The 72089-nt window shown below is 38.3% G+C and overlaps 1 protein-coding gene, 1 non-coding gene and 1 pseudogene across 4 annotated transcripts; 2 read left to right on the plus strand and 1 right to left on the minus strand.

Moving 5' to 3' along the window:
• Window positions 1-15488: 15488 nt before the first annotated feature.
• LOC141589515 (small nucleolar RNA R71) lies at window positions 15489-15595 on the minus strand. The gene has a single exon (XR_012520450.1). It is a non-coding gene; the product is annotated as a small nucleolar RNA R71 (small nucleolar RNA).
• A 739-nt stretch (window positions 15596-16334) lies between these two features.
• LOC141588470 (uncharacterized) lies at window positions 16335-19286 on the plus strand (annotated as a pseudogene).
• Window positions 19287-39128: 19842 nt separating this feature from the next.
• LOC141587093 (urea-proton symporter DUR3) lies at window positions 39129-47329 on the plus strand. 3 transcript variants are annotated; one of them, XM_074408515.1, is made up of 12 exons: window positions 39129-39293; window positions 39967-40058; window positions 41277-41445; window positions 42826-43096; window positions 43444-43551; window positions 43662-43757; window positions 44119-44201; window positions 44387-44607; window positions 45028-45290; window positions 45382-45620; window positions 46016-46665; window positions 46756-47329. In XM_074408515.1, exons 4-12 carry the CDS (start codon window positions 42923-42925, stop codon window positions 47085-47087), a joined length of 2166 nt encoding a protein of 721 aa, XP_074264616.1. In that variant the 5' UTR covers window positions 39129-39293; window positions 39967-40058; window positions 41277-41445; window positions 42826-42922; the 3' UTR covers window positions 47088-47329. The 3 variants fall into 3 exon arrangements, with proteins under 3 accessions (XP_074264616.1, XP_074264615.1, XP_074264617.1); XM_074408514.1 differs by lacking the exon at window positions 39967-40058; XM_074408516.1 differs by lacking the exon at window positions 39967-40058 and having other exon boundaries at window positions 42834-43096.
• Window positions 47330-72089: the final 24760 nt, after the last annotated feature.

Here is a 72089-nt window from a genome sequence, read left to right on the forward strand (position 1 = left end):
GCTCGAATTCAAATTTTGACCCTATTTTTAGTCCCTTAAATTGACTGATTTCACCATGAAGTGACGTTTTCTTTCCTTTTATTTTTCCAATTTGATTTTGTTAAATCTATGCTAATCCCTTTAAATTTTGTCATTTAATGACATGTTTTGTTTGATTCAAGATATTAATTACCTTTTTACATCATTTATGATGTCAAATATGAAATTTTCATGTTGAATTTTGCCCTTTTTTTATGAACTCGAAAATATATGTTCTTGAGTCGATAATTTGATTTTTGTATTTGTCGCTTGGTTAATTGTTTAATAAGAGGACCAAAATTTGGTTGTTATTGCTAACTTTTGTCGTACATTGAAAACTTGCCATGAAAACCTTAATGTTCATTCTTAAAATTTGATTTTTCGTGTTTGAAACATAGTTTAACTCACTAATGAAGCTACTATCCTTGTTAGCAACGACATGTATCATCTCGAATCAAAATTTCATTTTTAAATGTTGCCTAAAATCTTTTGAAATTTCATCTCAAAATGAATCACTTTGGTTTGACACTCAAACCTGATCCAATTGTTTCTTAGTACTTAGTCCTTGTTGATGTAGTATCTTGTTGATTCAAATGTTGTTTAATGATGTTAGGCATGGTCTAAAAATGTGAAAATCTTGTCTTAGAACTTTTCTTGATTTAATTGAGTAATAAGACTTAAATTTTGTTAATAATGCTACAAATTGTTTCAAGTCGAGAATCTCACCTTAAAATTTTTCCCAAATTTTTTTTTTATACCATAGCTTATATGATTGAATTTCAAATGTTGTAATTGAGACATAGTTTCATTGTCCATAGTGTTGAAATCTTTGTTAAGTGATGTATTATTTTGCTTATATATGTGTCTTAATGCTTGATTATCATATGAGTTGTATAGTTTTGATGAGTAAAGACGTGTAGACACACGTGTTTATGATTGAGAGGATGTGAAACAAAAGTGAGTCGGCGAGCTTGTGAGGATAAATGGGCAAGTGCTAATAATGCATTATGAGTAGTGATGTTGTACTTGAGAGTTATGGATGTGAAACATGTGTTTATTGAGGTTAATGTAAGTTGTCTGTTTGATGTGGATTTGAACTGTGTAAGTAGGTCGGTGTGTGATTCATGTTTGGAAATTAGGAATAAGAGAAAGTGACTCTAGCTTGCGTAAGGTGTCTTCAGTTGAGAAAGATGATTATATGAAGTAATTGTGGATAATGAGTGATGTGTAATCTAAGTTGAATATTTGTTGAGTATTTGAACTTATGGATAGTGAATGTGATTTGGGTTGCATATTAAGGAATATTATTGTTGAACATGACTTGCAAATTTTGGTGGAACAACGAGAAAGTAATTAAGATACCTAAGAGTGAAGTAAGATGACAACTTGGGTTGTTCAGTGTAAATTGAATTCAAAGATTGATGAGAATTAAAAGATGGCAATAAGAATTTAGAAAATGAGAATATAAGAGAGTACTAGATGGAACTTGAGGTGATCAATGAGATTGGACGGTGAGAGATGTCTAGTAAAAGTCGTAGTAAGAAGTGAATGGTGAAACTATTAGAAAGTTATTGTACACGTGTGATATGGTAATCGATAGTTATATTATATTATACCGACATCGGTTTTTCGGGGAGTATTATTCTACGAAATAAAAGACTAGATTGTCCATTGAGAGTCGGTTTTTCGGGGATGTTATTTTGCAAGATAGAGTTGTAAATGTAGCACTACCAAATTGGTCTCCATGGTTATGAGTTTTAGAGTGTGATATGTGATGCATGGGGGCCAATTGTGTGGTTAGGGTATTTGGATTACTTGTGTTATATCGTATGATCGTTTGATTTAAATAGGTGTGTATAAGTGTGAAAATAGTTATGTGAGACTTTGACCCTATGAGTGGTGGTTTAGATGTTGTTTATAAAATTGCCTCCCAATCGTCAAGTAAAGCGTCCATGGTATACACCGTGATCTTGTTGTAATGTCCATTTGAGAGGTGACATTGTTATTGTTCCTTGAGGATAATGAGTGGTAAGGTCGTTTCCATAAAATAGTATGTTGTGTCGGTAGTATGTGATACGTGCCTCTTATATAGTCTTTTTAAGCCTTTTATTCACGTATTTCTATGCGATTCTCGTAGTTTTATATTGCGAAATGCCCCGAATAGTCTACTTTGGTTTGTTTTGTCTTATAGGCAGAAACGGACCCGAAAGTAGCGAAATCATGCCTTTTACTGTCCCTTAGCTCGCATTTACGAAGATGGAAGAATTTGAGCAAGATTACCTTTGCCTCGGGAAGCCTGAAGATGTTTTTGTGCTAAATCTACGTTTCAGATGCTCATTTCAGTGGTGCTAACTCGATCGAAGGCTTTTGATAGCCAATATGTTCGATCGAGTAAATATGGGTGAAGAGAAGACCTCGATCGAGACCCTGTTGTTCTCGATCGAGAGGTGGTATTTTTATGGTTCTTGATCGAGTATGTTAGTTGCTTGATCGAGAGGTTTAGCTGAGGTTTTGTTCGATCGAGGAGAATAAAGTTGCTCGATCGAGAGGATTTCCATCAGTACGCGAGATTTTATTTCGCGTGAACTTATTTATTTCATTAAGTACGTGTTTAATAAATATCTTTCCTATATAAAGGAAAGACTCATTAGGTTTAGGTTATCATTCATTAATCTTTTAATCCCTTAATCTCAGAATTACTCTTAAGCTTTCAGTTAGCAGACACTTTTCATCCCTTGTTCGGCGTTGCTTTGTTCATTATTTTCGGATCTCACTTTTGTAATCTTTCTTACTCTCTTCATTTAATTCAATTCTCCCTTTGCATATTTAATTTCTTGTTCTTAATTTCAGTTTTAATTGGTATTGTTATTAGTTTATGCAATTTCTCCCTTTTAATCTCTATATTATGTCTTCTATCATTTTATCAATTATTGTTAATTTCATTATGAACATGCATAGCTAATTCTTCTATTGCTAGGATTAGGGGAGCCATGGTAGTAAGACAATGATGTTGTAATTAGATTAGACGGTCTTGATCGTGAGAATTGATTCATAGCAATTTAATTGTAATCGTTTAGTTGAGTGCACACTTATAAACTAGTTAATCCGGTTAAATTCAGACCTAGATCGAAAGATTGGAATGAATATACCTGTTATGGAAAATAGACTACACTAATGAGGGTGAAAGCTAAGTTAGTAGTATTTTAGGGGGGATTGCGGACCGGAAGGACCTTTCCTTTACCCTTCTCACATTAGACCGACTGATCTCATTATGATCGAATTGCCTAATTATCGTGGTGAAGCGACATCCTAGCATTCTTCTCTCTATTTGATTACACCTTTATTTCATTTTACTACTTTTATCGTTCTCTCTCTTTGCTTTACATTTCATTCAGTAGTTTATTTAAAATAATTTAAACACCCCCAACATGTTACCCTGACAGACTAGAATAGCAAGTAGATATAATAGCCTCCTTGTGGAGTACGATACCCGACTTACCTCTACTATATTAGTTAGAGTCGGTTGGTTTATTTTTGATAGGTTGCGACAGCCGTGACAGTATGTGTCAGATGTTTTATCTTAATTGTGTAATGATGATTGATGCGTGTCCTTTATATGATGTTTTACATCCTATTTTCCACGCATTTCAGAGCTCATTCATGTAGTTTATGCTACATTTCTCCCTATTTCTGTCTACTTCCGTGTTTTGTACATTATCGCAGAAATGTGAGGAATCCAGCGGAAATCGAGCTAAATCCGTCCCCGAGTATCCCGCATTGCATTTGGCGTGAAGTATTCGCTTAAGGAACGAGCTTGGTGCGCATTTCGAGGCCCAAAAGACAAATCTACGAGATTATAAAAGGTAAGTAGCGGCTCATCCAGTCGATCGACCACTACCTTCAGTCGATCGACCAACCATCGGGTTCCAGAAGCTATTGTACACTGCTAAGCAGTCGATCGACCCCTCACTTCAGTCGATCGACCAATCTGCTATTCCAGACGAGAATTAAAAGACCAAGGAAGCATAAGCCCATTAAGTTTTAGGTTTTGATAATAATTGTTACGTATGTTTGCTATATAACGTAACATAAACATTCAGTTTGAGGCATCTCGATTTAGACTCAAGTTTTCATACAATAATATTTAGTTTTGGAATTAGGGTTTGGATTATTGTTAAGCATTGGATCTTTGGTTCTTATTCCTAATCTTTCCTCTGCAAATTCGGTATTCATCTATCCTAATTTCAGTTTATTGTTTTATTTCATCATTAGTATAGAATTGCTAGCTAGATTCCCGCAACCAAATCATTGTTTATGTTAATTGTTTACTTTATCGTTTCAAGCATGAATTCAGTAGTTAGTTTTATCATCGTTATTATTGTTTTTACCCTCAGCATGAGTAGCTAGATTATTTGTGCTAGGATGTAGGCGAATTATAGCATAGGCGGCAATAGATTGAACACGGCCTGATTCGCGTGTCAGTCGATCGACTGCCATACTTGGTCGATCGACTGACCTCGTGAGGTTACCTTCGTTTTAATTGATTTTAATGATGTATTTAACGAATCGAATGCATGCGACCAGTTAGATGCTTAATTTATGACTGACCCATTAGATCGAGAGATAGGAAAAGTTGTTTGATCACCAATTAAGATGACTAAACTATGCTGAGATCGAAAGATAGGTATAGTTTAGACTGTTAGTCACTTTTCAGGACGAGAGTCAGTATTAGTGATATTAGGGACCTATAGCGAGATCGAAAGATGCTATTTGTTAAGAGTGGACCGAGAGGACCTCTTGTTTCCCGCCTCACTTGTGTTCGATTTGGACCTGTTTAGTATGCTGCCGCCGAAGCTGTAATGAACCGACCATCCTAGTACCCCTTCTTTATCTGTTTAATCCGTCTTTTTAGTTTATTGTTTTTATTTACTCTTAATCATAGACCAAATCAATCCAACCCCCACAATTGTTACCCTAGACTTTTATTAGACAGCTAGAAATTACGTCTGCCTCCTTGTGGTTCGACCCTGTTACCACTAGCCTAGGTTAGTTTTAATAGGAAAATATAAATCTTATTTTTGGTACTCACAACGACGGGTATCAAATTTTGGCCCCGTTGCCAGGGAGGCAATAGTTCTAATTTTTAGTTGTTTTAATTCTAGTCTTTCTTAGTTTAAGGGACTTCTGTTCCTTAAACTTTTCTTATATTCTTTCTGTAGTTTCTTCTTATGCGCAGGTCACAGGGTGGTGAACTAGTACCATTCAATCCTGAGATAGAGAAATCTTTGCGCGAGTTGAGACGATCACAAAGGGTATTACCGACAGAGGAAGAGCTGAGTACTTTGTCGAGCTATTACGAGAACGAGCTGTTCGAGGAAGACCCACATTCTTCACCCGTTTCCACCTCTTCAGCCGAGACAGTCACTTCTCCAGAAATTCCAGTCATGGCTGAGGAAGCGAGTATAGCTAGTCATTCTGAGCCGACAGCTGCAAATTTATATAAGGGGTTCGAATTACCAGGAGATGCCAGGAAGTTCGAACCAAAGCCTTCATACATTAATATGGTTGAGAGAAACCAGTTCGGGGGAGCTGCAAATGAAGATGCAGCTAAGCACATGGAAACATTTATTGACTACTGCTGTTCCATACCCCCACCAGCCGGCGTAACTCAAGACCAGATCAAGGAGACCATGTTTATCTTCTCTCTTCATGATGCTGCAAGGGAGTGGTATAGAGATCTGGACCGAGCCGCTCATGGGATCACCGACTGGAACTCCTTAGCATTGGCATTCTACAAGAAGTACTTTTCTGCTTCAAAGACGATTGCTATTAGAGCCCAAATCACGAGTTTCAAACAAGGGCCAGATGAGAACTTCCACGAGGCATGGGTCCGATTTAAGAAGCTGGTGCGAACCATACCGCACCATGGTTTCGAAAAATGGAGCATGTGCAATCATTTCTATAATGGGCTGTATGACGATCAGAGGGCCATTTTGGATGCTGCAGCCAATGGCCGATTTGCTGAGAACTTGGGAGAGACCAAGGGGTGGAAGATCATTGACGACATAGCCACCCACAAGGCTGAGTATAGGAATTCCAGAGGGAACCAGAGGAGAGCCGCTGAATCTTCCTCTGTTGCTGCACTTGAAGCTCTCACTGCGAGATTTGACAAATATGAATTAGGAGGAGCTTCAAAGGGGGGTATTTACCAAGTAAATGCTGTGTCAGACGGTCCTTTCGTCTGTGAAAGGTGCGGAGCTGAGGGACACGTTTCGAAGAATTGTCCTAGTCCCTTTGAGTCTTGTGCTGCCTTTCAACACTATAGGCAGACAAACACGTACTATGAACCGAATGTCCACCCCAACTTGAGATGGAGTAGCCAGAATGTCTTGAATCCGACTCAACCTCCACCACAGCAGCAACCCTATGTGCCCCCTCATCAAAAGCAACAACAATATCAAAAACCTCCTTATATGCCGCAGCAGCAACAACAACCCCATGGTTCTGATTTTGCTGAGTTCAAGAGCTTGTTGTTAAAGGAGTCCCAAGCAAGAGAGGTCGGGATGAAGCTACTAGAGAGCCAAATTGCTCAATTGGCTAGTAAGAGTACCACTCGAGCTCCCGGACACTTACCGACTCAAACTGACCAAAAGGTGACCCTAAACGCCATCACTTTGAGGAGTGGGTCCACCCTTGAGGGTCCTGCCATGGTCGAGGACGCTGTTGAAAAAGATGAGCCGGAAACAAGTCAAAAGAAAGCTTCAACGAATAAATCAAAGAAACAGGCGTCTACCAGGTATATCAGTCGATCGACTGATATACCCGGTCGATCGACTGATATGCGGGTTACAGCAGCTTCTGGAACTGTGCACCTTGGTCGATCGACTGAGGATAGTGGTCGATCGACCAATATCACTGCTGATAACGAGATTTTTCGTCCTTCAATGCCCGACAATTTGAGAGACCATTTGTTCCGGGGTTCGACAGTCCCGAAGACATTGGGACAAGACCCGAGTGCTGATGGGGCAGTCCCGGCTCCGAAGTTCGATCTGATGACGGTCAATGGCTCACATTTGCGACGGTCTAAAGAGGGGTCAAGCTTCAACAAGGATAAGGTGATGGACTTTCAGCCTAAGTCCACGGATGCCGGCATGCGCAACTTAGAGGAGAGGGCTAAGGTACTTCTTACAGCCCCGTATCCGGAGAGACTAGTACCAACAAAGGAACAGGTATCTTTCAGTAAATTTGAAAAAGTTATTCGTAGCTTGAATGTGCAAGTACCCTTCCTTGAGTTGGTCAACCAAGTGCCTGCATACACTAAATTCATGAAACAACTCCTGTCTAAGAAAAAGTCGCTTGAACATGTTCATAATGTCGCATTAACCAAAGAGTCATGCTCTTACTTGTCTCACACTGCACCCCATAAGCTAGAGGACCCGGGTAGCTTTTCTGTTCCTTGCAATATAGGTACCTTCTCTATTGAGAAGGCATTATGTGACTTAGGAGCTAGTATAAGCGTCATGCCTTTGAGTCCAGCTAGAAAGCTTAAGTTGACCAGGTTTGCTATTATCGATATGACAGTACAGATGGCTGACCGATCTGCGGTCCAGCCAATAGGGGTCTTAGAGGACATTCCAGTCCAAATAGGGAAGTTTTTCTTTCCCATTGACTTCGTTGTACTTGACATGCCTGAGGATGCCCATATACCTATCATTCTGGGTAGGCCATTCCTGCACACTGCTGGTGCAGTCATAGATGTCGGTCTAGGAACCTTGATTTTCAAAGTGGGAAAGCATTCTATTGTCTTTGCCTAGCCGGCTAAGAAAAAGGACCCTATGTGGCCTGTCACCTGTAACACGGTTTCTGAAAAGAAATCGTACTTTGTGCTTCCTGATTTACCTATCTCTATCACTACTCATGTGTTAACACCTCCGCCCCAGACTGGGAGCAAAAAGGAGGAAGACTCTGTTGTTTCAAACATTGCAGGAGCTGGTTTGGGGAAGGAAGAGCTGCAGAATGCTCCAGCTGTAGCAGAGCAGATTGTTTCAAGAGGCGGTCTTGGGTGTCTAAGCTATGGGACTGACGAGGAAGTTGAAGATGAGCCGGCCAAAGTGAGATGGTCTGATTTGGACTTGGATGAGCCGACAGAGGTCATTGATTGGGGGAGATGATGAGATTATTGATCCGTTGAGCCATACGGACATGGAAGCTAAGAAGGGTGCAGCTGATAAGATAAGCACCGTTGAGGCTACCTCTAGTAGCCAGAAGCCGACGAAGTGGGCCATACCGTGGCCATTCTTGATCAACTATTAGTTGATCGAGCTCTTTATAAACTTCATTTTATTTGCTTTTGTTAGACAATTTTTATTGCTTTCGTGTGCGCGAAACTTCACATTTTATTTAGCTTGCTTAGGATTTTTAAGTACTTTAGACTTTATTTTGGGTTTTGCGCAATTTTGGGCGCGTATTACTGTGCATTTGCAGGTTTTTAGAGCTCATTAGCTCAAATTATTGAGCAAATACGAAGAAATAAGGAATACAGCAGTATTTTTAGTCGATCGACTGGCCACATTGGTCGATCGACTGAGTTGCACTTTCCAGGAGTTACTGTTCCTGACACATTGGTCGATCGACTGCCATCCTTAGTCGATCGACTAAGGACGCTGCTGTACCTATTCACGACCTCTCCTCTGCTGTGTTTGGTCGGTTTGCGGACTTAAGGGAGTTTTCTACTCCACTTTATCTTCCGTCAAATTTATATACTTCTTATGTTCTCTCATTTATGCACAACTTTACCGCTTCAAAATTGTTTTTCTCAGTCTTATGCGTGGTATTTTCTGTTTTTCAGGTACCTACTAGTAGCACTGCTGCTGAAACCTCCTAGCTCACGCTGGTTTGGGGAGGTTTCCTTTGCTGCGCTTACAGTCTTGTGAGTTCCCAAATCTTTACTTCATGTCTTATTTATTTAATTTTCTCGCACTTCCCGTTTTCCATTTTTCTTCATTACATGATTTTGCACAATGGGGACATTGTGCGATTTGGTTTGGGGAAGGGTTTTGCGTCGCATATCATTTGCTTGCATTCACGTTTACATTTTGTTTTGCATTGTTTATTTCTTTATATATTTACAAAAATACCAAAAAAAATTGAAAAATTTCAAAAATTTCCATAAAATGCACGTTTATTTTAGCATATAGGTTGAGTCGGAACGGTAGTATTTCAATGATGACATTGCATCTGCATCTGTTTATGCCTAAGCCTTGCTTGATTAACATGTTATTAGTAGAATCGTATAAGTGCATATCTACGAGTTTTCGTTACATTTCTTGCTGAACTTGAGACTTGACTTTGAAAATTGGCAAACTACTTATATTTTCTGAGGTTTAGAGCCTATAACTGGTGACATCTATGACCGGTTTATTTAGGAATGTGAGTAGTACTCCTTATGAGGCATGTTTCATAAATGTGCATAAATATGAACTTAATCTGCTTAATACCTGTATGCATTCGGTCTATGGTTTGTTGACACATGTGGTAGAGGTTTCCTTTTCCTTATTATGCCCATAAACTCCACACTGCCAAAAATATCCTTTTTGTCCTATTTACTACATCCTACACATAGCCTGCCTTTGTCAAGCTAGTAGTCTAGTTTTTGAGATTGTTACTCGTTTTTGGTAGCCATTGCTCTTTTGAGATGGAAGTTGGGAAAATGAAAAAGGAAGAAAAAGTTGGAAGGAAATGAAAGAAAACAGTAAGAAAGAAAGAAAAAATAATTCAGAAAAAGAAAAGAAGAAAAAAAAAAAGAGTTCTGCACTGTTTGATGCAGTCGATCGACTGCCACCATTGGTCGATCGACTGGGGTTCCGAGAAGAAGAGAAAGAATCAATTCGCATAATTCAAATCCTTTATCTTATGGCGATTTTTGCTCCCATGTTGCATTTATATTTTATGGGGAGTGTATTGATTTGTTAGTTTGGAGATTTGTGAGTTTTGTGCTTGCTATAGCACCGTTTCTGTTGATTATGAGCAAGAAGTTGGATGTTGCCATATGGTTCCGTTTTGGTACTAGCTTGATCACCTGTACCTCCACTTTTCCATAAATGTTTTGCCTCTTCTTACCCATACCTCACATATCCCATATATACCTCGGCATGTGTCATGGTCATATGTTGGTTGGAATGCATATGTACGGTCATAGAGATCATTTTCATATTTTATTGTTGGCATGTCTTCATAGGTCGCAGTTAGGTGAGAGTCTTTACAAAATGAATTCTTTCTATCCTCTTATATATTCACCTGTGCTTATTTGAGTGATTGAGCGACCCGCGAGAGTCCGATTTGACAAGTCTCTACAGTTGACGGTTCAGCAGTTCTTAACGACTTTATAACTCGTTTGCATGATTCATTTGCTAATTGATTGTTGGTTGTGCATTAAATTGGTTTAGGCTTTACACATTGCAATTCGCTCTGAGTTTGAACTCGTTCCATTTAGATCGAGTCTAGTTCTTGCTTGGGGACAAGCAAGGGTTTGGTTTGGGGAAGTTTGATGCGTGTCCTTTATATGATGTTTTACATCCTATTTTCCATGCATTTCAGAGCTCATTCATGTAGTTTATGCTACATTTCTCCCTATTTCCGTCTACTTCCGTGTTTTGTACATTATCGCAGAAATGTGAGGAATCCAGCGGAAATCGAGCTAAATCCGTCCCCGAGTATCCCGCATTGCATTTGGCGTGAAGTATTCGCTTAAGGAACGAGCTTGGTGCGCATTTCGAGGCCCAAAAGACAAATCTACGAGATTATAAAAGGCAAGTAGCGGCTCATCCAGTCGATCGACCACTACCTTCAGTCAATCGACCAACCATCGGGTTCCAGAAGCTACTGTACACTGCTAAGCAGTCGATCGACCCCTCACTTCAGTCGATCGACCAATCTGCTATTCCAGACGAGAATTAAAAGACCAAGGAAGCATAAGCCCATTAAGTTTTAGGTTTTGATAATAATTGTTACGTATGTTTGCTATATAACGTAACATAAACATTCAGTTTGAGGCATCTCGATTTAGACTCAAGTTTTCATACAATAATATTTAGTTTTGGAATTAGGGTTTGGATTATTGTTAAGCATTGGATCTTTGGTTCTTATTCCTAATCTTTCCTTTGCAAATTCGGTATTCATCTATCCTAATTTCAGTTTATTGTTTTATTTCATCATTAGTATAGAATTGCTAGCTAGATTCCCGCAACCAAATCATTGTTTATGATAATTTTTACTTTATCGTTTCAAGCATGAATTCAGTAGTTAGTTTTATCATCGTTATTATTGTTTTTACCCTCAGCATGAGTAGCTAGATTATTTGTGCTAGGATGTAGGCGAATTATAGCATAGGCGGCAATAGATTGAACACGGCCTGATTCGCGTGTCAGTCGATCGACTGCCATACTTGGTCGATCGACTGACCTCGTGAGGTTACCTTCGTTTTAATTGATTTTAATGATGTATTTAACTAATCGAATGCATGCGACCAGTTAGATGCTTAATTTATGACTGACCCATTAGATCGAGAGATAGGGAAAGTTGTTTGATCACCAATTAAGATGACTAAACTGTGCTGAGATCGAAAGATAGGTATAGTTTAGACTGTTAGTCACTTTTCAGAACGAGAGTCAGTATTAGTGATATTAGGGACCTATAGCGAGATCGAAAGATGCTATTTGTTAAGAGTGGACCGAGAGGACCTCTTGTTTCCCGCCTCACTTGTGTTCGATTTGGACCTGTTTAGTATGCTGCCGCCGAAGCTGTAATGAACCGACCATCCTAGTACCCCTTCGTTATCTGTTTAATCCGTCTTTTTAGTTTATTGTTTTTATTTACTCTTAGTCATAGACCAAATCAATCCAACCCCCACAATTGTTACCCTAGACTTTTATTAGACAGCTAGAAATTACGTCTGCCTCCTTGTGGTTCGACCCTGTTACCACTAGCCTAGGTTAGTTTTAATAGGAAAATATAAATCTTATTTTTGGTACTCACAACGACGGGTATCAATGATGGCCATAGGGCCAAGAGTTATTCTTAAATTCGGCTATTTAATCGTATGTTAGTCATCATCGGAGTCTATTAGCATTTATGTGAGGAAATAGGAAGTTTGGAACCGAGTTGAGAATGTAAACATTCTGCCCCAGGTGACACTCGACCGAGTGCACCATGCACTCGACTGAGTGGTCGCCTACTCGGCCGAGTGGCGTCCTACACTCGACCAAGTGGACTGCTTTGACCCTTGTTTTGTTGATATTTGACCAAATATTGAGCATGTACCCTTATTTTACGGTTTATATTAGTTGACTTGTGTTGGATGACCATGATTGACCTTACATGTGTGATATGTGTGAATTGTCTACGTTTAACCATATGGTATAGAATTTTGCAAGTAATGAAATCGTTGATTCGATACGAGTGGATTGATGATAGAAATTATATGATAACCTTGTTTGATGTATGTTAATCGACATGATTTTATTTGGTTGTGTAAACGTACGAGGAAATATGCAAATTACGTGTTGCATAGTGATCATTTGCATGATTGTGATTGTGGTCTTCCATTGGAGCGGAAGTCTTGATGATATATGGGAACGAATCTAAAAACACATGTGTGATCATGTGGTGGATTTTACACGGTATGTGCGTGGCATGATGTCCGGAAATGGGAATGTTGAATATGGTTGAGTCACATAACGAGTAATTTTTGCATTAATTGACTGTTTCCTAGACTACGCATATTCGTGATTGATTTGCATACATGTGCATGTATGAGATTAGACGTGATATATATGTATGTAGTAATAATCGAGTTATACACCGAAATTGATGCGTAGACCTAGAACCAATTGGGTTGGAAGTCGCTACGGGATTAGGGTTTCGAACCGTGGGCTGGACCTTATACCTTGACGTTTGGGAGGCTCGTAGAGTAAGGTTATATCAATGGCATTAGGACCATATCTGATTTATTTATGGATTTGCAATAGGAAAGAAAGAGTTGGTCATTTGTGGAATTTAGTAAGGATCGTGTGAGAGCACACCGTGAGGCTTGATAATTGAACTTCGGGACGAAGTTCTATTTTAGGGGGAGTAAATGTAACAATTCATAAATTAAGGAAAGAGAAAGTATGGAATGTGAAGAAGTAATGAGAGTTGAGAAAAGCACTTTGGGATGAGTGTGGTATTTATAAAGATTGGTTTATAGACATGTGAGGCGAGAGAGAGTGAATGGGAATCGGTGATGAGACTTGAGGAATAATTGGGAAAAGAGAGAGTGATGCGAACTTCAGGGACAAAGTTCATTTTAGGGAGGGAGGGAGATTGTAATACCCCGTATTTTATAATTATATAAATAATATTATGTTGTATTTATACGAGTGATTAGTCTAGTTTAGTATGGGTCAATAAAAGTTATTTTGATGGTTAATTGATAGGTTGAGAAGCATTTTAGTGGATTTTATTGTATATGTCTCTTATGTTGGGTTGGTAATGGACTTGTGTGTTTTTATGGGATAATTGGATTGATTTTATTGTTATGTATGGAAAGGACTTCTTTAGAGGTTGGTATTGGGCTAAAGATGTCATGTGAGTGTGGATTTTAAAGCAAGTCAAGGCCCAAGGACAAAAGTCAAAGCATGGAAGCAAATGAAGAAGAGGAAGCGTCATAATAGAAAGCCGCTAGGGGCGGCAAAATGCCGCTAGTCGCGTCACATCTCTTCTAGCCGCTAGTGGCGGGAAAAAGCCGCTAGTGGCGGGAAAAAGCCGCTAGTGGCGGCTCAGCATTGGATTCCGCATTGGATTCTACAACTCTCTTAATTCTCCTTTATTTTGGGATTTATGCTCATTCTTTATGACACTTTATGGAGATGCTCTTTTGAAGACTATATAAAGAGATGTTGTTGATCAAATTGGGAGACTCATACATACTTTACATACTTTCTCTTCCTCTTTAATCATTAGAATACATAAACAATTTTCAATTTCAAGTTTGTTTTTATTATTTGTATGGAGGGCTAAGTTCTACATCTTGGAACAAGTTCTTGAAGCCAATTTAGTTATTGAATTGTAAGACTCTTATTCTATTTCTATTTTATTGTTTGAATATCAAGTTTAATTTGGATTATTGTTGGTTTGTTACTTATACATCTAGAATGATCAACTAGTTGTTATTATTTAATTAACCATTGCTAGATTAGGTCAATGAATCTTTTGTTTGTTTACCTATTCCGTTGTAGCAATTATAATTCATCAAGTAGTATGCTAATTCATCATTGTTGAGTTATAAATGATTAAACTTGTATGAATCAAAGTGGAGCATCGCTTGTATTCTTCATTCATTCATCTTTGCTAAATTCCATCGCTATATTCTACAATTTTGATACGATTAAGCGCTTGACTAAATTGACAACATTGTAAGGGTTATTTGTTTACGCTTGTAGCTAATAACTAAAATTATGTGGAATTAGTAGTCGACAACTTCATAGCAAAGTATTTAATAATGAAATAGATTAAAAGAGTCAATTATCAATTCATAACTAGTTGGTGGAAATTACTTAGTCCAAGAATTTTTCTCATCATTTGTTTACATTTTCAGTTACTTATATTGTTTTTTTTTTTATATTTTCATTGCCTTAGATTATTACTTTAGTAGACTTGAATCAATCAACATTCAAAACCCCCCATTTGGTTACTTAACCTTGCACACATTTAATCAACATAAACACCTTCCTCGTGGGATCGACCCCTACTTACACTTGCTACTAGTTTGAGTTTGTAGTGGATAAAAATACTAATTTGGAGACTCACGACAAGTCGAGCCAAATTTTGGCGCCGTTGCCGGAGAAAGGCTATTGTTTGTTTATTTTGTGCAATTTTTTTATTTATTTCTCAATTTTATTTTAAGTGTTTGGTTTATGCCAAACACCCGTTCTACTAACAAGAAATTGTTGGATTTTGATCCAGAATTGGAGAGAACTCTTTTTCGTGTTAGAAGAGAGATAAGGCGAAAACTTCAATTCAACAATCAAGACAAAAAGGAGGAGAAAGAAAACATCAAAATTGCAAGAGAAACTCGAACCTTGAGGGAGCTCACCGCTCCCGATCTCACTCAACAACCTTTATGCATCACTTTTCCGGCCTTGGCGGAAGGCACCACATTTGAATTGAAGTCGGGTTTGATCCACTTACTACCCGCATTCCATGGGTTAAGTGGTGAGGATCCAAATAAGCATTTGTCGGAATTTTATGTGGTATGCACCAGCATGAAACCAAATGGCGTCACCGAAGAGCAAATCAAGTTGAGAGCATTCCCGTTCTCACTCAAAGACACCGCTCATGATTGGTTGTACTACCTTCCACCGGGTAGTATCACCACTTGGGCTCTAATGAAGAAGGCGTTCCTTGAAAAGTATTTCCCCGCCTCCAAATCTTCCCATCTTAAGAAGGAGATATCAAATGTGGAGCAAAAGGATGATGAAACACTCTATGACTATTGGGAGTGTTTCAAGAAGTTATGTGCAAGTTGCCCATACCATGGGTATAGTGACCAAGATCTCATCCTCTATTTTGTTGGAGGACTATCACCGGAAGATGCACGTATCGTACATGGTGCTAGTGGTGGAGGCATCATCAACAAAAATCCGGATGAAGCTAATGAATTGTTGAGTGAGTTTGCCAAAAGCACACGCCAATTTAGTGTGAGATCCAAAACAAGAAGGGTGAGCATGGCTAGTTCTAATCCTTCCTTGGAAAGCAAGGTTGAAGATTTAACTTCCTTATTGAGGGAGATGATCATGGGGAACAAGCGACAAGTGCACGCTTGTGGTATTTGTTCATCTAATGGGCATGTCACCGATCAATGCCCACAAATGCAAGAGGAGACCGAGGAGCTGAATGCCGCGGGTGCTTTTGGTCAACCCCAAAAGAGGTTTGAACTTTACTATAATCCTATGAGAAGAGACCATCCCGGTTTCCAATATGGGAATCCACAAGGCGGCTTGCAACCGCCAAGCCAACAAAATCAAGGCTCGTCATTTGGTCAACAAGGTCCATCTCAAAATTTTGGACAACAATTTGGTCAATCTAAACCAAGGTTCATTCCAAGACCACAAGGTTCAAATTCATTCTCTTCTCAAGGTCAAACTTCCACTCCATCCATGTCTACGGAGGACATAATTCGAGCTCTTACTTCTAATGTGGCTACTATGCAAGCTAATTAAGTGCAATTTCAACAAGAGACAAAGGCTAGCATTCAAAACTTGAAAAATCAATTTGGGCAAATGTCTAGTGCTCTTGGGAGATTTGAAGCTAGGGATTCCGGAAAATTACCTTCCCAAACCATTCCTAATCCCAAGCCTAATGCAAGTGCCATGACTTTGAGGAGTGGGAAGGAGTTGCAAGGGTCAAAAGCCAAGATTAGTGAGATCATTGAGCAAGAAGAGGAGGAGTTGGTCATTGAGCCTAATATCGCCCCACCATTGGTTAAAAAGGAGGAAGTAACACCGGTTGTCACACCTACTTATGTGGATGATCCACCATTTCCCGAGGCTCTGAAGAGGAAAAGCCGCCCTACACAAGACAAAGATGTCTATGAGACCTTTCGCAAATGTGAGGTAAACATCCCTTTATTAGACTTATTGAAAAGTGTGCCTAGGTATGCTAAGTTTCTTAAAGAGTTGTTTACCATTAAAAGGAATCAAAAATTGAAGGGTGTCCAAAAAGTTAAAGTTAATGAACATGTGTCGGCGTTGTTTCAACATAAGCTACCACCTAAGTGTAGTGATCCGGATATGTTTACCGTACCTTGCACCTTAGGAGACACCACTATTCCCAATGCTATGCTTGACTTAGGTGCTTCAATTAATGTACTCCCTTATTCCTTGTACAAGTCTTTGAAATTGGGACCATTGGTTAAAATGGGGGTGGTAATTCAATTGGCCGGCCGTTCAAATTCTTATCCTAGGGGGGTGGTTGAGGATGTACTTGTGATGGTGGATAAATTAATATTTCCCGCTGATTTTTATGTACTTGAAATGGAACATGATTCACAAGCGGCTCCTATACTTTTAGGTAGGCCATTTTTTAGAACCGCAAGTACTAAAATTGATGTGTCTAATGGTTCTCTCACTATGGAGGCCGATGGTCAAGTGACTAAGTTTAATATCTATGATTCCATGAAGTATCCTCGTGATGACCATTCTTGTTTCATGATTGATGTTTTGGAGCCTTTAGTGCAGGATGTGTTCAATGTAGATGGAGGAGATGAATTGCTTGTAGCTATTGATAATAGTTTATCTTGTGATAATTTGGATTTCTCTCTATCTAATAATTTGAAGGAAGTTGTGGCTTTCTTAGCCAAGATTGAAACTTATCCCATTATACCTTCATTTTCTAAACCACTAAAACTAACGTTGCCTCGTGAGAAATTGTTACCTTCAGTTTTGCAGGCACCCGTGGTAGAGTTGAAACCATTACCCGACCATTTGAAATATGTTTTTCTAGGTGATGGAGAAACTTTACCGGTAATCATTTCTAGCAAGATCACCAAGGAGCAAGAGGTAAAATTGGTGGAGGTTCTTAAAGAGAATAAGCTTGCAATTGGGTGGACTATTGCCGACATTAAGGGTATTAGTCCAACCACTTGTATGCATCACATATTCTTGGAAGAAGATGCCAAGCCGGTGAGACAACCACAAAGGAGATTGAACCCACCTATGATGGAGGTGGTGAAGAAAGAGATTCTTAAGATTTTGCAAGTGGGTATGATCTACCCAATATCCGATAGTAAGTGGGTTAGCCCCACACAAGTGGTGCCTAAGAAAAGTGGAGTGACGGTTGTAGAAAATCAACATGGAGAGTTGGTTCCAACCCGAGTGCAAAATGGGTGGCGTGTTTGTATTGACTACCGTAGACTCAATGCGGTGACAAGGAAGGATCACTTTCCCCTACCTTTCATTGATCAAATGCTTGAGAGGCTTGCCGGTAAGCCTTATTATTGCTTTTTAGATGGTTATTCGGGTTATTTTCAAATTGCTATTGCGCCCGAGGATCAAGAAAAGACCACATTTACTTGCCCATTTGGCACCTTTGCGTATCGACGGATGCCATTTGGGTTATGTAATGCTCCCGCAACTTTTCAAAGATGCATGGTTAGTATATTTTCTGAATATGTTGAAAATTTCATTGAAGTTTTCATGGATGATTTTACCGTGCATGGTGATTCATTTGATAGTTGTTTGGCCCATTTATCTCTTGTGCTTAAGAGATGCATTGACACTAACCTTGTCTTAAATTCTGAAAAATGCCATTTTATGGTGGAGCAAGGTATTGTTCTTGGGCATGTGGTTTCATCTAAAGGTATTGAGGTTGATAAAGCAAAAATTGATACTATTCAATCCCTTCCTTATCCTACTAATGTTCGTGAAGTTCGCTCTTTTCTTGGTCATGCAGGTTTCTATAGAAGATTTATCAAAGACTTTTTAAAGGTAGCTTCACCATTGTGCAAATTATTGCAAAAGGAGGTGGAATTTGAGTTTTATTTGGCTTGCAAGGAGGCATTTGACAAGTTAAAAGAGAATTTGACATCGGCCCCAATCATACAAGCTCTAAATTGGTCTCTTCCATTTGAGCTTATGTGTGATGCTAGTGATTACGCGATTGGTTCCGTCTTGGGTCAACGAGTTGGGAGAGTACCTCATGTAATCTACTATGCCTATATGACTCTCAATGAGGCCCAAAGGAACTACTCTACTACCGAGAAGGAGATGTTGGTGGTAGTATTTGCTTTAGAGAAGTTCTGATCCTATCTACTTGGTACTAAGGTGGTGGTGTTCACCGATCATGACGCTCTTAGGTACTTGATGACGAAGAAGGTGGCTAAGCCAAGACTTATCCGTTGGGTGTTGTTGCGAAGCGAATTTGACATTGAGGTTCGGGATAAGAAAGGAGCCGAGAATGTGGTTGCGGACCACTTGAGTCGGCTATTGAATTTAGGAAGGCTTGAAGGGCCTATTCGTGGCACATTTCCCGATGAGACACTCTTTGCCCTTACTTCCGTTTCTCTTTGGTATGCTAATATTGTTTACTTTCTTGTTTCCAATGAATTTCCTACAGGTTTTTCAAAGTACCAAAAAGACAAGATAAGGAGTGATGCCAAATACTATGTTTGGGATGATCCTTACTTATGGAAGCATTGCTCGGATCAAGTGGTGAGGAGGTGTTCCAGAAAATGAGATGAGTTCTATTATCACTTGTTGTCACTCTTATGCTTGTGGAGGTCATTTTGGAGCTAGAAGGACCACAAGGAAGGTGCTTGATTGCGGTTTCTATTGGCCAAGCTTATTTCGGGATGCCCATGGATTTGTCAAAACTTGTGACAATTGTCAACGAAGTGGTAACATTTCTCGTCGTAATGAGATACCCTAAACTCCTATGCTTTATTGTGAAATTTTTGATGTGTGGGGTATAGATTTTATGGGTCCATTCCCCACGTCTCATGGTTTCTTATATATACTTCTCGCCGTTGATTATGTGTCGAAGTGGGTGGAAGCTAAACCCGTTAGGACTAACGATGCTAAAGTTGTTGCAGATTTTATCAAGTCTAACATCTTTTCTAGGTTCGGAATTCCAAGAGCATTGATAAGCGATAGAGGCACTCACTTTTGTAATAGGACGGTAGAAGCATTTTTAAAGAAATATTGTGTCACTCACAAAGTTTCTACCGCTTACAATCCTCAAACAAATGGTCAAGCCAAGGTGTCCAATATAGAAGTAAAGTCCATCTTGGAAAAGACGGTGAATCCGAGTCGGAAAGATTGGAGCTTGAAGTTAGATGATGCATTGTGGGCCTATAGAACGGCTTATAAAACCCCGATTGGTATGTCACCATATCGGTTAGTGTTTGGTAAGTCTTGTCATCTCCCGGTCGAGCTTGAACACAAAGCTTTTTGGGCGGTAAAGACTTTGAATATGAGAATGGATGAGTCAGGTGAGTACCGGAAATTGCAATTACAAGAGTTAGAGGAGATTAGGAATGAGTCGTATGAAAATACGGCGATTTTCAAAGAGCGAACAAAGGCATGGCATGACAAGATGCTTGCTAGAAAGACGTTCACCGTTGGTCAAAAGGTTTTGCTCTACATATCTCATCTTCGATTAGTTCCGGGTAAGCTAAGGTCAAGATGGGTTGGTCCATTTATTGTTACTCAAGTATTTCCACATGGCGCGGTGGAGATTCGTAGTCCGTCTACGGAGAAGATTTTCAAAGTGAATGGGCACCGTCTCAAACCATATTATGAAGGATTTCAACAAGAAGCGGTCGAGGGGATTGATCTTGTCGACCCAATTTATGACGATTGACCTTCTCATTTTCATGTCGAGCCACGACATTAAATAAGGCGCTTTACAGGAGGCAACCCGATTTATTTTCGTTGTTGATTTATTTACATTTTTAGATAGTTTAATTTTTATTGTTATTCCGTTAGTATATTTACGTCTAATGTTTGCTTGTGTTTTGTAGGTACCAAAAATAAAAACAAATTATTTAAAAAAAAAACAAAAAAAAATCACAAAACAGGACGCAAGAAGAAACACGGAAGGAGAACAAGACAAGCAACACGAGCAGCAACAACCAAAACCAGCCACTCTTCTCGGCCAGAACGCAACACCAGCGGCACCATATACTGTTCCACCAGCCGCTCCACTCGGCACCTGATACCCTCTCGCGGCTCATCCTCCTGCTTCACCTGCCGCGCTTCTCGGCAAACCAGGCCACCCCAACGGCTCCCCTTCTGTTTTCCACGCCGCGCATCTCGGCCAACCCGACTCCCTCGCGGCCACCGGTTCTGATCTTCCTGCCGCGCCACTCAGGCCTTCAGCCGACCCCTGCGGTTCCTCGACACCAGGTATACAAACCCGTCTTCCTCTTTAATTTTTTTCTTCATTCTTCACACACAAAAAAAAAAAAAAACAAATTGCTTCAGTCGAAAATTCTTCCCCATACCTTCAAATCGCATTTAATTGTTCTCAACTCCAATCCCTTATTCAAACTACCCTTTCTCTTTGTTCTTCATTCAAAATTTGTTGAAATATCGAGTTTTTGGAACCCTAGCAATTGGGGATTCAAAAAATTTGAATTTGGGGTATTCATTGAAGTCGAATTGGGTTTAATTTCTGCACAGGGGTATAAACAACTCGATTTTGTTAACAAATTTCGAATTTCTGGAACCCTATCAGTAGGGATTTCGAAAATTTCAATTTGGGGCATTCAAGTGATAAAAATCGGGTTTAATGTCTGCAAAACAGGAGTATATACCATTCACTTTGTTACAAATTTCAACTTTTTGAAGCCCTCACCATCGAGCATTCGAAATTTTCGACTTTGGGGTTATTTGAGTTGAAATTGTGTGTGATTTCTGCGATAAGGCATTTTCATCATCATTTCTCATTACAAAGAGGCAAATTTTTCATCTTTTGGTAAAAAATTTCATACTTTGTCTCTTCCTTTGAATTATTTGTTTGAATTTTCGTTCTAACTTTAATTTAAAGGCTTTATAATTGTTCAATTGAGTATTTATTGGTGATTTATTGGCACTTGGGATTAGAATTGTTGAGCTTGTTCGTTGTTGAGGGAGATTTGGAGTTGTAAGAGAGCTTTGTTGTTGTTGTATACTTGGAGGGTGTTCTTTGTTGAGCATTATTGTCATTGTCGGAATGAGGACCACTAAACGTCAAACCACACCCGCTACCACCTCTAAACAACCCACCAAAAAACAAAAGACTACCCACACCACGTCCAAAACACCCATCCTTATTCCTAGAAAAATCCCCATTCCCAAACCCGCTACTTTGACCGTTAAGCAAGGGGATATTTGGGATGATCTACATGAGCGTCATATGATGGAGAGATTCCTTTGTCATGAAACAATAGAGAAGTTGGGTATGCTTGACGTGATGAAGTCATTATTGAAGAATGTTGGTTTGGAGGATTTCATGGGGAAGGGGGCTCACACTTATAGGAGATACACTTTAGAGTTCTTATCCACATTATCCTTGTCGGGAGCGTCCACTAAAACTCCTAAAATCACCTTCCGGTTGAAAGGACAATCTCATTCTATGACCTATGAGGGGTTGAGAAAAGCTTTTGGTATTAAGGAGATGAGTAAGGTGAAATATGTGGGTCTTGATAAGGATGCTAGTTCAACATGGTGGAAGGAGTTGACGGGGTTGGATACACGTGGAAAGAAAGGTGAAATAAGTTCTTATATCCCTCACCCGTGTCTTCGAGTTGCTCACCGTTTGACAGCCAATACATTCCTTTGTAAGGGTGAGCCCACCAAACTTTCCCGTGTTCACTTTGGTTACTTGAGAGCTATGACTCCGGAGAGTGAGGGTGTACCCGATTGGGTTGATATTTTTGTGCAGTCTTGTTTAAAATTGTGTTCGACGGAAGGAACTAAGATTGGTGGTGGGAGTTTGGTGACCTTGATAATGCAACATTTGAAGATAGACGTGGATGAGGATGAGGTACCATTGATGGATAGCTACCTTATGAATGTCCCTTGTTTGATACAGTGTCATATGCTCCGACCACGTGCATAGAAGGTACATATTTTTGGTGTTGGGGTTCTTAAAATGATATTTATTTGAAGATGCCTCGCCCGGCCGATGATCCCTTGACTTATGGAGAGGTGACGGAAAATTTCCATATTTCCGCCGACCCCGACCTTGATCCTTTGGATGATGGGGAGAGTGATGAGAATGATGAGGAGGATGAGGGTGATGGTGCTAGGAGTGGTATTGATGACACAACAAGCCGGCCTGTTGCTACCACTCATGTGGCTACTTATGACCAAGTTTGGATGAAAGAAGTTGATGCTTGGAGGAAGGAAGTTGATGCTAAGCAATCTAAGACCGATGATAAGCTTCAGGCACTTACTAATGTGCTTTTAGAGACCCGTGAGCTTGTTCGGTCTTTGGTTAGTGTTGCCAAGTTGGGTGAACATGCTACAACCCAAGATGTTAGGAAGGAGAGTCATGCCTCTAAGAGCGATGGTAACGGAGATTCCTCCGGTACTTAACTTGTGTTGGTATGTATTTCTTTTACCTTTTCCATGTCTTACTTTTTGTTGTTCCTCACATTGGGGGCAATGTGAAGATCAAGCATGGGGGAGGGAACTCCATTTGTATTTACTTTACTTTCTTTTGCATTCAATTTCAAAAAAAAATTAAAAAAAAAAATTAATTAAAAAAAACGAAAAAAAAAACCCCGGCTAGGTGAAAACCCGAGAGGGCGCCTAGGCAAGATTGGGTATATGGCCGAGGACGGAGTGAAAACCCGAAAGGGCGCTCTGGGTAAAATGAAGAATTGAGATGCGTGCCATGAGAGTAGTGTAAGGAATAAAAGCTAGATTGAAAACTCGCAAGGGCGGGCGATCTAGGCAAAATGAGAGATTAGGAATAAAAAAATGTTACTTGGTTACTTGTTCTTTCATCTTGGAGGTGGCGACATAAGGAGGTTTGAAGGGTGGTTTGGGATAGGACATTTGAAGAAATAAGGGGGGATGGGTGGTGAAGTGTGATGGTTTGAACTACATTTTGTTTCACATTTTCATATTTTAAGATGTAGTTTGTTGTTGGATATTGTTGCTTAGTGGAGGATTGGGTGACATGGTTATTATGTTGGAGTAGTAGTGGTTAGTTGTAGTGTTTGGAGTTGGAGCAAGCTACTCACGTTTCGCTTTCTAGACCTTGGTGTGGGTTATTTTTTTGACTTGTCCCTGAGTTTTACTCGAGGACGAGTAAAGGTCTAAGCGTGGGGGAGCTTGATTAGTCTAGTTTAGTATGGGTCAAAAAAGGTTATTTTGATGGTTAATTGATAGGTTGAGAAGCATTTTAGTGGATTTTATTGTATATGTCTCTTATGTTGGGTTGGTAATGGACTTTTGTGTTTTTATGGGATAATTGGATTGATTTTATTATTATGTATGGAGAGGGCTTCTTTAGAGGTTGGTATTGGGCTAAAGATGTCATGTGAATGTGGATTTTAAAGCAAGTCAAGGCCCAAGGACAAAAGTCAAAGCATGGAAGCAAATGAAGAAGAGGAAGCGTCATAATAGAAAGCCGCTAGGGGCGGCAAAATGTCGTTAGTCGCGGCACATCTCTTCTAGCCGCTAGTGGCGGGAAAAAGCCGCTAGTGGCGGCTCAGCATTGGATTCCGCATTGGATTCTACAACTCTCTTAATTCTCCTTTATTTTGAGATTTATGCTCATTCTTTATGACACTTTATGGAGATGCTCTTTTGAAGACTATATAAAGAGATGTTGTTGATCAAATTGGGAGACTCATACATACTTTACATACTTTCTCTACCTCTTTAATCATTAGAATACATAAACAATTTCCAATTTCAAGTTTGTTTTTATTATTTGTATGGAGGGCTAAGTTCTACGTCTTGGAACAAGTTCTTGAAGCCAATTTAGTTATTGAATTGTAAGACTCTTATTCTATTTCTATTTTATTGTTTGAATATCAAGTTTAATTTGGATTATTGTTGGTTTGTTACTTATACATCTAGAATGATCAACTAGTTGTTATTATTTAATTAACCATTGCTAGATTAGGTCAATGAATCTTTTGTTTGTTTACCTATTCCGTTGTAGCAATTATAATTCATCAAGTAGTATGCTAATTCATCATTGTTGAGTTATAAATGATTAAACTTGTATGAATCAAAGTGGAGCATCGCTTGTATTCTTCATTCATTCATCTTTGCTAAATTCCATCGCTATATTCTACAATTTTGATGCGATTAAGCGCTTGACTAAATTGACAACATTGTAAGGGTTATTTGTTTACGCTTGTAGCTAATAATTAAAATTATGTGGAATTAGAAGTCGACAACTTCATAGCAAAGTATTCAATAATGAAATAGATTAAAAGAGTCAATTATCAATTCATAACTAGTTGGTGGAAATTACTTGGTCCAAGAATTTTTCTCATCATTTGTTTACATTTTCAATTACTTATATTGTTTTTTTTTTATATTTTCATTGCCTTAGATTATTACTTTAGTAGACTTGAATCAATCAACATTCAAAACACCCCATTTGGTTACTTAACCTTGCACACATTTAATCAACATAAACACCTTCCTCGTGGGATCGACCCCTACTTACACTTGCTACGAGTTTGAGTTTGTAGTGGATAAAAATACTAATTTGGAGACTCACGACAAGTCTAGCCAACGAGTTATGTTTGAGAAGGAATAATAAAATAATTATTATTATTATTATTAGATGGTAATGATGATAATAATAATAATAATAATAATAATAATAATAATAATAATAATAATAATAATAATAATAATAATAATAATAATAATAATAATAATAATAATAATAATAATAATAATAATAATAAGTTGTAATGATAATAATAATAATAATAATAATAATAATACGTAATACGATACATGTATATATAAACGTATACTACTAACTACCCTTATATAATCTACCCTACCCCTTATCCACCCACCTTATCCACATGAAATCTCTAACAGAATCCTCGCCCAAGACTTTTTTGAGAGAAAAAGAGAGGAAAAAGGAGAGATTGGAAGAATGAAGATTTTGTCCCTCCGTCTCGAGATCGTAAGGTAAGACCGTCTTATACTAGTCCGTCCCTTAACTAATTTATACCGTTAACTCGGCCGCGACTTGGAACCACCGTGTGACCCACCGTGACTGACCTTGACCACCGTTGACCGCCCAAATGGTGGTTTGACCGAGCTTATAAAGGGTGTTATTGTTGTTGTTGTGTGACCGTCTTAAGACGGATTTTTGACCAACCTTTTTTGAGTGACTTGGGCTGAACTTAGGTGAGTTTTGTTGAGGATTGAGGGGGGGTTGTAGTGGTGGTAATGGGTGATGGAATGGGTGGTGTTAGGTTGTCGAAAATGGGTGTCAAAGAGGGCTATACGGGTTGACTATTTTTGTAGTGTTTGTTGTTGTTGGTGGTGGTGTCGGCTGCCATGGTTGTTGTTTCTCTGGTGGGGGATGGTGACTGGTCCCACCATGGTCACTGAATGCCATGGTGGTGGTTGTGGTGGCCACGGTGGTGGCGGCCCTTGGTGGTTTTAGTGTGTGTCGTGTTGGTGTTGTGGTTGTCGTGTCTTGTTGTTGTTGTTGCCATGGTGTTAGGGCTGGCCGTGGACCACCATGGCTGGTGGTGGTGGTCCACAGTGGCAGCAGAGGTGGTGGTTCTAGGAGGGAGTCGGGTGCGGGCACGAGTCGGGATTTAAATAGCTTTAAGGCGGGTTTTTATTTAATTAGTTGAATTCGTATTTAATTTAATTAGTTTATTTATTAATTATATTTAATTATCATAATTAGGTGCCGACTTTATGGAGGAGCATATTTCTATCCGGTTGCTTTATTGTTTAGCGGTATTTGCTAAAAGGTAGGTTTATCCTACTCAGTTTCAATAATTTGTCTAATTGTTAAACGAGTCATATATCATTCATTTGCATTGAATGAGTCGGTAATTGGCATGTTGTACGGTAGCTTGCAATTATTGTATTGTCTTGTTTGTCAGAGGACTTGGTGGCTTACTTGTTGTTATGGAGACGTAAGGCGGTTGGGAGACCGTCTTACGCTTGAGTCGCCTCTTGGAGCTTCCCACTCCAAGAGGGATGTGCACATTAATGGCTTGAGTTATGGAGGGACTCGTGTGGTTGAGGCACGACGTCTGGCAGGGGATCCGGTTGGCTTTCGGACCCGTACGTCCGGGCGTCTCCGGTACTGTTGTGGTTGTTGGTATGTCTGGGCGTATCCCGGTACCAGTGTGGTTGTCGATATGTCTGGGCGTGTCCCGGTACCGTGGTGGTGGTTGTTTGATAGCATGTCATTCATATTATAGTCTTGTTGCATACTCACACGCTTTGAGTTGTGTCACACTTTATTTATTGAAACTGACGTTTGTGTGTCTGTGTAATTGTCACCTATTTCCGGGATGGCCTGTGTCGATCCATATGATATTTCCGATCATATGGGGAGCAGGTTAAGTACAGGTTGCTTGTTGACGTGATCAGGATTCGGGCCGCACTACGGACTTTGGAGTCGAGTACATAGTCACTAGGTAGATGGCATAGTCATAGACGAGTTGTATTTCATTTATTCATTTGTTTACATTTATGTAATCACTAACTTATTATTTATTTAATGAAGTTTCTTAATTGTAATTCTAATTTCACTGACTCGGGAAACCGAGATGGTAACCTTTCCCAATTACCTCGGCCGGGTAAGAAGGGGGTGTTACACTTATGATCTTGTAAGTAACATTACATAAATTTATGGGACGGAATTGGGATATCGTTTATGGACTTGCAACTTTTGGTATCAAATACTAGATGGGTATCATTGGTATCTAATGTTTGGGCCGGTATCACTTCTCAAGCTAAAATTATAAATAGCGAAAGTACAGTTGTCGTAGGTAATGGCCGCAAAACGCTTTTTTGGGATCATTCTTGGGTTGATAAATGGTGCCTTTCAGATAGAGCCATTGAGCCTATTCCTGACTCAATTATTGGCGTCACAGTGAGTGATATGTAGGATGAAGGTACGGGATGGAGATGGGACGAGTTCTTCAATTACTTAGCTTGGGTTGATTTATTGTAAATAGCAGCTTACTCACTCTCTTCAGACCAGGATACGGAAGACTCTTTATACTGGAACGCGTCTTCCGATGGAAAATTCTCGATCAAATATGCTTTAGCTCTTATTAAAGCAACTGATGAACCACCTGAAATGAACCCAGTACAATGGCATGCAATATGTTTATTTGGCTTGCAGCCCATGGTCGTCTCATGACTAATTATAACCGGGTTAGACGAGGTATGCACGATGACCTTATTTTGTCCAAGATGTAACGAAGAAGACGAAACCATTGATCATCTTCTGCGTTTTTGCCCATTCTCGACGGAATTATGGGACCTCCTTGGCGAATGCGCCGTATCTAATTCTTTTTATACTATGTCGTTTAATAGCTGGATGTCTCAGAATGAGTCTAACGGACTTCCTCTAGCTCGCTTCTAATAATTGGTCAATGAAATTTGCTATAACATGTTGGTGGATATGGCATGGCGAAATAACGTTGCTTTTGGAAGATCATACGATAACCCGATGACCCGCTTCGATTTCTGAGGATTCAAAGTCTGCTTTCGACCATTTTTCTATTTTTATCCCTATTCCAGGCACGGTACATGAAGAGCATTTTATAGGGTAGAATGCTCCTCCTCACGGATGAATGTTACTAAATACAAACGGTGCGTCTAAAGGGAATCTAGGTCCAGCGGGTTGTGGTGGAATTTTGAGGGATGAGACGGGAAATTTCGTGAGTGCTTATATGTTTTCTTGTGGTATATGCTCCTCGATGAGAGCAGAAATGCGGGCTTTGGTCGTCGTTCTAGAGCGAGCAAGGCAACTTGGTTATCGTAAGGCAACTTGGTTATCCTAAGATTATTGTACATATGGACGACTCATCGTGTGTGAGATTTATTTATCGTCAACAATTGCTAAGTAACAGCCTCCGTCCTTTGGTACAACGTTGTCTCAAACTTATAAATTTGGAGAGCTGGACGGTTAAAGTCGAACATGTTTTTCGAGAAGCTAATCGAGCAGCGGATTGGATGGCTAATGTAGGGATTATTTCTGAATCTACCACAACTTTCTTCGACATTCCTCCAGATATCATTCGTACGATTCTTTCTGAAGATGTACTTGGGGTTGTTATTCCCCGTTTAGTTGCTATTTAGTTTCCGTAATATAATGGGGCTTTGCCCCTCTTTAGCACCCAAAAAAAAAATAATTAAAAGTCGATAAAACGTAAGTGAGACCATAAATAAAAAAGATCGTCAATATAATGCCATGTAAGCTTCTATGTTGGCACTCATGCGTGACATGTTAGCATTTAACGGCCAAAAGTGACGGTTTTAACTACTTTAGTCAAGAATGAGAATCACTAATAATAAATTTGAAGGACACAGTTGATAAATGGACCCTGCGTATGATATAATATCAAGGAAAAAATGACATAGCGACACCCGGTGTTACTCACTTTCGGTACCACCGAGGATGTTTTAGTAAATACCAACAATTTTCACTTTGCCCATTTACTTTTTGAATTTCAAAATGTTTTATTGAAAAAGGGTAATATGGGAAATATAATTCTTGTTATCAAATAATTAATGAAATTGATGGGAGGAAATCAGATTTAGCTAATTCGGTCATGGAAAGAAGGTTACCAATTTCATTCAATGGATTAAATCTTGGAGAAATGAGTTACGGAGCGTAATATATTGCAAGATTTAGGAAAATGAATTCACATGCTTCATTTACCCGCATGATGTAGTTCCATTTATTATGCAAAAGGACACCGATTTATGAAAAATTATTCTATTAAACAAAGCTGTGAGCAAAAGTGAGCAATTAATTAGAAAACCATGGTTTCCCCTAAATGGTGAGGAAGGTATGTCCTCTAGTGTCGGCATTGTTGCTGGAGAAATAGTGTAACTCCAATTTTAATTTAAACCCAAATTCCATTAATGCCATAACTAATTTTGGCGCAATTGTGAAACATAAAATTCGTTTGGATGGGAAAACTGGAATAAAAGATTTGATTTTAATTTATATTATTATTTTAATAAGGGTGTTACTCAAACTCGGTAACATCAGGTGTCGCCCTATCACTTTCCATAATTGGAAAAAAGTGAAAACTTTCGGGCACATATGGAAAAAAGAAAAAAAAATAGAAAACTAGTCTATGTAATTACATAAAAAGCCTACCTTGAGCATCATGTTGTGACACATGGCAGTCTTAGGATCTCCTAGAATGAAGCCTTTTGTAGCGTTTGTCTAATTCTATCCTATAATTAATTAATTAATTAATTAATTAAGAGGGCATAATCAATACTACTTCTATGTCATAAGTCCCCGACTCTTCAAATTTCAAGCTGTTTACAAATAATTGATTCATTTCTCAAAACATTAAACGCATTGTCCTCCAATTTTCAAGTGAAATAATGTGTGGAGTAAAAACTATGACCAAACGAAGAGTCATATATACAATACTAGTTTGAATGCTCGTGCGTTGCAACGGGGTAATTAACTTATTTATAATGCAAAAAAAATGTTATAAGGGTTTAATGTTTATATTCTATGTCTAATGATTTGTTTACATATTATTAAAATATCTTTTTCAAAAAAAATAAAAGATTAATATATACGTGGGTTAACTCTTATTTATAATCATATAATCACCCCACCTTATACTAGTCTTTCGATATGGCACAATTCTATTATTTATAAGTAATATATTCACCAAACTTGGATTATTTTTATGATGTGGGACAATTCTACTATTTATACGTAGTATATATTCATCAAATCTGCATTGTTTTTCAATGTGGGACAAATAACATACTCGGAATTACACCATCTTTTTTGCACTTAATTCGACATCCAACCGGATCCCGAATACCGAATACGGACAATTGCTACTTATTATATCTAATAGTTATATTTTAATTTAATAATATGATCAAGTACTCTCCATTAATATTTGTACGTTGTTTTTCTTCAATTTTTTTTATCATAATTGAGATACGGAAATTTTCCGTGGTACCCCTTAATTTTGTCAGATTTTTCATGTTATCTCTTAGTTTTAAGAATCTGCCTATGGTACCCTTGAGGTTCCATTTTTTTTCCCATTGTACCCCCTAAGGTAAAGGCTGTTAAATGGACGTTAAGTTTGATGGCGTGGCAGTAAAATAACAATTAAAAAATAATACCCCCGTTATTGTTTTATTGGTACGGATATCTCTCTCTTTTAAATGAAAATTTAATTAACTATATCATTATAATATTGGAAGTTTCTCATGGTAACCTTGAACTTTGATAGATTACACATGGTACCCCTAATTTTAAGTTTCTACAAATGGTACTCCTGTGTTCACCTTTTTCTTTCCCAGAATACAATTTGACAACTTCCGTCATAACTCCATTACTCCTATGACTTGTGACGCCGTTTTCTTTTGTTATCTATTACACAAACACTTCATCATCTAATTCCTAAATCCATATTTTATTTAATAAACTAACATTTAATACCTAAATAACAAAACACAAATAGCATGACATGCTCAATTACTCGTCTAGTTACTCACAGAAGTAACGGCGTTATGAAAAAAGTAAACACAAGGATATTATATGTATAAACTTAAAATTAGGGGTATTATGTGTAATCTACCAAAATTCGAGGGTACCATGAGAAATTTCCAATAGTATAATGATATAGTTAATTAAATTCGAGGGTACCAAATTTCCGTTATAATATTGACCATTTTATCGATCTTTCTCCCACCTAAAAAAATATTACAACTTTAAAAATTTAACATTTAATTTAAGATTATGTTTAAAGTCTTTTATATAATAAGTATACTTTGAGAGATTCAATATACTTGGAGTGATACCTAAGTTCCAAGTATAAATCCTATTTATAATCATGGGATCACCCCACCTTATGATAATCTTCTGATGTGGGATAATTAAACTATTTATACGTAGTATATATTTATCACACCTACATTATTTTTCAATGTGAGACGAATAACATATTTAAAAGTACACCATATTTTTTGAACCTAATTCGACATCCAACCCGATTTAATAATAAGCAAATACTATATTATCTATTAATATTCATACGTTTGTTTTCTATTTTTTTTATCATAATTAAAATATGTGCAAATGATATGAACCTATACTCTAATGATAAAATTTTTTTGTAACACAATTCTAATTATATTATTTAAATGTAGTATATTTAACACACCTACTTTATTTTCAAATGTGGGACATATAAGATCTATAGGTAGAAAATATAATGATATAAACTTTGAAGAGCTCTCCGAGACAATACTTAAGAGACTCAAAAGATTTTGGGTTGATGCCTAAATTCCAAGGATGCCTCCTATTTATAATCATAGAATCACCCACCTTATGCTATATTTCGATGTGGGAAAATTCTATTTTTTATATATAGTATATTTGTCACACCTATATTATTTTTCAATGTGGGACACATAACATACTATGAAATACACCATCTTTAATATGTGCAAATTATATGAAATGAAATCTATATATACTCTAATGATAGCATTTCTTGCCATGAATATAATAATATTATTTTTATAATTTTCTTACCGACATTATTTTGCCAAATGAAATGTAAAAGTTTTTATATAAAAGTTAGAAACATCACTTGAATATAAAATAAGAAATACAGAGTATATATTATAATAACTAAAAGATTTTCCAAAGATTAACTAAGGTTAGAAATCATTATTGTAGAGACAGTAATACAAACTCTTTTAAGAGCTCTCTCTGACAATATTTAAGAGAATCAAAAGATTTTGGGTTATGACTTCTATTTGTAATCATAAGATCACCCTGCCTTATGATAATGTTCCGATGTGGGATAATTCTAATATTTATACATAGTATATTCACCACACTTACATTACTTTTCAATGTAGGACAGATAACATACTAAGTACACCATTTTTTTTTCGCACCTACTTTGACAGCAACCCGATTTAATAATGAGAAAATACAATACAAGCTACACTCTAATGATAGCATTTTTTTGTCACAATCTAATTTTATATATTTTTCATAAGATACTATTTTGTCAAATGAAATATAAGGTTTTTATATCAAAATTATAAACATCAGTTTAATATAATATAGAAAATGTATATATTTGGGATAGTTCTATTATTTATACATAATATATTCACCACAGCTACATTATTTTTCAATGTGGGACATATAACATACTAAAAAGTACATATCTTTTATATGAAAAAATTTTGGGTTAATACCTAAGTTTCAAGCATGCCTCCTATTTATATTTATAGAATCACCCTACCGTATACTATTCTTTCGATGTGAGATACATAATTTAATTATTTAGACGTAGTATGTTCATCATGCCTACATTATTTTTCAATGTGAAAGATATATCATACCAAGAAGTACATGTCTCTTCTTAAAAAACCACTATTGTATACATATTATTTTTCTTTGAAGGTAAAACCACTTAGTCTCGATCATTAGACAGGGATCTCTACATCGTACATATAACGACTCATTAACGCTCTATTACTGCATTAAGAAGACAACCATTAGTAAAATCTTTAGTTTTGTACTATATCAGGAGACTACCATTAGTAAAACCTTTAGTTTTGTATTTTTTGATTTTCTTGTTCATGTTCTTAACTCTTTCCCGGGTAGTTCCCAACGATTTCCACTTTATTTTTTATATCATATCGTAGATAATGATAGAAAATCTTAAGAACTCTTTAAAACAATATTTATGAGACTCAAAAATTTTTGGGTGGATACATAAGTTTCAAATATGCCTCCTATTTATAATCATAGGATCACATCACCTTATACTAATCTTTCGATGTGGAACAATTCTACTATTTATAGGTAGTATATTCATCACATCTACGTTATTTTCCAATGTGGGACAAAACATACTAAAAATTATACAACTTTACATACTAAAAAGTTTTAATATGTGCAAATAATATGAAATCTATACTCTAATGATAGCATTTTTTTACCACGAAGCTAATTATATTATTTTAATAATTTTTTTAACTATACCTTTTTGCCAAGTGAAATGTAAAAGTTTGATATAAAAATTGGAAATATCACTTGAATATAATTTAGAAAATATATATTATAATAATTAAAAGATTCTCCACTTTATTTTTACATCAAAAATTATTATTTACGATACTTTCCTAAATTAATTTTTGATGATGTGGACACTCTCAGATCGCTCGAAAAAACTCTCTTTACATATATATATATATATAGAGAGAGAGATTATAAAAGGTAAGAGAAATCATTTCACTAAGTCATTGTGTCACAAAAAAAAGTCATCTTCGACAAACATATGTCACATGCTTATAAATAAAGAAAAATTTAAAAAAATATAAGTTGCAAACACCAAAAAAAAAAAAATACAAATGAATACAAGCCTTTTATCTCAGTTAGTAGATTATACCTCCTGTGGTATAGTGTTATTATACAACTAAGGCTAGTTTAGTCTTTTTTCCTCCTTAATTTTTGTTTCCTTAATTTATGTAACCTAAATCAAATATTCAGTAAGTAACTGTCTTCTCTCTCTCTCTCTCTCTCTCTCTCTCTCTCTCTCTCTCTCTCTCTCTCTCTCATATTTTTCTAACTGATTCTCAATTATTCAATTACTCAATTATCTATTCCTTCAATATTATTTTTTCATCTATATTAAGTCACGAGCTTTAATCAGAATCAAAGATCTATACAAAAATTACAATCTATGAATGATGAAGCTTTTGTACATGGTCATGTTTATTGCAATTTAGTGTATAAAATTATAGTGCTCGAAACCTTTCTTACGGAGCTCGAATAGTTAAGTACGGAGCTCGAAACCTTTCTTACAAAAATTTGTACGTAGTCTTGGTTTATTGCAATTTTAGCGTATAAAATTACAGAGCTCGAAATATTTCTTATGGAGCTCGAATAGTTACGTATAAAGCTCGAAACCTTTCTTAAAAAATTTTGTACATAGTTATGGTTTATTGCAATTTTAGCGTATAAAATTACAGAGCTCGAAACCTTTCTTACGGAGCTCGAATAGTCACGTAGGGAGCTTGAAACCTTTCTTAAGCCCAAATCATCGTCATCATCATCAGTGTCTTCTTCTTCACCATTTTTTGTCTTTTTGAAGGCCTTAGAGAGAGAATATACAAGATGAATTGTTCTACGAAATTAGCATTCATGAACTCAAAATTTTTGTAGATTACCTAGGTTTATGCTTCTAGATTTTTCTAGATTACCAAGGTTTACTAAAACCCGGAACGAAAAATGCAAAGAATAACACAAGAGATCATATTATTTCAGTAAAAACCCAAATCATCAAGAAATAAAACCTAAATACATTGCCGATTGCATATGTTTTTCCATTATATAATGAATTGGATGGAGAGTAATGAAGGTTTTCTGAGAGAAGTGTGAGAGTTAAGAGGTTGAACGATTGTTCAATTGTTTTTTGAGAGGTTTAGTTTTTCTTTATTTTTTTAAATATTGGGTTGGATAATTGGGCCAGTTGTATAATGTTAATATACAACTGGTTGTAGGATGAAATTTATGCTTTTATCTTCCTCTCATAACTTTGTTTATCATCTACCCTATTAAATTAACTTAATTTCCTTTATTTAGTGATGGCCTTATTTCTTTCCCCTTACCATTATATAACAATCATAATTTTTTATTTTATTCAAAAAATTGATATGTAAAGTATATGTAGATACTAAATTAATTGATCCACTTTTTTCTTTATTATGTTTTGAATTAATTAGAATATTATTTGTTATTATTTTTGTGCTTGAAAATTGTAGGAGGATGATATATACCCACCTATCAACAAAATTGCATGAAATTATATTATGGCTAGCTATGAATCTTCTTTACATGTTTTTGTTTGATTTGAATGACTTTCTCATTTTTGTCGTCTTTTGTTTTTCTATATTGGTATATGTGCAATATCAAAAAATATAATGAATCTCTAATAAGTGGTTGCAGGTTACATTATATATTTCATTTCAACCCTTGAAATATTAATTGCCAAAAGTTTGTGAATTGTATTAGATTGTCTTTCACTCTTTCCTGCGCTTTAGTTCCACGTTTTAACACTTCTATTTTTGTCTAACAGGTTAGAAATCATATTGTTTAGTCAAAGTGTTGAAGCATGATGCAAGGATGTCAATTTGACCTTTTAATAGTGTTACACGGGGTAAATATTTTGAATGATTATTGATTAGAAACCGATACTCATTCTCCAATTCATGTTCCAATTTTCAATGCTTTCAAGCCTTTAAATAATTTTTTGTTTTCCATCCAATCAAATATATTCTTCTATACCTCACAATATTTCTTGGATAAATGTTTTTTTTTAAATGATTTGTGTATACTTTATTTTCTCATTAATTAGGAAATCTAATAATTCTTATGGAGTATATTAGTATTGTGTTTATTATAATCTTAGATAAATGAATAGGAGACATTTATGTTTGGAATCTTATATAAAGAGATATATCTATTAATTGTGTGATTTCGAAAAACGTAGTTAGTTTTGCTCATCTATACAATCTATATTAAAAGGCATGTTGAGTATCTAATTGACAAGCATTTTAAATTTCTAGCCTATTGTGATTGCACCTTACAAACATATAAAATTACTAAACTAACCATTTCACATATACGTAAAATTTACTATAATTTTGTACAAAAATGTCATTATATCATCATTATTCTTAAATTAATTGTATATATATTAATTACTTCATGAGTTAAATAATTCCAAAAGTGATGTAAGCTATACAATTTCGCATTCAAGTTTCATACAGTTAATTGACATTTTAATTGAATTTTTTGTAATAAAACATGTTAATGAATCGATTAAGGTTCTTCATACTAATTTTTTAAATTGATTTTCATGTAATGAAGTATTGGCAATGAGTAGATTATACAACCTGTTGTATGCAGTTGTATGATGTAGAATCCGAGCTGTGTACTAAAGTTTTCGAGTTTTGTTTAAAAGAATTTGAGCTATGCTGTAAAGTTTTTGAACTCACACACTTAAACATAAAAAAATAAACTCTTACAAAACTCATAAAAATTACACATAAGCTCGGATTAATGTATAGGGTTGTACAATGCTTATTATACAACTGGATGTATAGTAGTATTTGTGAAGTACTGGTTAGAAATATTATTTTTTCCTCTTTAATTGTGAAACTTATCTTTTCAGAAACCAAACTACTTAAAATTCACACATTCATTTATTTATGGAAAATTCATATTTTTTAAAATGGTAAAAATAAGATATGAAAAGGCAAAGTAATTAATATACTAATCATTCATCTTCTAAGCGTTTTTCCACTTAATTAATCACAATATCACCTTCTTCAATGCCAATTTTCTCATATTCTACAATTATAAAATCAATTTAATAAATTTCACTTATAAAAGAAGATCAACTAATACGAAGTTTATCACATTCCTAGCAAAAAAAAAAAAAAACAGAAAAGTTTGTTCATTTTCACCTTTTTATATCATTTGATTTTCAAAACTTTTCATATCTTTGCTTTGTGGTGAGTTCGAATCAAATGAGTGAGAAATGAAGAGATAAGAGGGAAGTAGAAGAAAAAAAGAAGAATCCAACAAGTTTTTGTATTGTATAGTTCGTCGTTTTTGGCATTGTTGAATGTTGATGAAGACAGTTGAGATCATCGATGATCGAATAAAACTATCGGCAAAGGGAGGTCAAACATTGATGGAGGAAACCCTAACGTAACCAAATTGTAACTTTAGTTTTTTAGTTTCAATTTTTTAGTATTGATAGACTGTTTTGCATGTTTTAAATATAATTATAATTCTTAATGTGTAGTGAGTTTGTTGGGATTGATATTAACAACAAATTACAAATATTGACTAAAGCAAGTTTAGTGTAAATATAATATTCTCTATATTTTTTATGAAGTTGGTTAAAAGGGTAGATCTATATGTTCTTTGTAGTTTGACTATTATTTTGTTTATTATACCCATCTCATTCAAATTGATTTTATTTGATAAAACGTTACAATGTTTTAGAGGAAATGAGTGAAAAAATATTTTAATTCTTAGATATCACCGTTATCGTCAAACTTAAAAAATGTAACTATGGTTAATATTACTTATTTTTTTTTATAATATCATAATTTTAATAAAGACTAATGAGAATAACAGAATAATAAATTATAGAGTAATTTAGATTTTACTCCCTTTTGAAACACGTTTTGCTAAAATTACTCCCTTTTAAAACAATTTGCTAAAATTACTCCCTTAACTTCACCTCAGGCAAGAAATTGTTCCCAAAACCCAACTCAGGCCTAATATTCCGTCTTTTTTTGAATTTTTCCGCCTTTTCTCTATTTTCATGACCAATTTGCCCCTGAAATCCCTTCACCTTTATGCATCGATTTCCTGTCCACACGCCTCTGTGGTTGTTGTGGCGCCTTACAGCCGTTATCCACTTCGTGCCCTGTACAATCCAACCGCCACCTCTTTTCCGCCAGTTACCCTCCCTCCTTCCTCACTCATACTATTGACTTTGATAAGGCTGCTACAATCATACCTCCATTTCGATTATATGTCCAATTATATGATACGCGGGACCATTGAATTTCTGAAACTCGAAAGCAATCTTCTTTGTAGCACTAAGAGACTGATCTTTGGGCAAAACCCATCAACAATGTCACCAAAGTTGACGGAAAAATTTAGATTTTGTTGATATGCGGGACCATTGAACTTCTGAAACTCGAAAGCAATCTTTATAGCACTAAAAGACTGATCTTTTGGGCAAAACCCATCAACAATGTCCCCAAAATTGACGGAAAATTTCAGATTTTGCGAGTCATTCCCTTTCTGAACTGCTATTAATAACATCATCCATTCGTTTTCCCAGGGTGGGAAATCGCTGCAGTTCATTAACTAGACAACGATGATGGGTGATGCTGAGCAGCGTTTGTGGTGGGTGACAGCAAGCCTTTTGGTGGGTGACGATGAGCGGCGTAGTGGGTGATGTGAGGATAAGAAAGGAATGTAACATGGTGAAGGGATTTCAGGGGCAAACTGGTCATAAATTCAAAAAAATACGGAATATTAGGCCTGAGTTGGGTTTTGGGAGCAATTTCTTGCCTGAGGTAAAGATATGAGAGTAACTTTAGCAAATGGTTTTAAAAGGGAGTAATTTTAGCAAAACGTATTTCAAAAGGGAGTAAAATCTAATTTACTCTAAATTATAATATAAAAAATCACAGAATAATGTATATACCAAGCCACTATAAAAAATAGTAAAAAAATTTATATGAACAAACATATACTTCATTAATGAAGAGTTAGAGAACTCCCGTTAAACTAGTTTCAATTAAAAATGTAACCCATATTACACTGGAGCAGCACGAAAGTGAGATGAGACAATCATCTCACAAACAACCTAATATGGCATTTTAGTTAAGTAACTCATTGAGAACCTTAATTGAATAATTGTGAACAATATTGAAAACGTATCTCATCAGGTACACTATGCTATGACCTTTCTTTGCATTTTTTTTTTGGGATACTTATTTAAAGAATTATGATGTGCTAATGTAATGTTTAAGTGCTTCCTTAATTTTGTTATTTTGAATCATTACAGAGTGAATATTCGATGAATGTACTCATGATGCTGTGTTTTGGGCAAAACTTAAGTAGTTGCCTTTTTTTTTTGTCAGAAAGCCCTAACATTTAGAAACTCAGTGCTGTGGCGGGGTTTGTTTAAATGTTACAATGCCGTGATTTGGGCAAAACTTAAGTCAACCAGTGTCAACGCTGTCACTAATTTGTAGTCCAAATATATGTAGAAACAAAAATGTTCGGATTATCAATTTTGAAAATTGTAACTTGTAACTATTGTGTATGATGCGAAACTATCAGTCAAATTCGACATCGTTTGACCACCAAAGTTAAATGGAGACGAGAAATTAAAACTTTAAAGTGGTGTTTTGGCAAGCAATCTCGTGTTGAATAGGGATGTATACTCGGGGAGGTTCTGGTTGACACGAAACACTTTTCTAATGGGGTTTATACTTGAATGCTTTTGATGTTGTTAATGCTTTTGACCCCCTTATGTTATACTTGCTCATAAGGTGGTCCTTCGTCTTTCTATTCTTGTGTCTTGTACAAATGATGAGGTAAGGCGGTGTTGTGCAGGGAGGTGTTTCTGTTTGACAGTAATAAAACTGTTTTTCATACAAATGAAATAATGCAGTAGCAATAAACCAGTGGTGTCCGGATAATGAAAGGTCGCGTATACGACAAATTTCTCCTCTCTGTGATTCTTTCATTGTTTTATTTTTAATTTCCAGTTGTCTGTGTACTGATCTTTCACTTTCAAGTGCAAAAAAATACACGGAGTATCCTTTATTGCACTTGCTTCTCTGCCTTGCTCTTCTTTCTTGTTAAAAATAACAGATCTGGCAGTCATTTATGGCTGCTGAAGGATCTGTCAATGGTTGACGAGAGGTCTTGACTTACCCTCTTGAAGTGAAAACCAAACTCATGCCTGAATTTAGGGTCTATTCGTTAGTATCTGGATTAGTCTCCTGATAATCTTATTATGAGCATGTCATATGAGAACCTTAATTGTGAATAGTGTTGAAAAGATACCTCATAATGTACACCATGTAATGACCTTTCTCTGCATTATGTTGCAATATTAAAGATTTCGGTATGTAGAAACAAACAGTCCATTTCCATTACTCCGTACTATGTAAGAGAGTTCCTCTATTCTTTAATTTAGACATGTCGGTCTAATGACGAGTCAACGCCATTTCTAATGGAGCAACGACTCATTAACACAAAGATATCGATTTGCGATTCGTAGATAGGGTGCCCGAGCGAATGCAATAACCCTGGGTGAAATAGAGCAAAATGACTCCTTAAACTATCACCACAGACTTATATTGTACAACTGCTTAATAAAGCACAAGGATAGGATGTTTAGCAAGCAAAAGTAGAGAGGAAATAGAAGCTGTGAAAAAGATATACTCTAGCAGTTAGTTTAGCTTCTATAGAAAACCAAGGCCCATAATAGGAAAGACTTGACTTGATTCGCAAGCCAGTTATAGACTATACCGTACAGACTTTTGGTTGTATCCTGAGATCCGTCTCAAATGAAGACATTCTCAAAATCTAACATTTACAGTACACTTGTAAGCAAATATGTTCCTTTTCTATATTGCTTGCTCTTTGTTATCGTCTAATTGTAGGCCTGTAGTATTGCCGTCATGTTACATAATCAAGAAAGGGACATTCAATGGTAAGACTTGTTTTGATAGCTGTGTTGATGAGGACTTGACCTTGGAAGCTGTCTTACAGATCAACTTGTTTCTTTTGGTGCAACATGTCAACTTGTTTCAAATATTATACATTTGTTCCAAGGTCAACTGTGATTGTTCCAAACAAGTAAGAAACTACTTCAAGTTTATGCTGATGCTGTTGTTTTCTTGTCTATTTCACAGGATACTTCTGCACAGATTGAAAGATTCATTACAGCATCTTTTTACAGTTTCTGAGATTAGAGTAAATATGGTGCACCATAAATGTGGCCGATATCGATTCAATATGTGGTTTTCAAAGCCTTTATGAAGCCGCTTCACGACCAAGATATAAAGCCAGAGTAAATTTGGGGTAACCCTCTTAATAAAAGTTCATAATCTCATTTTCTGAAAGCTATTTTTTTACTCGAGTCCTAGTAACTGTAGTTATAGGCTGCCTTCCCCTTGCTAGAGTTTGAAGGCCAGGATGGTTTTGATTAAATATTGAGCATCTTACAAAAAATAAAATTGTTTAGTTGTTACACAACCAAATTATCCCAAATCCCCAGCTTTCGTCATTGTTGAGGGACCGACCGTTGCGGCCTAAAGTCCTAAAGTGGGGCAAATTTTGCCTCCAAACAAGGTAAATTGCAGTTGTGATTATCTTCAAAATCTTTATAGAACAGTCATGTTTCAGTGTGGTGGACTTGGTTAATTACCTTACCATTGCCCTCTCCCGTAAATTGCATGGTAAGTGGGCTTAGATGTATGTAGACCCACATCCTTACCCCTATGTTGCAAACATAAAGAGGGTCTAGGTAACCCAAAATGAAAATTGCGTTGAAAATTGTATTAGTTAACGGCTTCACATTAAAAAAAACATAAATCATTTTTGTAAAGCATGGATGATAATAAGAACCGAACAACATGGGTCTTTGGGTTCGTTGGAAATGAGAATAAACTTGTTTGATTGTTTGGGGTGAAAAATTTATTTGTTTATATTATTTACATCAGTTTGCTAAATTTATTTGTTTCTAAGAACCGAACAACATGGGTCTTAACATTAGCCAAGCTTCACATTCGGACTTTTGCCATTAATAGTAAATTAGTCGTCTATTATTTTCTTAATATCTGCGAATTGTTCTAAAAAACAATTATTTAGTAACTTTTTAATTAGTTGATTTATTAGAAATATATATTCTGCTAGGAATTTTGATGTCACTGATGATGCTGAACAAACTATACTCTTTCAACAGAATAAATTACAGTAGAAAAAATAAACAATTAACAAATGAGATTCAAAAGTCAAGGAAGGGAATCTCCCGATTTAGAATCTCCAGATTCCATGTATGTCATGAATCTCTTAGTCCTAACAAACTGCCAAAACTGTAAGTGTTTGAAAAGTAGTATCATTTCTGTCATAACACGTAACTAATAAAGTATCTTTAGACTCCTCAGTCCTCACTGATAACAAGACAAAAAGATTCTACCCCACACAAGAAAAATGTATACTTGCTTGTCATAGTCAACGCCTGACTTCACTCCCTCCAATCATATTATTGCAATCATAAGTAAAATAATGCAAATTATTGTGTAAAACCGTCTTATACAAGTGTTATTCTAAAACTAAGTGTATTTTACTTAAATAATTTACATTGTTTAATTGTAAAACCGTTTTATAATTAACGTCACCAAATGATACGAGTTTGAGTTTCCCTTAGACAACTTGTATAAATAGCTTATGGTACCACAGTTATTTAGTGAATACAGAAAACAATCAAGAGGGTGTACCAAAAAAATACTCTACCATAAAGTGGGTGGCAGGAAATATTTTTTGGGATAAGTAAAGGATGGATATGCAGTGTCCTCCATTTGGGTATGCAGGAAAGTACTACACCAATGAAGGAGGAAGTTGTGTGAGACAGGCTAGTTTCTTTGGTGGTAAACCAGTGCTTAATCAAGGTGTTGGTTACTCTGTTATTTTGGGTTTTGGTGCTTTCTTTGCTGTCTTCACCTCTTTTCTGGTATGCCTTTCCAGCTTTCCTTTTATTTCTTTTCTGTTATATGTTTGATTAGTAAGTCGTGGCCGAATATCGGTCATTAAGCCATAATGTTGAGACGGTCTGATGATAAACTTAGTTGTCGGGTCTGATGATAGACTTAGTTGTCTGGGTAAGGGGTGGGGGAAACACCGCAACAGTACCCTGCTATATAACTTTCTTGACGAAATAAATCAGTACTGCAATGATTGCTACTTAATGGTCCGGTCCTGAGTTACAATAACTGATTAACAAGGTAATGTTTATGTGTATTGTAAAGCTGTATATTCATTTGAGTCTTCTAAGTACTGATGACCCTGTTACCTTGTTAGGTATGGCTGGAGAAACGATATGTTGGCTCTCGGCACACTTCTGAATGGTTTAATACTGCTGGGAGATCAGTGAAAACAGGGCTCATTGCCAGTGTTATTGTATCACAGGTAACAGTGACACATTCATATCAGTTTCAATCTTTTTACTTACAATTGATGTTTTCGGGTTAAAAAAGAAAAGAAATTAATCCCTTGATGTTGAATGTCGATTTCTGTAGTGGACATGGGCAGCCACAATCTTGCAAAGTTCAAATGTAGCTTGGAAATATGGTGTGAGCGGTCCTTTGTGGTATGCCAGTGGAGCTACAATTCAGGCATGTTTTACCTTATTTTATCTTTTCTTTTTCTTGTACAACCCTAACAACGTCATTACTCCAGTATCTCGAGATATTTTGCCTTAAGCGAGGTAAGGGGTCAGATATGCGAGCCTTATTGGTACTTTAGAAAACAAAGAGAATCTGTTTTCTAGTTATGCATAATGATAATTTCATGAAGAATTTCATCCTCTGGTATAGCTACTCTCCAGTACTAGAAATAAGGCCAGTTTAACGAGTCATTTTGTTTAACTGAATCATGCTCCAAACCCAAAGGATAGTGAACTTTTCAGTCCATTTGAAATGGAGAATTGTACCAAATCCATACACTGCAGTATCTTTATGATTACAATATTTACAGATCATTTTGTTCGGGATAATTGCAATAGAGATCAAGAGAAAAGCTCCTCATGCTCATACAGTCTGCGAGATTGTCAAAGCTAGGTATACAATCTGAACTTAGCATGTAAGAACTTCAGAATTAAACCCTTGTAATTGGCGGTTAAGTTTTTCATTTGGGTTACTTTTGAAGTTCATGTGATAATGTTTTAATTTTTCATGAAATAATATTCTGTTTATACCAGTTTATCAATTATTAACTCCTGAAATTTCTCATTCTCAACTGTCAGATGGGGAACGTCCGCACACATCGTGTTTCTTATCTTCTGCTTTATCACAAACATCATCGTTACTGCCATGCTCCTCCTTGGTGGTTCTGCTGTTGTAAATGCACTCACAGGAGTAAACATATATGCTGCTAGCTTCCTAATACCCCTTGGAGTTGTTGTTTACACTCTTGCAGGAGGCCTGAAAGCCACATTTCTTGCGAGCTATATACATTCTGTTATAGGTACATAATCACTGCATATGTTTTTTTTATTTTTAGATCTAGGTAATACCATCCTATGATAAGATTAGAGGTTTGAACGTTTCAGGTAAATTGTTTGCTTGAAAGATGAAACTGTAGTTTTTGCTTCCGACAGGTTTCAACTCAAGTCATGAGTACTCCCACTCATAGTTTTAAATCTCGTCCGACCATCTTGTACTGCCCGAGATGTGTTTATTATTCTAACTAGATTTCATTTAACATGATATGAAATAGACAATAGGCGATAAAATATTTATTAATGCTTTTATAATTAAGTATAGCCGCAATAGACCGGCTTTACACAAACTTTTTGCTATAGGATGGATGGCTTTACCCAATTTTTTTGCTCTTTTTTTCATGCATTTATCTAAGTTCTGCTATGCTTTTGGGATCTTGATGCAGTGCATGTGGTCCTAGTCATATTTGTGTTCCTAGTTTACGCGGCGAACAGTGAACTTGGTAGCCCGTCTTTGGTGTATGACCGTCTAAAAGAAATCGCAGCCAGATCAAGAATATGTACAGAGCCGATTTCACATTTAGGACAGTCTTGTGGTCCAGTAGATGGGAATTTCAAGGGATCTTACCTGACAATGTTGAGCTCTGGAGGATTTATTTTCGGAATCATCAACATTGTTGGGAACTTCGGGACTGTCTTTGTTGACAATGTAGGGTTCCATCTTTTTCAATACACAATCAATTTTACTGTTGTCTCTATTCACCTGGATTTTTAACTGTCATTTCATTGAAACTTAATAGGGATATTGGGTCAGTGCAATAGCTGCAAGGCCTTCATCAACACACAAAGGCTATTTGTTGGGTGGTTTAGTCTGGTTTGCAGTGCCTTTTTCATTGGCAACGGCACTTGGACTCGGAGCACTTGCATTAGATTTGCCTATAACTGCGTCTGAAGCTAGTCATGGCCTCGTTCCTCCTGCCACTGCCATTGCTTTGATGGGCTCAGCTGGATCTGTTCTGCTGCTCACTATGCTGTTCATGTAAGTAATAGCCAATAATCAAAACGTTCTTTTTGTCGTATATATTTAAATCTTGAATCATTAGGGGATAGCATCCTCCAAAGTGCCCTTCAAGTAGAGTTGATAGAGTTTACTTCAAATGGCTAAAAAAAATAGAACTTAATGTGGTGGGGTTGAGGGTAGAATGTACGCAACCTTACCCTTATATTGGAAAATAAAGAGTCGAATGACTTGAGAATTGCATTGTCTGCCAGTTTAATTGTGACTTCTAATTAGTCTCCTTATGCATATCAAAACAGACTCCGTTCTAAAACCAATTGACAATAGGTTAAATGCAGTCTACACGCTCAAAGTCTATTAATGTGAAATGCATATTTCTGCACATGTGATATCCTAACAGTAAAATATCTTCGCAGGGCCGTAACATCTGCTGGATCCGCGGAGCTTATAGCAGTCTCATCACTATGCACCTACGACATATATAGAATCTACATAAACCCAGAAGCAACAGGGAAGCAAATCCTCAAAGTATCAAAAATTGTTATCTTAGGGTTTGGGTGCTTGATGGGAATATTAGCAGTGATGTTAAACAAGGCAGGGATTTCCTTAGGTTGGATGTACGAAGCGATGGGATGCATCATTGGGTCAGCAGTTATGCCCATTGCATTCTTGCTCCTTTGGAGGAAGGCAAATGCTGTAGGCGCCATCCTAGGGAGTATCATTGGCTGCATCTTAGGTGTCGTTTCGTGGTTGGTCGTGACAAAAATCATGTATGGAAGGGTGGATTTGGACACCACAGGTAGAGATGGACCAATGTTGGTGGGGAATTTGGTGTCAATACTCAGTGGAGGAGCTATTCACATTGTTTGTAGCATCTTAAATCCTCAAAATTATGAATGGGACACCACTAAGAAGATCACAACTGTTGAGAAGGATGTAAGCGACCTTCCTTATGAAGAGTTTGCCGAGGAGAAATTGAAGGCGGCTAAGTCGTGGATTCTCAAATGGGGTCTTGGTTTGACTGCTGTGATTGTTATACTCTGGCCTATACTCAGTCTCCCTGCACGTAAGAACACTTGTCTTCTTCCAATTTTGAAATTCAATTTACTCATAGTTTTAAATTATATTATATGGGGTACAATTTTCCGTAATGCAGGTGTTTTTAGCAAGGGTTACTTCACACTTTGGGCTGTGATTGCTATAGTATGGGGAACTATAGGATCAGCCATTATTATAGCAATGCCATTGATGGAAAGCTGGGACACAATTACTAGTGTGCTGGCAGGCATGTTTACTAACGATATACTAAACGAAAAGCTTGAAGATATGGATACAAAGTTGCAGTCGATTATACTTGCAGTACCTGACGCAGAAAGGTTATACTTGATCGAGAAAGAAAAGGGGAAAAAGAAAGATCTGTCGGATGAAGCTCAACCGGATCACTCGACTATAGTTGCAGAACCTGAAGCAGAAAGATTTGTTGCATGAAAGATAAATGATTAATTGTATTTCCTGCCACTGCTTAGTTTTTGAAGGGGCAGGGAACATTATAACAAATTGTGCAGGATTAGTTTTATGGGTGTTTTTATATTAAGTGTTTGGCTTCCAAATTTCACTGTTTTGCAATCAAGGTCGTTGTTTTGTGATTATATATTTGGGATAATATGATTCTGGGAATTGAGTTCACGTTTGAAAATAAGTAATCAACTTCAAGAGGAGGGCTTGCTACATACAGCATACAGGAAACGTGTTTGGATCCCTTGCAGAGTTTTTTTAAATGGAATTTAATAAACTATTTATTGAGTGTCATTTTAGGAATTTTTTGGTTAATTGGGGTTAATTAGCAAACTAATTAGGGGATTTTGGGTCGGTTTGAAACTATTTTGGTCCAATGTGTCCACGTCATCACTTTTTATTTTTTTCCCAGTTTTTCAACAAAGTCGCTAACAAACATGGTGGCTTTACCCAATTTTGATCTTCCAAATTCCCAATAACTGATGTAGTTTAAAAAAGAATGGGGAAGGGGTAGAGCCGTTGGGGAAGCTGGCGGCTTTATCTGTTGTAGTAAGTTCAATTTTAGGATAGCTACTGGATTGATGGGTTTGGGAATTTTCATAGGAAAAAAGAGTAAAGCCGCTGGGAAAGGTAGCGGCTTACTCAGTTTGCTATATAAAAAAACGGGAAGGGGAGAAGCCGCTAGGAAAGGTAGCGGCTAAATCTACTATATAATAAAAACGTTGAACACTCATCACTCTCCTCTTATACCGATAAAATCGAAAAAATCCCAAATTGAAACACAAACCCTAAGTGCTTGAAAAACCCAATTTCTCACTCAATTTCTACGAAATTTCTTTCAATCAATTACTCTCCATCAACCTAATTCATCTAAAGGTACTAATTATTCTATTGTGATTTAGCATTGTTGTTTAATTTGAGTTGATTTTGTGCTTAATTTATTATTTTCGTTTTAGCTTAGTTTAGAATTTTACTTGTTCAAATTAGTAGTTTTCTTTGTCAAATTAATAGTTTACTATAATTCCTTACAACGGAGATAAATAATTACCCATTAACTTGTTGGTGGAATGGTGAAATAGTGGTAAATGGTGAAGATATTCGTTATAAGGGTGGTTGTGAAAGCTTTGTTATTATTAATAGTAATATTAGTCTCAATGAGCTCAAGAGTGAAATATATGAGTCTTTAGAGGTAGATAAAAAAAATGAGCTTAATATCAAAATGAAATTCCCAAGTGTAAGAGGTTACAAAGTACTATCCTTGAATAATGATCGTAGTTTGAAAGCTATGTGGGCAAGTGTGTCAATCGAAAGCCGCATCGATAGATTTGTTTATTGAGTTGATGCCTCTTGAACAAGCTCTTGAAATAACTCAAACAACTTTACAACCCTCTAATTTATCATTCACAAATATGACCCTCTAATTTATCATTCACAAATATGCTTAGTCAAGTTGAGGATCCAAATTGGTATGTGTCTGTAACACCCCAATCTACAAAGGAGCCTTAACAAGACCTTCCCTAGCAGATAGGAGCATTACCATCTCGGTTGCCTGAGGAATACATTACGCCAAATCTGGCAATCAATAAGGAGCGTATCACAACGGTTTAATGCATTTAATAACGACACTTAAATTACCGTTTTCCAAATATTGGCGGAAACCTAGATTGCGATAATGAGAATAACGTTTTCCTACGAAAACCGTTGTTATTATAATGTGACAACGGCTACTTAACAAATCGTTATCAAAAACGTTTTAACGGTTTTCAAAAGCTCGTTATAAAATCTCTCTTATCAACGGTTGTTAGATAACCATTACCACTTTAAGAAAACGGCATTTCGAAAACCGTTACTAAATTAGCACCAGCAACGGTTTGTTGTAGCCGTTGTTATGTTGTAGATACGGGTTTCTTGTAACCATTATCATTTTTAATTATGAAAGAACGGTTTTTCAATTCAACCGTTGTCACTATTTGATTAGATTTCTCAGTTTGACTACTGCATGCAAAACTTTATCAGAACTTTAATAAATAGTCAATTCGACCAATAATATTCAATTTGACCAAAATAATTCTATAAATATGTCTTCATAATGTTTTAGGTCAAAATCTAAATTATCAAATATTTACTCTTTAATTTCTCTCTAAAAAAATATGGTTGGTGTATCAGAGCTACAATCACTTTCTCGTTACGCACAGCCTTTTACCTGCATTCTCCATAATCTCCTAGTTCGTTATGATGTGAATGGAAAGGGTTTAAACCCTAATTTTGCGTGGTTGACGCAAATGCTTCATGACTCCGATTTCACTGCGGTTAAAAAAGTGTATTCTGTTTCTACAAACAGGCAAGGTTTTGTAGGCTTCGCTTTTATCGATTTTGACGAAGGCAATTGCCATGATAGTTTTCGTCAGGCAAGAAAATTAGGGGCTAGATTTGCGGGGAAAGATGCGAGGAAAGAGGACTTCTATTCGTATGCTAAACAAAAGGGCCCTTATCTATGGGTTGCGACCCATGTTGATTATCGTCTGCTGACACATTACAGGAGGCATCACATTCCTGCCACCGTGCCTATGTCATGGGAGAAAGAGGCCATTCCACCTGCGCTGCCCGCTGATGATGAAGAGTCGATCTACGACTTGATCTATGCCGAAATTGGGCATGAAGACTATCCTAATACTTCATCAGATTCTAATTAAGTCTTTAATTATTATCTAACATTATGAGTTGTATTTTGATTATGGTGGTTATTTGAATTAAAGTTTAATTATTTATGTTATTTGTTACGTTTTTTGTTACCCCATCCTCTGGAATTCAGAGACAATATCACCAGAAAAATTCTTGTGTCCTCCGGGAGTATGGTACTCCTTACACTCAAAGGTAATCCACCAAATAAAATATTATAATGACTAACTTTCTACTTATAATAATAAAAAATAATGGAAACGACATAATAAGATAATAAGAATTGTAACCGTTATAATAATAATAAGACAAAATGATAACGGTTCTTTGTTAAGCCGTTATCATATTACATATATCAACAACAGTTATTTTAAAACCGTTGTCATATTACACCAATTAACAACGGTGTTTCTTAAAACAGTTGTAAAAACAGATCCACTGTGAAAACTGAAAAATTTGTGATTTTAGTTTACCAATGCATGCCCTATTATTATTTGTTGTTTGACCATTATTCACCTCATGCATGCATGCACAATTATTGTAATTATTGTCTTGCTGTTATATATCAAACTGCTGTTGTAAACTTTTCTACTGTTGCTGCGGTCGGGTTAGGGAAAATCGTACCAAATGATGCTTTATTCTTGGCGGTAAAATCAAACAAAATGAATTATTAAATACAACGGTTATACCTAAACCGTTGTTTAGGACGTGTACAGTTATAACGGTTCAGGCCGTTGTTATCTATATATGATACTTTATTTCTTGGCGGCAAAATCAAATAAAATGAAATATAAAATAAAACGGTTACCTAAACCGTTGTTCAGGACGTGTACAGTTGTAATGGTTCAAGCCGTTGTTATGTATATAAAAATGATGCTTTATTTCTTGGCGGGAAAATCAAACAAAATGAAAATATTTAAGACAACAATTATTTTTAACCCGTTGTAGATAGTATTAATCAATTACAGTTTCAAACAAAACCGTTAGTCTGTTTGGAAATAAAATTCAACGGTTTTTCTTATACCGTGTTTATTACTTTCCACTAAATAAGGTCTTGCAAGTGTTGTATTATTCACACATATATAAGCTGAGCTTCCCCTCCCCCACATAATATCCTCAAACACTGAGCTTCCCCTCAACCAGCAGCCTACCCATCGCCGTCGTAGTCATCGTCATCATCGCCATTGCCGCCGCCAGATGAATCCGGATTCTCCTCTTTAAAGAAGTAATAAACTCTCCTCTCTAGAGATTTGTTTGTTATTATAAGTATGCATTGTTATTATTTGTTTATTAATTTCTGATTTAGTTGAAAAGCGGAAAAGAAACGATGGAAATGCGTCAGGCGACGACTCAGGTGATGAGAATAATTTGCAACACACTGCGGGTCGAATGCGCCATAGGGTTTTCTAGAAGCAATATATTCAAAGATAGCTAATCCTTTACAATGGGATAAAGATACGGGGCTGTGATATGGTGAGAATGCCGAGTATTTTGCGAGTTGGATTGTGTAGATACCTCATTTCTGCACCTCCCGCAAACCATCCGGTGATGATTGGGCCGCATGTTTGGTACGCGGAATGATTTGTGACAGTTCGTAAGTTTATCGTCAAGTGATCGCTCAAACATTTATGTCTACCTCTTAATTGTCATCTACGTGCCGATACGGTCGTTTTGACAGTAATTAGAGTACATTTGGAGTCCGGGCCTAAAACCGTCTTCATTTTAAAATGCCGAGTCGGAATGTTCTGGAATGTTCCGGATATTTCTATTCCATATTTTATAAATCTTTTAATCTTTGGTAAACAATTTCCCGTAATATTCACACAAAATATTAAGGAAAACCAAAATTATTCCGTTATTCCATAAACTAAACATGGAAATCTTTCTTCCACAGGGGGAAACCACTTGGGAAAGGACGTAGCAAGTGCCGCGCCTCTTCCAAGAGACGCAGTGCCTGCTGCGCCTCTTCCCAAGTCCTTTTCTGCGTATTTTTCGTATCTTTTTCATATCTTTTCGAGATTCACTTCCAAAGTTTCTCCGAAAACCCTACTTCCTCCGTGTGATTAGTATAAATAGAGACCTTCGGTCTCACATATTTCTCACGCGAGTGTCCGCCCTTCTCTTCTCCCTTTGCATTCTAGACCACGTTCTTACTTTTTGGCGTCTACGCTTGAACTTTCGACCACGTAAGCTCAGATCCTTCTGAGTACCAGTCTCGTTTTACATGACCGACCAATTTGACCAACTCCACATCAATCAACTTAATCAATCTTATTCGTTTTCCTCTTAGAGGACACTTTCGTCGTACATTCGAGTCGAACATCACTAAACGTTAACTTAGTTCATCTCGTTTCATCAAACATGTAAGTCTGAGGGTGTAAATCCTTCTTTAATTATTGTTCTTTATTATTGTAATTAATATTGTAAGATTTATGTCGAAAGTATTCTTAAAACCGATTTGTAAAACCTTGTTTAAAAACCCTATTTACGAAATATCAGAGCACAACCGTCGAGAAAGGACGCAGCAACTGCTGCGCCTCTTTGAAGGGACGCAGTACCTGCTGCGCCTCTTTGTGAGGCTGCCGCAGTTCCTGCTTCCTTTCTTCTTCCTTCGTCTTTTGATAATTCGATTGTTTTGTTTCGTTTTCAATTGTTCATTGTTTCATTAACATGATAATTTAAGCATGATAATTTTAACCTGTAATTCATTAATTCATTGTTAATTAATTCATCTTTCAAAATCCCGACTTAAATCCTTTATAATCCATATTTGCGGGTTTTCGTCATTAAAGTCAATTCGGGTTTTAGATATTCGATTTACCCATATTGAATCTCTGGAATTCATCTTTGATATACTTGTATCTGTTATTTACCGTCGCCATCATTAATTCATCATTAATAACTTGTTCAACCTAATTAATTTGTTTAGTTTGTTAATTTGTAATTAATTAATCTCTTATAAATCTTGTAATAATTCGTCCTAATCAGTTTCATTCTTGTTTTATCGTTTTTATGACCTCATTCACATGTAAATAATATGTTAATCACTTCCATCCGAGTCAAATAATATAATCAAGCATTAAATTCACCAATGAACATTAACGAGATGCGGTTCCGGCTTCACAGCCAGAACTCAACCCAGGAACAGACGCAGCGACTGCTGCGCCTCTTCCAAGGGACGCAGCTCTGCTGCGCCTGTTCCCGGTTGATTTCTGTCCCTGAACTCCCGTTTCTGCCTTGACTTAGTTTATTAGTTTACGTATTTAATTTACTAATCGTATTATCATCCATAATCTGTTCGTTTATTCATTTATTATTTCTTTTCTAAAACCATCCGTTTTAAATGTATTTTCGACATAAATCGTTAAATCCGATGTAATTATTGTAATTTTTCTTTATTGTATTATTGTTGTATTTCTTTTATTGTATTGCTTGTATGTTTTCATATGTAATTGAACTTAAATCCCGATTCGACCTAATTGTATGTTAAATTGCGTGTTAACCGACTTAGTATTAATTCTCACATGCTAGGATTAATCTAATGAGTGTTGCATTGCATGCATATACATCGACAATATATTGAGTATAGACAATCTTCCCTAATCATTAGTAGAGGTCGCTATCGAGGCGGCGGGATTAGGCGTTCGATCAAAAGAGCTTCCTAATACGTACCCTCACCCCTTACTCCAGATCTCTGTGAACATCCGTGTTCATTGGCATCCACGACAGTCATTCTAGACATAGAATGCTAAGGGTAACGAGTTCTTGGTGTTCATGTCACTACTTTGTGTCTTGACATGGCACGAGGTATTCGAACGGTTTCCAATTTTTCACAATAAATTGGTGGCGACTCCACAAATGCAAACGCTTGTTCCCAAGCGCCCCCGTTGCCCATGTCCACAGTTTGGCGACTCCGCTGGGGATAATACACTTACGTGTAGCCAAGGGTGAAACTTGAACAAGGTTAGGGAATAGTTTGTACAAGACAATTGTCGGTTTTCATAACTCGGTCTTCCTAGATCGTTTATTCGGCCTTCCTAGGCCCAACCCAACCCATTCGACCAATCGTCCCGTCTAAACGGTCCTAATTCTTATTTGGGCCTAAGGATGGATAGCGATTGACGTCATCCATACCATGGTACTTACTCTTGTTTGTATAAAGGACTTTCACTACTTGAGGAAATGGACTAGGAATCGGCCTTACTCTTGTTTGGTACGAGCCTCTCCACAGACTTCGGGTTTGATTGTTCGGTATGGCAACTCACCCTTTAAACCAAAACCCATTTAAATGCACTCAGCATCCCGTTATAATGCTTGTATATTGTTTGTACCATACGTGATCACCCTTTTCTAAACAAAACCATTACGATTTTTGTAAAATTCAAAATCCTTCTTTAAAATGTAAAATTTCGAACTTGGGCCTAATATTAGCGCAAAACAAGCCGAAACTCTGTCCAATTGTCGAGGCAAAATTCGGGCCTCAAAACCCATTTCAAACCTCACTTCGAGTCCACTCCTACAACTACACTAAAGTTGACTAGGACCAACATTTTTCAAACTTTGTCATTTCCTCAAAACTCACTGACACAAGTGGCACACTCCCACTTCACGAGTCAAAACATTTCTTTTCGAGTAAGTGTGCTAGAGTGGTCGATCGTGTTTTGATTCGTCGTCGATCTCTTATTCAGTTTCCAAGATGCCTGAAACAAGCGACGTGAACTTCAACCAACTCCAGAATAGTAATGATCAAATCCTAGCCGCGTTAGCTCGTCTCCAAGTTACTCAAGACCAAGTGTATGATCGCCTTGACACCATTGAGGGCCGAATATATGCCGTGGAAACGAGGATGCCTCCTCGAGAAAGTGAGATCGCTGATGACTTCGTGAACGACTTCGGGGACGAAAACCCTCCCATGGGTATGATCAAAGTGAGAAACGACTCCAATACTTAGAGGAGCAATTGATGTATCTCAAAGGGGATGACATTTATAGGGAGAATAACCGCAAATATGAGGCCGTGAGTTCCAAGTTGCCAACCAACTTCAACATGATGGATATCCCGAAATTCAAGGGGCATGAAAACCCTTTGAACCATATCCGTGCCTTCAAGGATTACATGTCTATCAAAGGCATTAAACCCGAGATGTTCTTAAGGATCTTTCCTTCATCTCTTGATACCATCCCAAAACAATGGTTCTATTCGTTAGAGCACAAGAAAATCGCTACCTGGGACGATGCCGCAATCGAGTTTGCTAAACAATATGCGGATAATGCTGAAATCCAAGTCAACATGCGCACTTTAGAAGTTCTTACCCAAAATGACAAAGAAGGTTTCACCGATTTCCTAAGTCGGTGAAGGAAGACTAGTACTCAACTTATTGAACGCCCGGATGAGGCTACCCTTGTGGAGAAATTCGTGGACAACCTAAAGCCCATCTACGCAAATCATTTGAGGTATCAAAACATCAAGACTTTCAAAGATTTGACCGTACTAGGGACAAGGATCGAAGATGACATTCGTAAAGGGCTCTTGTCCAAAACGATAGGTCGTGGATATCAAGGCTCAACAAGTCGTTCTTATGGCTCCACTAGAAAGACTGATGAAGTTAACCTCCTTGAGCCATCTAAGAAGAGTACCCCTCCAAGGAAATTCACAAATCTAGGGGACACGTATTCCAACGCTCTGAAAAGATTGATGAAACTCGGGAAACTTCAACCCATAGGCCCTACGCCCGAACCAGAAAAGAAATCCAAGTTCCGGGATGAGAATTCGTACTGCGAATACCACAGAGGTAAGGGACATGATACAGAGAAATGCTACAAATTGAAAAATGTATTTCAAGACATGATTGAAGAAGGTCGCCTACCAATACCACCTGGAGGTAAGCCTAACAACACTCAGAATCCTCTTGGAGTTCTAGTGTTTACAAATGAAGAATCTACCATAGATTGTTCACATCTCATTTCTCCAGTCGAAAACGAAGTTCATGCAATAGAAAATGAAGGGAACTACTCCACCATTTCCCCAACCATCATTGATTTCATCGCATGGGCAAAAAGTGTGGATAGGCAAGTCTTGGAATTAGAGAGTGCAGTGGCAACCTTACGTGGCCCCAAAGCCACACCTAAAGAACGTGCACCACTAGTTTTCTCTCAAAACACTACAATGCAAGAAGTAGTAGCCATGGTTGATGAACTAGTAGACCAAATTATCCAATTAGAAGCGGAAATCATGAGAATGAGGGAACTTGTTACTATCAATGGAATATGGGCTGATGATGATGAAGATGAGTATCTCACTGAACACTACTTAGTCAAAGTCAGTGAGGAAATAGTCAAGAATTGTGAAGATCAAGATGTAGATCACCTCACTCGTTCAGGGCGTCCATACCAAAATACTTCTCAAAATGGTCCCATAGCAAACGGTCCAACCAATGTAGTCGTACCAAATGATAATGAAGAAGGCTCTACCGACCATCTACTAAAGCAACTACAAAAGACAAAGGCTGATCTTTCAGTCTGGCAACTAGTGTCAAGCTCATTCCCACATCGCCAAGCTTTATTGCAAGCTTTGGCCAAACTAAATGTGGCACATAACTCCACACCCGACGACGTGGTCAACTTAGTCTTCCAAGAATCACCAAAGCTAAGTAATCCTATTACTTTCTCGGATGAGGATTTGCCACCCTTTGGTGCTAGTCATAACTTGGCTCTTTATATCACCGTCATTTGCTTAAAGAAAAATGTGCCAATGACCTTAGTATATTATGGCTCCGCAGTCAATGTCATACCCTTGAAAACGGCATACAAATTGGGCATGAAAGAATCAGATTGGACCCCTACCAACTAAGGTGTTCGCGCATATGATGGTACACGACGAAAGCTGGTGGGACTTGTTGACCTAACCATAGCCACATGGCCGATTGAGCGAAAGGTCAATTTTCAAATAGTAGACATTGAGGCATCCTTCAACATACTTCTGGGAAGACCCTGGATTCACGCTTCCAAAGCGATAACATCCGCACTCCACCAGAAAATCAAAATCCCACTAAATGATAAGGTGGTGACGATCACTTTGTCGCCCATCAAGGCAATCATCGAAAAGAAGTCAAGCAATCAAGTCCTTACAGATCCAGTACATGAACTTGGGGACTTCCATATCATAAACGTCATAGAGAGCGAGTTGACACCATTATACTTCAATCCCTACTCTAACCTAGTGGTCAACCACATACTCAAAACCCAGGGATACTTCCTGGGAATGCCTTTAAATCCTATCCGAAGGAGCACCATTGCCCCCTACAAGGAGGGTAATTCACAAAGAATACTCCTTGGATTAGGATACAAACCCACCAAAGAGGAAGTTCTCGAGATGCTCGCTCAATTTCAAAACCGTAAGAATGTGGGAATCCAAATGCAACCCTATCTCCCTACCCTAAATGGATACTTCGTTAGGGAAGGAAGTCAAGAACTCTTTCATGGATTTCCCGAACCTTGGCACTATCTCGAAAGGAAGCTAGTCGGAATCGAGATCTTTCACGATTGCTACTTCATTCCTCCAGAAACTGTTGGGAAATGTGTCCTCAACAATAGTGCGATCATATGATTTAAATATCATTATTAAATCTCATATAAAGAATACGTAAGGGATGATTCAATTATATAGTCAACTGATCAACATTAATCGGTAACGATTGGCTTGCTAGAGTTTGACGTTATCGTTGTCGTGGGGCGGTGGTGGCGTTGATCCCTTAAGGTCACACCTAAAGGATGATGCCCTTATCTATAAAGTTAATTAATTGTATGTCGATACAAGTTGATTAATTCCTTAAATATGAACAATTTATATTTATGAGAGGAAATATGTATCTTATTTTAATGTGATTAAATAAGATCATATTTAGTGGATTAATATGTTAATTCACTAAATTATGTTGAGGTTTTATAAATGTTTCGAGGTAGAGGTAATTAGTTATTTGCATTTACAAGAGGTTGTAAATTTAACTAACTAACTATTATGGGACCCATTATATGTTGATATAATGATAAAATATTACTCAATAAGTTGAGTAGATATATGTTTATTAATTTGTCACATAATTGTTGTATGACCAAATTAATATTTAAGTATGTAAGATAATTAATCATAAGACTTATAAGCATTTGTGGGACAAATATTATCAGACAAAAATGGACCCATATACTCTAAGTGGACCGTCCAAACCATAAGCATGCTAGTTTTTTGATTTTTGTCATTTAGTTGTTGGATAGATTCTTCAACATCTTATGACACACCTAAAACTAGCTAGCCTACAACCTCTACTAATGCTTTTGCATGTGATAAGTTTTGAGAAGACCAAAATGCTCTTATTAGAGCATGAGGCCGGAATCAACATGGTGAGAGAGGACATTTTTGTTCTTATTATTTTTCCACTCATTCTCTCACATGATGCTTTACATGTAACCTCTCACATATTCATCTTCTTCTTGATCAAAACATGAGATTTTTGATTCAAATTGTTCATAAAAGATTACTAATATTATTAGTGTAATATATGAGTATTAGTAATCAATTTTAAGGTAAACTACTAAACAAATATCTAGCAAATATTATTTAGTGGGGATAAGGGATAATCTTGGGTGCAATCAAGAGGAGTGACTTCTATACTTGAGGTCTTTGGAGGATCATCCTAATACTCATCATAGCTCAAGAACAAGTGAAGGTAGGAGACCTTACTTGTGCCCATAAAACCGAAATTAGCAATGTAAGGGACATTGTTTTCTTATAAATCTTTCATTTTGTTATGCATGCACTAGATCTAAAGAACAAATAATTAACAAGTTAATTAGTTCACTATTAGAGGAGTCTAATAATTGGTATATGAACCTAACAGAAACGGTTCCTACCGTCAAGACTCGTCAAGCACCTTGCCTAGACGAACAAGCCGTAAGTCTACTATTTGGAGAAGATCAATTTGTTAGAGCCGCGCAGGACGAGATCATTACCATGATACTTCAAGATGATCACTTCAACCCTACCGCGTTAATCACAGAAATCAACACCAATCAGCAGAAAGGATGGAGAAAATCGATCAAGTGGACAAACAATCAAGGAAGACTCTTCAAGCTCACTACTGGAGAAGGAGAGATGTTCAAAGGAGAACCAGAAGACGATGAATTCGAGCAAGAGTCAGAGTCGGAGTCAGAGTCGTAGTCTAGAGAAGTTCCTAGAGAGTCTCCTCCTGTCGTCATTCCCACTCCCCTTGTTTCTCCTAGCCTAGTGTCGAATAGCAACAGTAGTTCGGGAAATGTCCCAACCGCTGTCCCTTTACCGCCACTGACCACGGATCAGATGGCTTCTTTGTTTCAACTTTTCTCAAATCTTAATATGAATAAATCAGGTTCTGCTTACTCTTCGTGTTATCTTGAATGCAATTCTATTTACGATGATAATGAGAATGACCCAGACCCTGACTCGATCGAGATACCTCCCTACATAGCCAAAGAAATACTACAAGAGGGGGAAGGGGGACTAGTGATAGAGAATACTGAACCCATCAACGTAGGAACTGAATTAGAACCCCAAGAACTTAGGATAGGGACAACCCTGAGCCCCACCGAAAGGGCCATTTCATAGACCTCCTACACGAGTTCAAAGACGTTTTTACTTGGTCCTACAAAGATATGCCAAGGATCGACAGAGACATTGCAGAGCATAGAATCCCAATCAAACCAGGTTTCAAACCCGTGAAACAGAAGCTTCGACGAATGAGGACAGAATGGGCTCTCAAGATCAAAGAAGAAGTCGATAAACAATTTAAAGCCGGCTTCATCAAAGTTTCCGAGTACTCAGACTAGGTAGCTAACATAGTACCCGTACCCAAAAAGGATGGGAGAATCCGTGTTTGTGTTGACTTTAGAGATTTAAACAAAGCAAGCCCTAAGGATGACTTTCCTCTACCACATATCGACATATTAGTGGATAATACGGCGGATCACGCGTTGCTATCCTTCATGGATGGATACTTGGGATATAAACAGATCAAGATGGCCTTAGAGGACATGCATAAGACCGCCTTTGTCACTCAATGGGGAACCTACTGCTACACGGTTATGCCGTTTGGGTTAATCAACGCCGGAGCTACATACCAACGCACCCCAATTACGCTCTTACATGACATGATGCATAAAGAAGTCGAGGTATACGTAGATGACATGATTGTCAAGTCCAAGGAAATAGAGGGACATATTGCGAACCTTCGCAAATTCTTCTCGAGACTACGGAAGTACAACATGAGGCTCAATCCTCAGAAATGCGCATTCGGAGTGACATTCGGCAAACTCCTGGGATACGTGGTTAGCCAACGAGGTATAGAAATAGACCCTTTAAAGATCAAAGCTTTAATCGAAATGCCGCAACCTCAAACAGAGAAAGAAGTTAGGGGATTCCTAGGCAAGGTACAATACATCAGTCGATTCATATCGAAACTCACCATGATCTGCGAACCCATATTCAAGAAGTTAAAGAAAACAGATCACACCATGTGGGATGATGACTGTCAGAAGGCTTTCGACCGAATCAAGGAAATACTAGCCAAACCGCCAGTGCTCATGCCACCCCAACGAGATCAACCTCTTGGTTTATATCTCACGGTAACTGAAACGGCCATGGGCGCCATGCTAGCTCAAATCGTAGGAAAGAAAGAAAGAGCCATCTACTACCTTCGTAAGAAGCTCTTGGAGTACGAGTGCAAATACACACCACTCGAGAAGACATGCCTCGCTCTTGTGTGGACAACGAAGAAGCTACTCCATTACATGCTTAGCTACTCCGTCAAAATATTCTCCAAAATGGATCCTGTCAAATACCTCTTCGAGAAACCCGTTCTCAATGGACGTCTAGCGAGATGGACTTTGATGCTCTCTGAGTTCGATCTTAAATATGTGCCTTTAAAAGTCATAAAAGGGCGCGCCGTTGCCGAATTCTTCGCAGAAAATCCCATCAATGACACACAAACGATAGACACCTGGTCATTTCCGGATGAGGATATACTCCGAACAGATGTAAACTCCTGTGACCTTTACCTTGATGGAGCATCGAACTTAAAAGGATTTGGAATATGAGTGTTGCTCATTTTTCCTGAAGGCGAGCATACACCAATATATGTCAAACTTGACTTCGAGGTGACAAATAACACGGCAGAATATGAAGCTTGTCTCATCGGATTGCAAGCAGCGGTAAATTTAGGCATCAAGAATCTTCGAGTACATGGGGATTCCTCTTTGATCATCAATCAAGTTACGGGATCTTGGAAAATCCGAAGCGAAAGCCTGACACCTTATCAAGCCAGAATAGACCAAGTCACCCAATTCTTCGATCATGTAACCTACTTACATCTACCTCGAGAAGAAAATCAATTTGCGGATGCTCTTGCAAAACTCGCATCTTTGATTAACATGCCGGATAGTATGGTAGAAATGCCTTTATGCATCGAAAGACGATCAGAGCCAGCTTATGTGCACCAAATCACCGATGAAGAGGAAATTACGGAGGAGCCTTGGTTCCAAGCAATCCTAAACTTCAAACTCAACGGCACCTATCCACCAGAAATGGACAAAAGGCGACAACGCGCCATCCGCTTGCTAGCTTCCTAATACATCCTCATGCAAGGAGAGTTATACAAAAGAACACCTCTTGGTGTTATCCTACGTTGTCTTGATCATTCACAAGCACGAAAAGTGATGGAAGAAGTCCATGATGGAGAATGTGGCCCTCACATGAGTGGACCCATGATGGCAACGAAAATCACACGTTTGGGATATTATTGGACCATGATGGAATCTGACTGCATCAAATATGTGAGACATTGCCATAATTTTCAGATCTTCGGGAATGTGCAACATGTTCCTCCCTCATTGCTTTACACCATGACATCTCCCTGGCCATTTTCTGCTTGGGGAATTGACATCATCGGCAAGATCAGTCCAGCCGGAACAGGAGGTCACTGTTTCATCCTAATAGCAATAGATTATTTCACCAAGTGGGTAGAAGCGGCTTGCTTCACCAGTCTTACGGCCAAGAACGTGGCAAAGATCATACAAACCAATATCATCTGTCGATATGGTTGCCCACATGAGATCATCAGTGACAATGGATCACATTTCCAAGCTAAGACTGAACAATTGCTAGCCAAGTACAAAATCAAGCATCACCACTCCTCGCCATATAGACCACAAACCAATGGCGCGGTAGAGGCAGCAAACAAAAACGTTGTCACAATTCTCAAGAAAATGATTGACAACTATAGAGATTGGCCAAGCAAGATACCCTTTGCTTTATGGGGATACCGTACATCCGTTAGGACGCCCACTGGGGCTACTCCTTTCTATTTGACCTATGGCATGGAAGCCGTACAACCAGTCGAGCTAGAAATACCATCCTGGCGTATTTTACTCGAAAGTCAAATACCCGAAGCCGATTGGAAGAGGGATAGATATGAAGAACTCATCCTCCTGGATGAACGAAGGTTACGTGCATTATATAATGTGTAAACATATCAGGCGCGTATAAAACGAGCCTTCAACAAAAGGGTTAAGCCAAGGAACATCAAAGAAGGAGACTTGGTCCTCAAATCCATTAGGGCTCTTTTACCTGTCGATCCACGAGGAAAATTCAAACCCAATTGGGCCGGGCCATTCCTAGTCAAGTCCATACTTCCAGGGGGTGCGGTTAGGATCACAGACCTAGACGGGAACAAATTTGCCAACCCAACAAACCTCGACCAATTGAAACGTTATTATGCCTAGAGTAGGAGCAAAAACGCGCCTCGAGTAACCTCACGTGTCGCTCTTGTGGCACGAAATAAACGGCCCCTGGCCAAGCTGAATCGAGCTAATGTCATCTTGCTCTTGCATTTTGACAATTTGTCATTCTCATATCATCAAATAAACTAAATTTCATTTTCGGAGTAAGTAAAGCACATGCTTATTTTCTAAAGTTCATTACAAGCTCTTGCTTAGAACAATTATTCTTTTACATTTACTCGAACTACGCGCAAGAGTTTGATTTCATTTTTTTAATGAATACGTAGGCAATCCTTCACGGGATACAACCCACTTAATTACTTTAAATGTAAATAGAAGGACATTTGCAATTGCATTTGAAATTCGACAAGAATAATGAAAAGAAAACCACAACGGTTTCATAACCAATTAACCTCTTTTATTTCATTCCTAATAATAATGCGTTACATAATAAAATCATAATAGAAAATAAATAGGCTAGGATTCTAAAAATCCCACCTTCTCCTTATTGCAATAATAGTAATAATAATAAATAATAAAAAAGACATAGGCTACTCTTCCATTTTCCCTTTGTCTTTGTCATTTTCATCATACTTCTTGTCACGACCTCGAGCCGGACGCTCCTGCGCCACTTCCGACCTAATCACCAATGGTCTCTCTCGTGGTCTTGCTTTGCCATTCTTTCCAACCACCATCTCGACGGCAGGAGAAGTATTCGGTTTCTTCGAAGGATGAACAACTCGAAACCCGGCTTCTTCCTCTCCCTCAGTCAGATGCTTCTCCTTCTCCTTTTCCACCTCACAAACCTTGTAGTCAACAGGTTCACGCTTCCTCAGTCTCTCGCGCTCCTCCGGAGTAGCAGCTTTCCTCCACCACATATAGGAATCTGACACCCATAGAGCACTGACAGAAGAATTCAAGAACCAAATGTTCCTCTGAGCCCATTTGATGGCCCATTCTCTTCGATTCTCCGTAGTAAGCGCCACGGCAGTCTGCGGGACAGTGTCAAGCTTCGGGATCATCTGCTTCAATCCAACTTGCCTAATTAACCTCTCCGGGAAGATGCATATCATAAACTCCAAGCCGGGAATGCGAACAGATCGGGTAGGATCCAGGGAAGATACTCCAGTGACAGATTTGAGTTGCCACCATGGTACGATCCATCTAATTAAGGGGCCATCTTCACTTTTCAATTTGTTTTCCCAGTAATTGAACACTCGAGTGAAGTCCACCATGTAAAGCCTGGTCCTCATTGCAATCGAACGAGCATGATAAGAAGGAACATTAGCTGGGGGTTCGATCAATCGAAGACGCTCCATAAGCCAGACCTACCAAAAGTGGGTATTAGAAATTTAAAAAAAACGAACAAAAAAAAAAAAGAAAACAAACGAAAAAAACGAAACAAAAAAGAAAAAGAACGAAAAATATTCTTTTACCTGCAAAATAATGGGACTTCCCAAGTAAGGTAGGTCGCGATTGGCTTTCCTGTTATCTAAGCCCAATAGAATCTCTCCTAAACACAGACAAGTTGGGCTCCTGCGCAGCTCCATTTGCTCAATCAGGCTCAAAAGACGAGGGTCGCCCCTCATGTCCTCATCAACATGCCCTTGAAGGACATATACATGTAATAGGCAAAATCCGAATGCCCTTCGCCTTGCAACATAAGAGACAGTAGGATCAACCCTATTGATGAAGCGATCGATGAAATCCAACATTCGCACTCCTTTAGAAGTCACAAGACGGTCAACATCAACTCTGGCCAATCCAAGCAAGTCTCTAAACTTATTCTTATACCCTTGAGAAGTGGAGGGAATAGCAGGTAAATGTTCCGGATCCCAACCACCAATCGCAGCAATCTCCTCGGGAAATGGGCAAATGTCGCCTCCAGGAAAGGCAAATACGTGATGATTAGGGTCCCAATAGTCAAGACAAGCATCCAGGAACGGTTTGACTACCTTGATCAACTTCAAGCTCAAAAGTGCTCCAAAATTATAAGCACCCATGTCATACTTCTCCACACTAGAGAACTCATTTGTCCATTCTTTTAGACGAATCTCAAGAGTATTCATGATGTAGGATTATTTTGGGAGTTTTGTGTAATAAGACGAAGAAGGACGGAAGAATTGTGTGAATAAAACCTCCCTCGACGTCTTTATTTATACTAAAAGTTGTTTCCTAAAATCCGTCAGAACGGACGCATTGGGGAACAGGCGCAGCAGGTGCTGCACCTCTTCGAAGGGACGCAGCTCCTACTGCGCCTCTTCCTCAGCTCCTTTTCTGTGATTTTCCGCGTTGGATCTTTCCTAAATTCCTCAACGAATAATTTCCTATTCATACGGGTTATTATTTTGGTAAATGCGTCAAGTTACCATATTTCGTGTTTCCTAATTTCGCGGGCACGCATCTCGAGACGATATCGACATTTTCGTCATTTTAGCACACTTGTACATTTCTTTTTAATTTTCTTTTTTGGGGAATCATTTCATCAATTTAATTTAATTTATTCTTTTTTTTTACCTTTTGGTATTTAATTTAATTATATCATTTTTTGAACTTTACGTTTCTCTTTTACCTTTTTTCCTTTTGGGGAATCATTTCACTCTCCATTTCAAACTTATATGTTTTTATTTTTTCTTTTTTTAGGGGGTAACCCTCCCTACCGTCCGATCATTTCCGACCAAAATTTTTGCATTTTTGCCATTTCCGACCAAATTTTTGCATTTTCATTTCTGGTCATACTTTTGTGCATTTTTGAGTCGTTATTTTTGCGCTGATTTAGGTCATGTGTACAAATATATGTTCTATAGGATTTCTGTGTAAATTTCGGCAGCATGACGGCGTAAACCGTCATCTACCAAACCTGTTCAAAGCTAACCTGCAGGAACAAACAAAGCAACCCAGCAGCAAAGGCACGCAGGCCATCATGTATACAACCAAGAGGGGATATGTACACCAAACTGGGGATTGAGCCCTAAAACAAAATCCAAATGTCCAAAAATATATAAATGTACAAAAATACAACCAAAAAAAACAAGAAGCAACGCGGAAGCTACTGCTGATCGCCGTCTAGCTCAGCAACTCTCGCCTCGAGAGCAGTAACCTTGGCGTCACGAACCTCGAGCTCCCTCAACAGGCGAGCCGTCTCCTCTCGGGACTGGGCAAGCTCTCGCTCCAGCTCGCGCTCCCTCTGCAAACGACAAAAACTGGCTCATGTCAATCATTTCAAGCATAAAGGGAGATTAGAAAGCTCAAAAATGAAGTAAATGGAAGGTTCATACCTGACGTCCTCGGCCACCAGCAAGTGCCTCGACGGCAGTAGCCTGCAGCCGGTTGGCTACCCTCCACAAAGCCACGAACCGGGATGGCGCGACCTGCATTTCAAAAGAAAAATGTTTAGCAATTGAGCAAACTCGAGCAAATGTGTTCTTACACGAAAACTATGCAAGATAGAAGGCTCACCCTCCGAATCAGATGCTGCCAATCGTCCAAGCCAGCAACTCTCACCGCCACGTCAAAGTCACGTAGCTCGGAGATCGTCGTCATCCCCGTCGTGTCGGTGTACTCAAGGGTCTCGGGGTACTCTGGGGGCTCGATGCCCGCCGCCTCGACCTCCTGCAAAGTCAGATGATTTCCGTTAACCGATGATCTTTCATCATATGCTCAAACAATCAAAAATGAAAGAGGGCAAAGCACTTACCACAACCGGCCAGTACGCCAACCTCCCGTAGAGGAACGCCGAGTAGTCCTCACCGGGAACGAGGAGGGCGTCGCCACCAACGCCAGCCAAGTCAGCCTCCCTCTCAGCCTCAGAAGGCTCCCTAAACATCGTCCGAGGAGGATCGATGGGAACCATCAAGACGTCCCGAGAGCACTGTCGAGTCAGGCGCTCGCCCAGTACCACACAGACCCATCGACGTCCTCAGCAGCAGCGGCTCGAGCTCCTAGGTCGAAGGACCTCAGCCACGAAAGGAGGAGCGCCAGCGTACTCCTCCCAAGGCCTAGGCACCCACTAGAAAAGCAAACGAAGGTTCATTCTTACGATCAGTTCTAAAAGTAGGAGAAAGAAACACAATCAAATGTAAGGTAAAATACTCACACCGTCCAGCTGAAGAGCGTTCACCTCCCGCCGACAGACGTCGTGGAAGGAACGCCGACTCCTCGTGCGACACATCACCCAATCCCTCACAACGAGATAGGCCTTCTCCACCGGCTCCGTCCTCTTGGGCGTGAGGCCCGAAAAGTAGGAGTACACCCACGCCTGTAAATCAAGATAATCAGCAATGATCTTTCGTGATTTGACAAGAAAAGGAAATGATCTTTTATGAGAAGAAGTGAAGGTTCATACCTCCAACAGTAGTCCAGGGCCGACAGCAGCAGGAGAAGTCCCCTTCTCCATCAACTCCGGACGAACCATGGCCCTCATGAAGCGAATGAGGACCGCAAAACCAGCAGTGACCCAGTCCCAACGGCCTAGGGAGCTCAGGTTAGAAAGAAAGGGAAGAAGCTTCGTCGAAAGCCTCTCTCCCTTGTCTCTGCGGTAAATCGAAGACAAGAACCACCAGAGCCACAAGCGGACTCTCTGCTCTGCAGTGCAGGGAGGAGGAGCCGTCTCCCTCCCCTCGATCACCACCAACGCCGGGGTCTTCCCCGCAAAGTAGTCCCGCACGTAAGAACTAGGCACCAAGCCAGGTACCGCAGCCGCCTTCGGCGCCAAGTTCCAGCCAATCAGCCTCCTGGCCTCCGCCGAGTCAACCCTTATGGCCGTCTCTGGCCACTCCACCACCTCAATCCCACACAGCAGACCAGAAATCATGCCGTAATCCTCCAACGTGACCCCCACCCCACCAAAAGGCATGTGAAACGTGGAGGTCGTGTCCCAAAACCGGTCCAAGAAAGCTCGGACGAGACTGAGGTTAGCCCGAAGCTTCCTCCTCGCAATATCCCTCCAAGCCTGCACCAAGGCGCCGAACGCTCCCCACTCGACCATGGCTCGCTCCTCGGCCGACAGCCTCTCGTAGCATCCCATCGCCGTCGTATAACCCGAGAACGACCTGATGTTCCCGGCCTCCTATGTTGATTTGAAACAGAGGCTATCTTTAGCTCAAATGAAGAAGAAAAGGAGTGACAAACGCAAGTGAAAGAAGATGAATGAAGAGTTATGAATCCTATTTACCAAGCTCTTCACCGTCATGTAGGACAGGTGACCCTCCGCAGCCCAAAGAAGGTGCCTACTGTCCCAAGTCTCAGCCCACGCAGGTGCTCCCCTTAGCTGGCGACCACCTCGTCCGACGTTGGCCCGTCTCAGGGCCTCCTCCTCCTCAGCAGCCTCCTCCTCTAGGACCTCGTCCTCAGCAGCCATCACTGCAGCGGTGAAAGCCTCCTCCAACGCCTCCTCAAGCACCTGAGAAGGGTCAACAGCAGTGTCTACGTTCATGGGATCTTTCCCAGATGTAGAAGCCTCGTCACCTGCAGAATTAAGGTAAATTTAGGCCGCGTCAAGTGACGACAAGCCTTGATTAGGGGATTTTCGAGTTTTCGGAGCTCCGAAATCGCTCTTTTCTCGCCATCTTTGGCAATTTTCCCACAAACCCGTCCGCTCCTGTGGTATTTTGGGTCAAGTCAAGCCTAAGTTGGAACCTAGTCATGGGTTCGAGTCGGAATTTCGGCAGCATTTCGTTATAACGGCGATTTCGCCCTAGAAAAGTGTCCTGAAAATGCCGTCACAAACCAACATTCCGAGATGGTAGGAAGTTTACCCATCACACAGGGATTCCAAATCTCAAGTTTCGTCACAAATAGGCATTCCTAAGGCTATTTTCGAAGCAATTTACGGTTTAGCTGTGAAACCGTCTCAATTTCACTCAAATGCTCAAAACTCAACGAAAATTCGAAACAAATACAAGGTTATGATCCTTATATTACCAATTGGCCATTTACAAAGTCAATTTTGCAAGGCAAAATCATTTGGGGGAAAAGCCCCAAATTTTCGACTAATTAGGGTCGAAAACCCTAATTTTGTCGATCCCATTTGATCAAATACGGAAGATAAATGCAAGATTGATACACATACCTTGATTAGTCATGGCAAATGCAAGCTTTTGGATCAAATTTTGACGGAAATGGTTGGAATTTGAGAGAGAAATTGAGATTTTATGTTTCGAAATAATGAAATGAAACCCCTGTTTCATCGGGTTTTTACGCAGAAAAGACACGCCCAGGAATAGACGCAGCAGGCGCTGCGCCTCTTCCAAGGGACGCAACTCTTGCTGTGCCTCTTCCTCGGCTTCCCTTCATATGAATTTTCAAAAATTCGTTATGAGTTCGTTATTTTGTGGGCCCATCTTTGGTGCGCCTCTTTCTTGATGGTATATCGCATATTTGGTCCGTTTAACGTATGTTCTTCACCCGGATCCACATCTTCCAAGCCAACAGCAAATTATCGCCTTATTTTTATCCAAGACCTAGCTTGTCACAACGAGCATTTCTTCTTTGACAGGTGTTTCGACACACCTTTATTCTGTTGCCCCAGCGAGAGTACACGGATAGACTTTCCCTCTCGAGACATGGAGATCAGTTCCCGATTATGTTCCCCCAGCGAGAGTACATGGATAGACTTTCCCTCTCGAGACATGGAGATCAGTTCCAGATTATGTTCCCCCAGCGAGAGTTCACGACCGACAGTCATTCCCTCTCGAGACATGGAGATCAACATCGACCCCAAATTCTTCCGAAGTTTGTTTGAAGCTGAACACAAGCAGATTTCTCCCAGCAGTTCCAGACTGTGTCCTGCTGTCTTCTCCCAATATCGCGTTTTGTTTTCCCTAGAGTTTCAAAAAATTTTAGGTATGGTCTCTTCTTATGGCTGGCGAGCCTCCTTACGTAGTCTAATGGACTTTAAACGACCCTCCCCGATAGTCGACAGACTCTAAAATGTTCCCGACGACAGGTCCTTGGTTCAGACCCCTTGAGCCACCTCGCGTCGCCATAGTCGTCAGGTTGTAATCTTCGATTGACCTGATGGTTATACTTTGACTTTCGCCTTGTCCAAGCCTCAGTCAAAGTGGGGGCTCTGTAGATACCTCATTTTTGCACCTCCCGCAAACCACCCGGTGATGATTGGGCCGCATGTTTGGTACGCGGAACGATTTGTGATAGTTCGTAAGTTTATCTTCAAGTGATCGCTCAAACATTTATGTCTACCTCTTAATTGTCATCTACGTGCCGATACGATCGTTTTGACAGTAATTAGAGTACATTTGGAGTCCGGGCCTAAAACCGTCTTCATTTTAAAATGCCGAGTCGGAATGTTCTGGAATGTTCCGGATATTTCTATTCCATATTTTATAAATCTTTTAATCTTTGGTAAACAATTTCCCGTAACATTCACACAAAATATTAAGGAAAACCAAAATTATTCCGTTATTCCATAAACTAAACACGGAAATCTTTCTTCCGCAGGGGGAAACCACTTGGGAAAGGACGTAGCAAGTGCTGCGCCTCTTCCAAGAGACGCAGTGCCTGCTGCGCCTCTACCCAAGTCCTTTTCTGCGTATTTTTCGTATCTTTTTCATATCTTTTCGAGATTCACTTCCAAAGTTTCTCCGAAAACCCTACTTCCTCCGTGTGATTAGTATAAATAGAGACCTTCGGTCTCACATATTTCTCACGCGAGTGTCCGCCCTTCTCTTCTCCCTTTGCATTCTAGATCACGTTCTTACTTTTTGGCGTCTACGTGCTTGAACTTTCGACCACGTAAGCTCGGATCCTTCTGAGTACCAGCCTCGTTTTGTATGACCGACCAATTTGACCAACTCCACATCAATCAACTTAATCAATCTTATTCGTTTTCCTCTTAGAGGGCACTTTCGTCGTACATTCGAGTCGAGCATCACTAAACGTTAACTTAGTTCATCTCGTTTCGTCAAACATGTAAGTCTGAGGGTGTAAATCCTTCTTTAATTATTGTTCTTTATTATTGTAATTAATATTGTAAGATTTATGTCGAAAGTATTCTTAAAACCGATTTGTAAAACCTTGTTTAAAAACCCTTTTTACGGAATATCAGTGGACAACCGTCGAGAAAGGACGCAACAACTGCTGTGCCTCTTCGAAGGGACGCAGTACCTGCTGCGCCTCTTCGTGAGGCTGCCGCAGTTCCAGCTTCCTTTCTTCTTCCTTCGTCTTTTGATAATTCGATTGTTTTGTTTCGTTTTCAATGGTTCATTGTTTCATTAACATGATAATTTAAGCATGATAATTTTAACCTGTAATTTATTAATTAATTGTTAATTAATTCATCTTTCAAAATCCCAACTTAAATCCCTTATAATCCATATTTGCGGGTTTTCGTCATTAAAGTCAATTCGGGTTTTAGATATTCGATTTACCCATATTGAATCTCTGGAATTCATCTTTGATATACTTGTATCTGTTATTTACCGCCGCCATCATTAATTCATCATTAATAACTTGTTCAACCTAATTAATTTGTTTAGTTTGTTAATTTGTAATTAATTAATCTCTTATAAATCTTGTAATAATTCCTCCTAATAAGTTTCATTCTTGTTTTATCGTTTTTATGACCTTATTCACATGTAAATAATATGTTAATCACTTCCATCCGAGTCAAATAATATAATCAAGCATTAAACTCACCAATGAACATTAACGAGATGCGGCACCGGCTTCACAGCCAGAACTCAACCCAGGAACAGACGCAGTGACTGCTGCGCCTCTTCCAAGGGACGCAGCTGTGCTGCGCCTGTTCCCGGTTGATTTCTGTCCCTAAACTCCCGTTTCTGCCTTGACTTAGTTTATTAGTTTACGTATTTAATTTACTAATCGTATTATCATCCATAATCTGTTCGTTTATTCATTTATTATTTCTTTTCTAAAACCATCCGTTTTAAATGTATTTTCGACATAAATCGTTAAATTCGATGTAATTTTTGTAATTTTTTTTTATTGTATTATTGTTGTATTTCTTTTATTGTATTGCTTGTATGTTTTCACATGTAATTGAACTTAAATCCCGATTCGACCTAATTGTATGTTAAATTGCGTGTTAACCGACTTAGTATTAATTCTCACATGCTAGGATTAATCTAATGAGTGTTGCATTGCATGCATATACATCGACAATATATCGAGTATAGACAATCTTCCCTAATCATTAGTAGAGGCCGCTATCGAGGCGGGCGGGATTAGGTGTTCGATCAAAAGAGCTTCCTAATACGTACCCTCACTCCTTACTCCAGATCTCTGTGAACATCCGTGTTCATTGGCATCCACGAGAGTCATTCTAGACATAGAATGCTAAGGGTAACGAGTTCTTGGTGTTCATGTCACTACTTTGTGTTTTGACATGGCACGAGGTATTTGAACGGTTTTCAATTTTCCACAATAAATTGGTGGCGACTCCACAAATGCAAACGCTTCCCGTGGCCCATGTCCACAGATTGGTTGTTGTGTAAGACAGTATGTGCCTCTCGGT

This window comes from Silene latifolia, chromosome 6 (genome assembly GCF_048544455.1).
Source record: "Silene latifolia isolate original U9 population chromosome 6, ASM4854445v1, whole genome shotgun sequence".
NCBI lineage: Eukaryota > Viridiplantae > Streptophyta > Magnoliopsida > Caryophyllales > Caryophyllaceae > Silene > Silene latifolia.

Bases quoted from the DNA above. Each gene is read 5' to 3' on its own strand.
- LOC141587093 (XM_074408515.1), top strand. From the start codon at position 42,923: ATGGATATGCAGTGTCCTCCATTTGGGTATGCAGGAAAGTACTACACC. The intron at 44,202-44,386 runs GTATACAATCTG...CTCAACTGTCAG, and splicing joins TGCGAGATTGTCAAAGCTAG to ATGGGGAACGTCCGCACACA. The intron at 46,666-46,755 runs GTAAGAACACTT...TCCGTAATGCAG, and splicing joins TATACTCAGTCTCCCTGCAC to GTGTTTTTAGCAAGGGTTAC.